A 72,089-nucleotide genomic window follows, 5' to 3' on the forward strand; every position below is an offset into this window, starting at 1 on the left:
ATGAAGTCCTTGGTCAAGAAATTTATCTTTTGGTTCCTTTATCATTGCAAAATATATTGAAATCCCCTAATCTGAATTCACGTCCTTTATTTGATCTCAACTATTTCATACTTTTACTTGTTTCCTTTTCAACTCTAGTCAAAGACCACCTAAACATTTGAAAAGTATCATATTTTCCTTTGACAAAAATCAAAATCATCATTCAAAAAAATCATCAACAAATAGAATAAATTACTTTTTGCCTTATTAACATTGCACTCTAATAGGACAACATGATCCAGTATGAACCAACTAAAAAATATCATCAAAGGAATAGGTGCCACTCTTGAAACTATTTTTTTTTTTTTTCCCATCTAACATTTTTTGCACATCACATTATCAGATTTTCTCAATCTCCATAATCCTCTTACTATTTTCATCTTACTAATGTTTACCAAATTATCAAATTTTACATGACATAACCTATTATGCCATAACCAAACATCTTTAAATTATGTAATTAAACAATACTTTTAGATAGGTCTACATAGAACAAGTTACCTCTTATTTTATCCCCACTTCCAATTAGTTCATTAATAGCATCATAGATTTTTTCCTTCTTCTTTTTAATATTCAACTTGATATCCTGAACTACTTAGCTTTTTGGCACTCAATAGATTATATTTCAGTCAACCAGCCCAATATGTATTGTCACACCTAATCCTTTCCTTCAATATAATAGATCCTTTACCTTTCACATTATATGGTGCATAATTTCCAAACTTAACACAAATTCTATTGTTGTGTTGTATTTTTTCAAACTTACTTGTATCACTATTCATATGATGTAAAAAATCACATTAATTATTTATTTATCATTCTCACTAACATGTAAAATAAGAGTAGTTTCCTCAACATTCTCACCTTCTTTAGAATCATCTTTCATTTTGGCATTAACAAATTCTTCATCATCTTTATTAGAATCACTTTCAGAACCATCTTCTTTAACAATGTAACAATATTTCTTACCTGTTCCCTTGTAGTCTTTGTTACCTTAGTTATATATATTATGTCTCTTTCCTCAATATCAATTATCTTTAATTTCCTTCTTTTCATCTTTGTTAGCACATCTTGGAGCAATATGACCAACTTTATTACATGTGAAAAACATTATAGGAAGCTTATCTTCATATTTTCCTTTTCCTCTTGCTAGCTTTCTTTCCAATAATGCTTCTAGATACTAAAGGTCATCATCTAGTTCACTATCACTATACACAAGCTTACTTTTTGAAGAAAATTTACTTTTGGATCCATCAACGATTAGTTCAAACTTTAAAACACATTCAACACTATAAGGTGCATAAATATTAAAATTTGACAATTAAAATGTAGTGAGTCTACCAATTAGACTGTTGAGGTTCAAGTTATTACCAGGTGTACATATTAGTTCTTATATTGTAGATACTCTAATGGCATAAATAGGAAGTAAAGTACTTAACACCTTGTTGATCATAGCCTCTTCAAATATTTTTGGATACAATTGTTCAATTGTGTGTTGTCTTTGATGTTAAACAAATGTCATATCAGTTATCAGACAAAGTCTACCAAGCTCAGATGGTCAACAAAGTGAATTATAGAGTCTACTGAGCATTTCTAGAGGTTACACTATAAAGTCAATTTCTACTAAGCTCACTTGGGCACTAAAGGCTTCTATTGAAAAAATTAGTTTCTACCATGCTCACAAGGTCAGTGAAGGAAAGTTAGTTCTTACCAAGTTCATTCGGTCTCCAAAGGATTTTACAGAGTTCATAGTGTTTATCAAGCTTCACTTGGTTAACACTAGAAATCATTTTTGGAGTAGTGTTTACCAAGTTGGGTTGGCCAATGAAGGATTTCATTGTTTTGGGAAATAAAGCTTATTTTTTTCATGTAATGTTTGTAGCCGACTGATGTATGGTTTATTGGTAAATGTAACTTGTAAGTGAGCCAACTTGACAATTTGTAATGTATAAATAAAAGGTCAAGTTGTGGTTTCTAATTCTAATGAGTGAGTATGCGAGTTAATTGTGTGAAGAGGAAGGTGTGAGAAAATTTTGAAGAAGGATCAGATATACTTGAGGAGCAACAGAGTTGTATTCGATCGGAGAGGATCTAGTGAAGCAAAGCAAAGGTTTATATCAGTAAAGTTCAGTTGCATCTCATTCAGGTCACTTATTGTTACTTTCTCACCATTGTAGCATTAATTCCTAAATCTCTTAATAGAGCTGGTCTAATAGCCATTTTGTAAATCCTCTAAAAAGCTGGATAGTTCTACTAAATTGTTCTAAAGTCCTCTATCAAGGCCAGTCCTAGCAGGATGATTAAATTCTCTAACTAGGTCACACCTAATAGTGTGTTTTGTAACCTTTAACAAGGTTGGCTCCTAACAGGGCTCACTTCCCATATTGGTTTTCCACATTAAATTTGGTGTCTCTTATGTTCATTTTATTTACTTTTGCATGCATGTTAATAATTTTGAATGCTTAAAGATTGGTAACAAGTTAATCTATCAAGTTACAACATTTTTTTTTGTGGCTACTAAGTGACAATAATAACTAGTTATTTAAGACATCTAAGGGATCTGTGGATTTTTTTTTGTGGTAACTGATTCACCCCCCCTCTCAGTTACTCCATCTATAATTCCAACAATTGGTATCAGAGCTTTTGTTGCTTGTAGAAATGATTTCAAGGATCTAAGCTAAAGATTAGGATGTCTTACAAGAGGGAAGTTCCAAGGCTTAACAGGGATAACTTTTCAGCATAGCAAGGTCTCATGAGACTCCATCTGGTTTCCATTGGAGATACAAGATTGAAATATTTGGACGAAACATATGTAATTCCTTCTGGTACACTATCTACTAATGACATTGCTAAGAAGAAGACTCACAACACCATGATTATAGACATTGCATCTGCTTTAAGCTATGAATAATTTGATGATGTCAAGGACTACAAAACTACTTTTGAAATGTGGAACAAGCTAAAAGATATCTATGGAGGTGATGATAATGTGAGAATAGTCAATGTGGAAAGTCTAAGAGGACAATTTGATTAGCCAAGGATGAGAGAGGATGAAAACATTGCAAAATATGTTGAAAGAGTCAAAGCAAGTGTTAGTGCAATCAAAGCTTATGGAGGATAAATCAAGGAGGAAACTATTATAAGTAAATTTCTTAGAAAATTACTTCCCATTTATGAAATTAGAGTCTTTGCAATTCAAGAAAGAAGATGTGAAACAAATCATAAGATAAATCTATAGGACATAGTTGGAAGATTGACTACATTTGAGCTAGATAACTATGATAACTATGTTCTAGCTATCGAGAACATTGAACCAGCATTTAAAGCCAAGATTTCACTCAAGGAGAAAGGTAAGGAGATAAAGGATTCTTAGTTATAAAGTGAAGAAAAATCATAACAGAGTTCTGACAGTGATCTTGAGGTGGTTGAAGCTCTACTAGCCAGGAAATGTTCTAGAGGCAGAGGAAAGTACAAAGGTAAGGTTCCTCTAATCTATTTTTCATGTGAGGAAATTGGACATATTGCTACTAGGTACCCAAATAAAGAGAACAAGGATGAGAAGAAAGGTCACAAGTGTAATGGAAAGAAATAATTCTAATCATTCAAGGAAAAAGGTAAGAAAATATGTTTCATGGCTAAGGATTCTAATGATTCTGATGATGAAGAAGATGAAATTTTTTACATTTTTGTGAAAGATGAATCTGACAATGATGAGGAAATGGCACTTATTTCTCATGTGAGAAAAAATGATACATGGATTATAGATAGTGGTTTCTCTCATCATATGACTGGTGATAAAACTAAGTTTGATCATTTTGAAGACTATGATGGTGGTCGTGTGAGGTTTGGTAATAATGAACCTTGTTTCATAAAAGGAAGAGGAAGAATCTCACTAACCAAAGAGATTGTATGTGATAATGCATATTGGGTAGAAGGACTAAAACACAATCTGTTGAGTGTGGCGTAGCTACTCAATAATAGATTCAAAGTGGAATTCAAGCATGGAAAAATAAGACTATTGGATGACAAAGGAAAGCTGATTGGATCAAGCACACAGACAAAATATAACTTGTTCTATCTTGAACATGGTGAATGTTCATGTTTTATTGCTTAAGTTGAAGAAAGTTGGTTATGGCATAGGATGTTGTGTCATGTGAACTTTGATAACTTGGTGAAAATAAGTAAATTTAGGAAAGTAAGAGGCATTCCTAATATAAAGAAACCTGAGGTTGGTATATGCAAGAATTGTCAGATTGGTAAGATGGGAAAGACTAGCTTCAAAAGTAGGAACTATCAGTTTGAAGAAGATTTAGAAATTGTGCATACTAATTTGTGTGGACCTATTGGAATTGAAAGTTATACTGCAAAAAAAATTTTCATTCTTTTTGTTGATGATTACTCAAGAATGATGATTGTCATGTATTTGAGAGAAAAATTAGAAGCATTTGAGAAGTTTAAATGGTATTTGGCTAGAGTAGAAAAGGAAATAGGAAAAAGACTGATATGTTTGAGGTTAGACAAAGGTGGTGAATTCATCTCTCATGAGTTCAATAACTTTTGCATTGAAAGAGGGATCAAAAGATAGGTATCAACACCTGGAACTCTCAAAAAAAATGGAATAGCTGAAAAGAGGAACAGATTTATCATGGATTGTGCAAGAACCTTAATGATTGAAAAGAGAATTGCTATGAAATACTAGAAGGAAGCTATCAATACTATAGTTCATACCTTGAACTGAGTACAGTTGAAGAAGGTCTCATTCAAAACCCCCTATGAGTTATGGTATGGTTATAAACCCAATGTAAGTTACCTAAAAGTATTTGGAAGAAAATGTTACATTTTGAAAGAATCTAGAAAAGTTAAATTTGATGTGAAGGGTGATGAAGGAATATTTTTGGGATATTCTTGCAAGAGTAAAGCATATAGATGTTTGAATTTGTCTACTCACAAAGTCATAGAAAGTGCACATGTGAAAGCTAATGAGTTTGTAGAAAGAACTGAAGAAGAAAGTAAAAGGGAATTAGAAGACTATAGGAGATTTGTTTTTACTGAACCTGGTATAGTGTCAGATATATCTATCAATCAAAAATCTTCTTCTCCTAAGTCTTTAGTAACCAAGTTGCAAGAAGTTCAAACTGAGCTACATGAACCCCAGTCACATTCTGATGCTATCAAGCCAATGCCTACCAAGTTTGGAGGACCTGAGTAGTAGACAAAACAATGAAAACCTAAAGTTGAAGTGCAAAAGGATGAGAATACAATTCATTCAAAAGGCAAGGAACCTATATTAGTTAAGTAAGTCAGGAGACACCATGCACCATATCAAATCATTGGAGGCAAATTTAAAGGTACTATAACAAGAAGTAAATTAAAAGGTACTTGTTTACTTCCTAATTTTGAACCTAGAAGTGTCAAAAATGCATTAGAAAATGAAAGTTGGATTGAGGCTATGAATGAAGAAATAGAACAGATAGAGAAAAAAAAAACACGGACTCTTGTACCTAGGCCTAAAGACAAAAATGTGATTGGAACTAAGTGGATTTTTAGAAGAAAGTTGAATGAAGATGGTATGGTGTCAAGGAATAAAGCTAGAATGGTATGTAAATGATACTCTCAAGAAGAAGGAATAGATTATGGAGAGACATTTGATCCTATTGCAAGATTGGAAGGTGTTAGGACCCTACTTGCATATGTTGCATACAAAGGATTTAAGGTTTATCAAATGGATGTCAAGTCAGCATTTCTTAATGGTATACTTGATGAAGAAATCTACATTAAGTAGCCTTAAGGTTTTTTTGATTCAGACAAGAAGGAGATGGTCTACAAATTACACAAAGCATTATATGGTCTAAAACAAGCCCCTAGAGCATGGTATGAAAGATTGCATAACTATCTTATTCAAATTGGTTTTTAGAGAACTAATGATAACAATAGCCTGTGTATCAAGGAAGGACCATATAACAAGATTATTTTGGCAAAAATATTTTTGGATGATACTTTGTTCATAGGGAATGATGATCTTTGCAAAGAATTTTTAGAGCAAATGGATAGGAAATTTGAAATGTCAATGTTTAGAGAGATCAAATTCTTTGTTGGTCTTCAAATTTAGCAGAGTAAGAATGGCATCTACATCGCTCAATCTAAATACATCAAGGAGATACTAAAAAAGTTTGGTATGGAAGACTACGAACTAGTTGGGACTCCTATTGTATTGGATTGAAACTTTCCGAGGATGATGAATCAAAGGAGGTAGATTAGACATTGTATAGATCTATGATTGGAAAGTTGTAGTATGTAGTGTATACAAGGCTGGATATTGCACTTGTAGTTGGTATTGTAGAAAGAGTTTTAGCAAAGCCAACAAAAAATCACATGATAGCAATCAAAAAGATCATGAGATACTTGAAAGGCACTGGAGATTATGTATTATGGTACAAATTTGGAGGTAATCTAGATTTAAAAGTGTTTATTGATGTAGATTGGGTAGGAAATGTTGATGACAAAAAGAGTAAAAGTGGAGGAGCTTTCTTTATTGGAAAGAGGTTGGATTCTTAGACAAGTAAAAAGCAAAATTGTACATCCCAATCTACAGTAGAAGAAGAGTATGTTGCAGCAATAGTAAACTATTCTAATATTGTTTGGTTCAAATAATTATTGGAAGGCATGAAGAAGGGAATCAAAGAACCTATTGTTATGTTTTTTGATAATACAAGTGCAATTAACATATCCAAAAATCTAGTGATGCATTAAAAAACTAAGCACATTGCAATAAAGTATCACTTTGAAAGAGAATTAGTGCAAGACAAGGAGATCAGATTGGAATATGTCCATACAAAAGAATAAATTGCTAACATATTAACCAAGCCTTTACCTAAGGATGCATTCTTATATCTAAGAGGTAAGTTAGGGGTCATTCCCCTATCTGAAGCTCACTAAAATGAAGTTTTAGTGATGCATCAACAAGTATCAAGTTGAAGATCTCTCAGTTGATGCAAAATAGTTATGAAAATATTGCATATGAATCAATACATAAGGTACATTGTTATTCATTTGGTTTTTTTTGTCTTTTGCATGTGTTGTCAAAGAGGGAGAGTATACTGTCATATCTTTTTGAAATTTGAATTTATTTGTGAAGAGTTTGATGTTTTTAAAGAAGCTATGTAATTCCTTCATAGAGGGAGATTGTTGTGTTTGAGGAGTTTTTGGAATGAAATGTAAGAGGGAGAAACATTCTATAAGAAAAAGACTTGTTTTCAAATTTCATTTTGCTATGACATGTTGTGTTGCCATCAATGCCAAAGAGGGAGATTGTTGGATACAATTGTTCAATTGTTTGTTTTCTTTGATATTACACAAATATCATATTAGTTATCAAACAGAGTCTACCAAGCTCAGATGGTTAGCAAAGTGAATTACAAAGTCTATCGAGTGTTTCTGGAGGTTACATTGTAAATTCAGTTTCTACCAAGCTCACTCAGGCACTGAAGGCTTCTATGGTAGAAATTAGTTTCTACCAAGCTCACAAGGTCAACAAAGGAAAGTTAGTTCTTACTGAGTTCATTTAGTCTCTAAAGGATTTTGTAGAGTTTATAGTTTTTATCGAGCTTCACTTGGTTAACACTGGAAATCATTTTTGGAGTAGTATTTACCGAGTTGGGTCAGCCAATGAAAGATTTCATTGTTTTGGGAAATAAAGTTTATTTGTTTCATGTAATTTTTGTAGCTGACTGATGTTTCATTTATTGGTAGATGTAACTTGTAAATGAGCTAACTTGACAATTTGTAATGTATAAATAAAAGGTCAAGTTGTGATTTCTAATTGTAATGAGTCTGCAAGTGAGTTAATTGTGTGAAGAAGAAGGTGTGAGCAAATTTTGAAGAAGGATCAGATATCCTTGAGGAGCAGCAAAGTTGTATTCAATTAGAGAGGAACTAGTAAAGCAGAGTAGAGGTCTATATCAACAAAGTTCAATTGCATCTCATTTAGGTCACTTATTGTTACTTTCTCACCATTGTAGTAGTAATTCCTAAATCTCTTAACAAAGTTGGTCTAATAGCCATTTTGTAAATCCTCTAACAAGGTTGACAGTTCTACTGAATTATTCTAAAGTCCTCTAGCAAGGCCACTCCTAGCAGGGTGATTAAATCCTCTAACCAGATCACACCTAACAGTGTGTTTTGTAACTTTTAATAGGGTTGGCTCCTAATAGGGCTCACTTCAGAAGAGTGAAAATTGGTAGCTAGTTACTTGGTGGTTTTTCCCATACTGGGTTTCCACATTAAATCTAGTGTCTCTTATGTTTATGTTGATAATTTTGAATGCTTAAAGATCAGTAACAAGTTAATCTACCGAGTTACAACATTTTTTTTTGTGTAGCTATCAAGTGATAGCAGTAACTAGTTATTTAAGACATCTAAGGGATCTATGGATTTGTTTTTGTGGTAATTGATTCACCCTCCTCTCAGTTACTCCATCTATAATTCTAGCAAATATGTCTTCTCCAACACTTCTAATTGCATTCACTACTTTTTACTTAGCCACAATATTGGGAAACAATTTATCCTTCTTTCATTCTCATGTCATCAAACTTGCCTCTAAAACTTTCATTTTTAGCCCCAACACATTTTTGTCTCCTCCATGAATTTGTGCCAACTTATTCTACATATTCTTTGTAGTAGTGGAATTCTTCACATCATCAAAATTAGTATTACCTAATTCTCTCATATTTTCTCAATTGTCATGGGTGTTGGTACTCCTATGCATTCGTTGTCTAAGTATTGTAGTGAATAATCTCCAACTCTAGATAGATGTAATGTCATCAAATGTTTCCATGCTAGGAAGTTCTTTTTGTTTAGCTTGGGTACCTCTCTCCTATACATCTTGATATTTAGCATAAGTCCCTTCAAGATTTCCTTACAAGAACCATATCTTTGATACAAGTTGTTAGAATGATTAGAATAAGTAAGAGGGTTGTGAGTTAGTTATCCTCAATTCTAGATGTACCAATACAACTTTAAAAAACTTAATAAAACTCATAAAACTCAGTCAATATAGAAAATCATCAGTAACTCAACTTATTCATATCATCACATAACTCTCAATTTTAGTGTTATCCAAATTGCATAAACATATAATAATAAATAACATGACACAATAAAACAACATTTACACAAATATGATACCAAGGTTTAATGTAGGAACCCAATTGGGAAAAACCACCAAGTAACTTGCTACCATCTTTTCACTATTCCAAAGTGAACTTGGTTAAGAGCCAACCCTATTAAAGGTTAGAAAACATGTTGTTAGGTGTGACCCTATTGAAGGATTTAATCACCATATTATCAGTGACCTTGTTAGAGGTCTTCAAAACATTCCTTCTAGATGTCACCTTGATTAAACGATTTACAACATGATTATTAGGTCTACCTTGATTAAAGGATGTTTTTTGCTACAATGGTTTAAAAGTAAAAAAAAGGTTGATTTGGTAAATTACATTTCACTTTGAATGTTCATATCTCCATTTGATTGATTCCTAGTTCATTTTCTGGTCTTTATCACATTCTCAATAGGCAAACTCTCTTTCATCAACTTCTCACTTTTTCTCTATAACTCTTGTTCCACTTATCCTTCAAAAATTTTCCTACCCTAAAAAAATGTTAAACATCTCATATACTACCTCAAATATATAGGTTTAATGTTTTATTGTTTAAACATAATCGTAGATCTTAAGGTTTGATCAAATTCATTAAATTTCTCCATCATTTTGTCACTCTTTATTACTTAAAACTTCTTGAAAGTTCTCATTGAATGTTTACCTTAGATCACTTTAAACAAAATATTCATACATAAAATACATTAGCTGATTGATTGTCATCTTTAAAATGTTTTGATTTTTTCATGAATTCAATGGTGTCAACCTCAAATCTAGACTTTTTATCAAACTATTAATTTTTCTGACACTCAGTCATCACTATGTTCTTCAGCTTGGTCACGACTAGGTAACTCGAGCACTACTAATCTATCTTAATCAACTTACACTATCTTTCTTGGCCATCACTATGCTCAGTCATTACTTCATTTTCCCTTCATCTTGCTCATTCATTACCATCAGTATGCTAATAATTAAGTTCCTTCATCTTTTACTTGATAATTCTTAAGTTCATCATTGACATAGTAACTTGTTTCTTTCTCAAGCACATGTTGTACTTAACTTCCTTACTTCTATCAATAATCTCTTCTATAGTTTAACTCATCTTTCTTCTTCACTTAATAAAATGATCAAAAAACATATTATCTTGTCAAATACTAATTGATCAAGTTCCCTTTGTAGTTCCATCATTCTTACTCCTCTTTTCTTAATCACTTTACTAGTTCATCTTGTTAACCCTCCTTTAGAAATTTCTTTATTATTCAAATAATATAGCACTCTACACTATTATTAAATTTCTTACTTGTAAGGTTTGATATCAATGATAACATAAAACTTGTTCAAATTGCATTTTCCAACATTCTATTTCCATGCAAAAAGGTCATATTATAATAGATTAAAATGTATGAGAGAAGCACCAAATAATTCTGGGGATACAAAATCTCTGTTAGCCATTGTATGGGCATTCAAAAATTTAATATTTTCATCTTGATTTATTTTTGGACTTGTTACATCCTTCTTTTTATTATCCTTGTGACATAGACCACCTTCTAAGTATGGGGCAAGAGTGTAGATTTCCACTACACTTTTTTAAGGGATTGAATGTTTGCACAAGATGAAAAATCATTTTTAATGGGACTTGGAAGTAAATATTATTTGGATGAAAGCATAGGATAGAATAGGATCTAGTAATGTTAAGGCATGCAAGGAGATAACATTGAGATTTGAATTATCTTTGATTTCTTCTAAATATATTCATTAGGGTTTAACATGGTCAACATGAACAGTTTCACAAATATACTCAATTCCTAGGTGTGATGGGGTTTTCCTTCTTGGAAGTCTATTGGGAAAATAACATAATGAGAGGGGTGGGTGATTAAGGATATATCAAACCTTTCACTCTTTTAAAAAAATCAAATGCATTCACCATGAACCTATCTCATATCAGGATCATGATTGATGAACTAAAATAGATCTAACTATGCATCACATCCATAAACATGAAAGTAAATATAAACACATAACAAAATGATTTGGTTAGCTAGAAACCATCCAAGGTAAAGGTAAAATTTGGATGGAGATGACACCCACAAATATTCACTAGTTTAGCAATAAAGTGTTCCTATTAAGGCTACAATATTTGATAACTTTTGGTGATATAACCCCTTGAGGGGTTTGTGTTGTTAAGATCTTACAATACTTATTCAATCAACCTTGATTAAAGGATTTAAAGTTACTACAAAGTAATTACTTTTTTAGGATATTTAAATAGGTCTATTAGAATGAATTTTTTAAGGGATTTACCCTACACTCCCTTACTACAATGTATATATACCTGATCCTTTGGTTAGCACTCTTATGCTAGATTACATATCTTCTCTTTTTAGTTATGATAAGATCTCCTAATATGATATACTTTGTTTTGTCCTTCATTACTAGGTTGATCTCTCTGATATTTTCTTATAATTATCAAACATACCCTTTATTTTCTCATACACTTGACTCTTCAATCTTTCCTTCATATCTTACACATATACATTAATTTAGGGTTTTGAACTATCCTCAAATAACCATCTAAAGAAGTTTCTAGATCATGATCAATGATCTAAATTTCTCCCATTTCTACTTAGTCCTTCCAATTTTCTAATTGGTTGATCATCTTGTATAGGGATCAATGATCTTTGAAAAAATGTGTAAATACCTCCTTAGCTATCTCTACAATCTTTAAACCATGTATAGAAGTTGTCCAAAAAAGTTTACATAAGTGTTTGTATCATTCCCAACACATGTAATAAAACTAGTTTACTAAGCACTTGACTACCCTGGTGATCGGTCGCAATGTATACTCATGTTGTCACTTGGCTTCTATATACTTAAAATTGTTTGTAAAACTTGGCATTTACTAACTCTAATTTTGTTGGCTTTTTCTGACTTCTAATTGCCTTAGCATATGTTGTCACTTAGAACATTGGGGTGATCTATAACCTAAGATTTTCTCAACTCACACTAAGATGTGAAAAAGTCCAAAATGCAACACTCAACCTTCATTGTTTGACTCAGTGATGACTAAAAAACTCTACCTAGGAAATGACTAATTGGTTTTCACTTATAGGCCATGACTTGGAGATCACCATACTTCTGTTGTGAAGATTTAGGATATAAAAGAGTGGTGAAAGAGTTAAAGGCTAAATGTGGTTCATTTATAGGATTAGGTTTGTGATTTTGATAATGATTAGAAATAAACACTTGCTCCTTATTTAGATGAAGCATTAGGATCTTTAGACTCAATAATAAAATTACCCATAATGACTTGAATTTTATATTTCCACAATATATAGTTTAAGTATTTATGCTTGTTATCTCTACAACATATAGAATGGTTACTCAAAAAATTGAAGTTTGCATGAGGTCATTGTAGGAAATATTATAATATTTCTCTCAAGAGGCTTGATTTGAGCAAACTGAAGGTATTTAACCAAAGGTTTAAATTTTATATCCATAGAATATATAGGTATCTATGTATCTTTCAAAGGAGTTTCTTGTTCTCTTGGAAAATAATTTTTATAGCCTTAGATAAGACATTTCTATTCATTTTAGGAATGTATTTGTCTACCTCATATGGTAACTTCAACATATTTTGAGTTTTTGAATTATTTGAAATCTTAAACATGTCTCTCAAGAGGGTTTATTGCTTCCATTTGTTAGGCATTTATGTCATATATCCCCCTCTTAATATTTTCAATTTGTTGAGCCAAGAAAGTAATGGGCATATGTGATAGTTTTGATCTTAACCAAGGACAAGTGAGTTGTGAATCATATAAGACTATAGGATATGAATCAATGCAAATTATAGGTTATGATGAAAAAGTTTGTATATGATATAAAATGGAGGTACGATTCTAGGATATGATATATAAATTGAAGTAATGATACTAGGATAGCCTAAAATAGATCTCAAATCAAGTTCAAGCACAATAGATGAAGGGTAAATATCTATATATTAATCACTTTTTCTATGTTATATTGAATAATAATTTTGTGAGTGTTAGAAGAAGATTTGAGGAATCGAAGTGGATTTGATTAATTTACACTATTAATAATATAAAATGAGATCCCTCAATGACCTTTAAAATAGGATAAGTGGTTTGATAATTTGAACTTTGAGAAAAAAGTTATGACCCTTAAAAGGTTGACCTAAAAATGCATATAATTTCTAGTATAAATGTTATGATGGAGGGCTAATATGAAGCTGAGAAAAGTAACTTCAAGTTGGAACACGATCATATGTGCAAGGAATATTTTCTCTCTACTATATAGACCCAAGAGTAATGAGAAAAAAGGGGGTTGAAAACTAAAGGAATAGTTGACTAGTGGAGGATAAATACAAGAATGTAGACTTATATGTTCTAGAATAAGGCGAAGGATGAGATGTAGCTTTACATATCAGAAAATTTACATGTTAAGGAATGGAAAAAGGATTATTATTATAATATTTAGGATTTTTTTTCTTGAATAAAGATCAGAAAGATAGGTTTGCTAAAGTAAATACATAGGAAGAAGTCACAAAGAAAAAATATTAGACTCAAACCTAAATTGATGCATCTTGCATTAGAAAATAAAAGGGGAAATAATTTTAGTTTTTTTCGAAAATGATAATTTATAAATAATTTTTTTTTTAAATGTGGAGGAGAGAGAAGGTGACCAAAATTACAAGAAAAATAATAAATAAATAAATAAAATTGGAGAAAAGAGGGAAAATACATTTAATAGGTGGTATTATTAAATGTAACTTGGGGCTAAAGGGTTTATTTAATGTAACTTCCTAAGCTAACTTGTGGCTTGAAGGTTTATTTAATGTAACTTCCTAGTGGCCAACTTGTGGGTTTGCTTGGTATAAGTAGAGGGCTTTGTCTCATCATTATTCATTCATTCATTTGGAGGAGTAAGTGTGGAGAGTAGCTAAAGAGCAAGTTTTTCCTAAGTCTATGGATAGAGTGACGAATGTGAGAGAATTTATAGTAGGACCATAATTAATCATCCAGCTTGGAGAAGAGCATGGAAGATGGAGTAGCTAAGTGAGAGAAGGTTTCCAGAGTGTGTGGATAGAGTGTTGAATGTGAGGTAGTTTACACTTGGATCTTGGATAAAGTTTGAGAAGATCTAATAGCTATGGCTTGGAAAACAAGGAGACTACTTGGTGGGCTTGTGAGCAGAAGTTAAGATCTTCCTTGGAGGTTCCCACCAGAGTGTAGATCTAGACTATGTATAGTTAGGATTGGATCTTTAGAGATCTTATAGAACTATTACTTGCTTTGTAATTGGTCATAATAGGGAAGGCCTTATAGCCCAACACATTGTATGTAATTAGTTATATCTATGAATAAAATATTGCAACTTGGCTCCAAATCTTGCATTGTTATTTATCTTTTGGTGTATGGTTATTTGTTGGGGGCTACGACATCTCTTGCCTTGCACTATGTCAAGTGGTATCAGAGCAAAGTGTAATACCCCAAAATTGGCTCATTTCCATGTCAACCAATTCTGGTCTATTTCTGATCAATCCTAAGACCTATTCTAATAGGAAATTCTCATTCTACTACTCGCTGCTTGACTTAATTGTCAAATGCAAAAAACCTAAATCTGCATTCATCATGCTTATTATTTAATTCCTATAGTATTTACTCATATTAGTCACATTAAACCTATTGATTAATATTTAATTTAATTATTAAGTATTTATACTTTAATTAAATTAAATTATATCCTAAGGCTAAAGTACTATGGAATTAAATTTATTTAATTTAATAAATGTGCCTACTTTAATTAATTAAAAAAAATTATTTAATTAAATGGAGTACTTACTTCTAATTAATTAAAAAAAGTTATTTATTAAATGGGAAGCCATTCCTGATTAATTAAATGGAGTTATTCAATTAAATAAGAAAAGTGCCTCTAATTAATTAATGATTATTTAATTAAATAGAAAAGGTAATTATGAAAGCATATCTCATTTTATTAAAATTAAATATCTCAACAAAATCTCTCTTTTGTTCAAAAAGGGAAATTTCCAGTTCACTATTGATAAAAAATGAGTTAAATCAGTTAACTGCTTTTTCTACTCAAATTGAATTAGTTAACTCCTTATTTTATTGAAATTGAATCTGTTAACTCCCTTTAATTTGGGAATCTCCCTTTATGACTCAACTTCACCTTTAATCCTGACCGTTGATTGAAATCAATTTCAACCATTGATGGATTCCAAGAAAGTCTATTTAAGAGACCCTCATCTCTTCATTTAGACAGGATGAATTTGGAGAATTTGCATCAAATTGCTGCTAGAATTCATACTCACATTTGCTCATATTTTTACATACATCTTGCATTCTTAAGTTAAATTCATCTAGCTTAATAATGCATACATTTTTAGTTTAATGTCTTTCATTTCTTAGATTAATTGCTTGCACTTCATCTAGATTACTTGCACATTCATATAGCTTAAATTGCATTCAAATCCTTCATTCTTACAGGGTCTGGTTTCCTGCACCTTGATTCTGAGGATATTAATAGGCAAAATCCCTTTAGGTAGAAGGCAACAGGTTGCTTTGCAAGCTGATTTTCAAATGAACAATCCAATGTTCATTTCAGGATGAATCCGCATATAATGATTGTGTTGAAGTGTGTGTATTAGCAGAGGCCACATATTCACACATACATTTCTGGTGCTCACCATAGGGCACGAAAATCAATTTTTCTAGCCTCTTTCTATATTTTTTAATCATTTTTTTGTTCTCTGTCCATACTGTTTCGTACAAATTTGAGAATCTTCACGTGAGACTATTCATTTTTGCGCGAGGATCTAGAATCTTTATGCGAAGGTTCCTTCTGCATCGCGTGAGAAAGTTCTTTGGCATGCAAAACTTCGCGCAAAACTTGTTTCTTCGCATGGACCAAAAATAGTTTCGTGCAGGCTCCAAACAATTTCGCACAAGACAGAAATAACTTCGCGTAGCTCTGTCAGAAATTTTGAACAACACTTGTTTCTTCGGGCGAGCCGAAAATAGTTTCGCGTAGGCTCCAAACAGTTTTGCGCAAGATAGAAATAACTTCGCATGGCTCTGTCAGAAATTTCGTGCATAACTCTGCTATTTTTGTATTGATTTTCATGTTGTCTGGTTTTTTCATATTTTCTATTTTTTTATGGATATAAAAATGAACGAAAAAGTTAAATTTTATTTTCCCTTAGTTAAGCTTCAATTTTCACTAACATGTTTTCTCCTAAGCATCTTTATTTCCATTTTTCTAATTTTTTGGTAGCATAACAACGGTTTGTAGGACAATTGGAAAAGCATGATAAAGTTTCTAAAAATAGGTCAAACATCTACTAAGCGTGTTGCAAGGATTACCAAGTAATTATCTTTGACTGATAGCACTTCATTTGGATCTAAAATGAACATCTCTCGTGTCAAGCTTGTGTGTGTTTCCTTCCATGTTCTCATTTTACAACACATACATAATTTGATACTAGGTTGTGATCTCCATTAGTTTTCATCTAGTAGGCTTAGTTACTAGTGATAGATCTAATTAGCTATCTTGGGTTATTGGACTCACTAATCCATCGGCCCCTCCTTCCACCCTGTGGTTGCAAGATCAGCACCACATTAAAGGGGAGGGGTCTACAGGAAAGAAGCATTAAATGCTCCACTAGGCAACCCTTTTGTGCTTTCTAGAACTCACTAGTTTCTAAGTTGTGGACTCATTTTGGCTTATGTGAGGGGTTAAATGTTCCACATCTTTGCACTCACCTCACATTAGTTAAAGCATTAAGTGTACCACCTTGTGCTTTTTTATTGCTTTTGGATAGATTTTCTTTTGGAAATTAACATCTGTACACACATAGTAATTAGGCCCCCATGACCACTATTCATGGATCTTGAGGGAGTGGGTTCCTAGTGAAACTCCTCTCTAAGATAGATTCCTTGGAGGTGGGGAGGATACTTTGAGCATCTCATAGATAGATGAATCTTCAACTAGTTGATTGAGGCATCCTTTCTCTGGAGAGGTTGATAGATCACTGAGAGATGATATCATAGATCTTTAAGAGATAATCTTAGTTTAGCATGTCGGATTAATCTGTCTACTTTGATTGGGCTAAAGGTGAAAAGGTGTCAAAACCTTGAATCTAGAAGCTAAGTCCCCTTGTGGTATACTATTTTGGGTTGGTCACCTTTAGAGAGGGTTAACTGTAGTAGACAATCCCTCTACAGGGAAAACTGTGATGACGGAACCTCAAGTGGTAATAGCCATTTTTGCCATGGTAGTGACAACCGCTATGTAAATGTCCTTGTGGAAGAAATCTCCATGGGTGTGGTTCATTTTGGGTTGTCATATCTCCCTAGCAACTCTTGAAGATTAAGTTCTTGGACTGTGTCAAAACCTCAGTGTGCCAGGATTGGAGGTCACCCCTGTGAGTCATAAAAGTTGTAGAGGTAAACCATTACTAAAAACCTTAGAGAGGCCAACTTTTATTTTTTAGGGATGTATGCATGATTGGAAAACCTTTTGAAAACATACACAAATAGCTCTCCTAGGGATCAACACAAAACTAAGTCACTTGATTGTTCATGCGTAAGGTTGTTTTTGCCCTTGCTCATTGTTTTTAGATATGCTTGATATCACCTGCTTGTTGTTCTACATGCCTGTTTATCTGTTTTCTTACTAAAACAATCTAAAAAGTCCAGAAATCTTGCCAAAATTAGTCATTTTTTTGAAACTAATCTTCTTTCTCACACAAAAAAATTTTTAGTCTTGCACAAAATCATTTGGTCCTAGTGTGAAATCATTTTGTCCTCGCGCGAAATTAAAATTTTTTCATGAGTCTTCACATGACTTGAGATCTTTCTTGCATGAAATTAAAAACTGTCACTGAACTTCATGCAAGACAAAACTTATTCGTGTGTCTTGTAAAACTTCTTCGCGCAACCTGTAAAAGTTTCTGACACGAGATCTTGCATCAGCATTTCCACTTTTGGTTTGATCTAGCTATCTATGATCTGCACGCTGCCTTTTTCTGCCTTTTTTGTCACTTTCTGTCTGCAAACATTCCTCAAACAGTGGCATCCTACTTAGCTAATGACTTGCGATCCATACTTTAACTAGTCTTGTCTCTCAATTATCTTGCTCTTATCCTTTAGTGCTTGTTGTACTCTGTGTCATGATAGTCATAATCTTTGGCTATTCTAGCCTTCAAATCAGATTATTCATACCTTAGTATACTGCACTCTTATCTTGTTTTTTTGAGACTATGTTCTAGTGTGGTCCTTGTCTAAGCTACTGCTTTTTGTCATTGTCTATGACTGTGGCAACTTGACTTATGTTCTAAAACTTGGCTGTCACTACTTGAAACATAGTACATCAAAATGGCTAACAACAAATGTGCTAAATCCAATATTCCTAGTGAGGAAGAAGGGATTCTTATTGCAAACATGAAGCAACAAATCAAATCAATGAATGCTTAACTTCAAAGACTAAAAGAAGAGGAAAACACATCATTGAACAAATTCTCATTGAGAGAAATTTTCCCTTCCTTCTATGACAACCAAAAATCACATTCTTGTGATCTTGAATCCAAGACATTTGAGAACACCTCACATACACCCAAGAAATCTAGAAATATCTTTGAAGAAAAACCTTGGGAGTCTAAACCAAAGCATGATTTCACACCTTTGGGAAAATCTTATGAATTTACCTCGGAAGAACTTCTTCAAAAGAAACTGATTATTTTACCTAAGGTCACTTTGGCGGGAGTTTCCTTTATGAGTAACTATTGTGCCTATCATAGACATAATTTACATAAAACTTCACATTGTAAGGAGCTGAAAAACAAGATCCAAGATCTCTTTGACAAAGGCATAATTCAAAAATCTAAGCTCTCAGCTACTAAAGATTCTACTCTTAAGAAGGATCAACATCATGAAACCATGTCTAGTAATGGTTCAAACCCAACTTCTACTTCCTCCAACATACATCCACCTTCTAAATTGTCCAATCTTTCCAACATATATTCACCAAAAGAACTCACTACTCCCCCAATTGACTATGTGTACCCTCAAGGACTACCATTAAAGGGAACTCAAGCTAATCTTGACTTAGTTGCAAACCTCTCCCATACTACACAACAAAGATCCAAAATCTCCATGTGTTGCTCCTCCTATTATTCCAAATTCAACTATTCCTCCATTATCCCTTCAAGAGCCTATTATGCAGCCTCCAGAAATATATTTGAATACAGATTCAGATACTCCCTCATACTTGGATTTGGTTTCATGTCAAGAGGACCACTTAAATCATGAAGAAACAAGTGTTGATCAAGACCAAGATTCCTTCATCCCTTTTCAAATCTTCGTAGATCTTGTGCCTCCATCTCAAGAGCCACATAGTCCTCCATCTCCCATGTCATGCACCTATACTAAGAAAGATCAAGATATTCCTTCCACCATCCTTAAGGAGACTATAAAAGACCAAGAAAAGGATACTTTTCCTATGTTACCTAAAATTCCTTTTGAAGAGAAAAGTGTTCCCTCGCTCTCTTATTCTACCTCACTACATTCACTTTCAAACTATGCTCAAGCTTTAAATACTCTTGTCAAAGGTATTGCTCCTATAACAGTTACTCATAAATCTATTGATGGCTTTGGTCATATTGCTCAATCTAAAGATGTTGATATCCATACTCATGGTCCATTCACATCTTCTAAATCTATCCTTGGTCCCTATCCATCTAAGCTAAAACCTTCAAGTCTTCCATTCATATTGGGACCTTATGTTCCTCTATCTCTTACTTCCACTCTTAGCTCATTATACATTCTTCCTACCCTACCCCAAGATCAACAAAGATGCACATACTTGAACTCTTCACATTCACCTTTCCATCTAAACTAGTCATATTGGCCTCATTCATCCACAAGTCCCAAGTCCTTTGGAAGAAATTTAGATGATCAACTCAAACACAAGTGCATGAATCCATCCTCAAAAGTTCACTATGTCTCCCCTAATCAACATGTGAATTTCAAGAAGGAAAATATGCAAAAGAGACCACAAAGGTCCACTATTAAAAGAGCTCAACCAAAGAAAGTATGTGTTCTTAAATCTGTTATTGAAGAAATTCATTCCAAAGTATCTAATGAAAAATCAAAAGCTATATGGATTCCCAAGTATCTTTTGAAGGACTTGAATATTGAAAACAAATCAAAGTTGACATTCAAGCTTCCAAAGGCTACCACTCCATCTTCTTCCCAACATCTTCCTAAAAAGGTTTCAAAACCTTCTACTCCACCCCTCTCCAAAATGGCTTTTCTACCTCATATATCTAAGCCTCAATCTATTTCATCCATATTTCCTCCATCATTCCACTACCCTTCAAGGTGTGTGTCAATGTTGATCTTGCCTAATATCTCATCCACCCTCATGAGATCCTCTAAATCTTATAGCTGCTTGTCATCCTTGCTTGTTTCAGTCTTCCAAAACCAACAACCTTATCCTCCATCTACCTCTCATTTTCCTTTCATTTCCATTCCATTACCTTATCAACATCTTTGAGTGTACCTTGCTATGGCCTTGGCTTATCATAACTTATCTTTCTTATAGGAGCACTATTCAAATTGAAGAAGGCTTGAATTCTTTCCAAAAACTCTAAAAATCCAAAAAAAAAAAAAAAAAAAAATGAAAAATGGAAAAAAGTGCCATGGTGAAAACCCGGAAACATGCACCTTGGTAGCAAAAGTAAAGATAAATAAATCTATCCTATGGTGAAAACCACTTCTTATGGCACCTTGGATAAGTACCATGATGAAAACCTGGTAAATAGGCATCATGTGTAATTCTTCCATCCATGACATCCTATCATGATCTTGCTTGTCCTTCAGATGTCCTCATCTCAATTCATTCACTCATAACCTCCATAACAAATTTTGCAATCCTATTTAGTTAACCCTTTGGTCTTGATCAACAAAAGAAAGAAGAAAACTCAGTTCTTAGTAATCTCTTGACATGATCATTTTCTTGGATTACTTATGTGACATGTAATGCCCCACTCGGAGATCCTTGGAAACAAGGATTCAAATCAAGCCAAGATATATATATTTTTTTTACAAGTATGAATGCACAAGACAAAATCATACAGGGATCACAAAGATCGCAATGGAAGACTTCAATACAATCCCAGCAACCAACGAATCTTCGAACGCCACTACCAAACTGACACACACAAACAAAGACAACAAAGACAACGCACATGATGAGGGCACAAGAAACAACCACTCATCAACAAAACACCAAGCTGGGGTAAAATGCAGAATCCCAAAATTTGGCTAAGCCTAAAATCCTGAAGCCCTAAAAATTGGCTAAGTCTGGATTTCTAAAGCCCTGAAATTTCCTAGAATCCATAACTTATCTCCGAGAGGTCTGAAACCTATCTCAAACGATTTGTCGCATATATTAAAATATATCTTAAGTATAAGGAATTAAATATACAACAGAAACCCAAGGACTACAATAGAAACCCAAAAACTAAATTTCAAAAGAAACCCCCTGAATTCAAAATGCAACAACATAGGCTTGAAGAACGCCCAAAAGGGTATCCAGAACTACTCTCAAAAAGATCAGATCACAAATAAAAGTGCCCGCTGATGGCATGGATAGTTTTTTCACAAAAACCGTGTGACACTTTTCACTAAGGGAGGGCGACACTTCTCCCTTATTGCGTGCGACACTTCTCAAGAAGGAATGCGATACTGGAAAAGTATCGCGCGACATTTCTCATAAAGCCGTGTGACACTCTTCCAGTGTCATACGACATTTCTCTAGTAATGTGTGTGACACTTTATAGTATCATATGACATTCTTTCTATGGGCATGCGATACTTTATCAGTGTCGCACAATGCTGAACAAATGTTGCCCATAGAAAGTAAAAACACTTCCAAAACTCAAAAACGGGGAAAAACCAACAAAAGAACCTCCACACCGGGGAGTACTGGATCCACAAAGGCTCGAGGAATGAACACTTGAGTGCAAGAACAACACAAAATGAAGAACATCAAACCATCTAAACTACAGCAGCATAAAACACACTAAAAATAAACATCGCAGAGAACAAAAGCAACATCGCAATGTACATAAATACATCTCAGGAACAAAACAACCAAACTAAGTATGCGGTTCCTCCCAACCATCAATAGCATCATAAGACCATCGTGGATCGTAGCCATCCCCCACGCGTAACATCCCAAGCCACTGACCAAATCATCGGTACTGTTGTAATAGGGATGTCACTACTAAAACATGCAACAATATAAGCACAAGGAAATATAACATGCTAGTGATAATGCATAAGATAATCCTATAGTAGATAACATCACCTATCACATGCTAAACAACAGTAAGAAACAGATATACTACTAAATCAAATAACATCATCTAATCATATGCTAAACATCATGATAAGGGAATGCGCCAAATAAAATAACATCATCTAAACATGATATACAAGCATCCCAATGAAAGCATAAATCACAAGAAGGCATACTCTGATACCCGAAGTACCAAGTGAAGACATCCAGCAATGGTCGCACTAGGACAAAAGATCGTCTCTGTACACTGATCCCTAGTAGGGGTAAAGGTAGCTATGCCTCCCAACCATGTGGCACCCATAAGTCCACACCCGTTGTGCTGATGGAGATAATGATCCAACCACAAACACACATAAAACACAACATCCATGGCTAACACTCACGCCAGACAGTATGATGGCTATAACCAAGAACCTAAGATAATGCAAGGAGTAAAGGTCCTGGTCAGACACTCAATAGGCTACTATGTAGGGGCTAATATTTAGGAGAATCACTTGGCATCAAAAAGCCCAAGCTTGGATCATGTGTCCTCAAACTTAAATGGGTGCTCACACATTGTGTCCTCAAACTTAATCGGGCGCTCACACATTTTACTTATCTTAAGTTTTATTAACAATCACACATTTATTTAATTATCACTTATATAAAGCTTCCTCTACCAACCCATGATGCCATGATCGTCGGGCTGCGAGATAGAAGCCCCCTCAAGATGCTACCCTACCCTACCCATGCTCATCCTACGACAAGTGCCCGTGGGCATGCACACTCCCATCCCAACCCTAATGATCATAACTTTTGGCAAATCCATGGAAGATTGGGCCTCGCAAGTCACCCAAAAAATGTATGTGCACATACTCGTGTGTGGCGCACCACCATCACGAAGATCATAACACAAGGACATGAATCAGAACATAATGCAAAGAGAACACCCAACTGAAAGCAACACGGGAAGGACAGATTCTACATGAATCCCAAAGCCAATAAAATTATACATCATGAAATCACTCAACCGGCCTCAATCTGAGAGTATGGATTCTACATGAATCCCAATGATGTAACAAGACCAAACATCGTGAACTTACTCATCCGGCCTCAATCCGAGAGTATGGATTCTAAACGAATCCTAGCATTCACGAAACAAAAGCAAAGGTCCAACAAAAACATAACAAATATAAAATCACTCAACTGAACACAACGTTGGGAGTACGGATGCAACATGCATCCCAATGCAACATAAAAGTGCAAAAGTGGTCTGACTGATATCCAAACGGGTCATCAACATCCATGACCCACATTGTGCCAAGAAAACCTGAGAAAATAGGGCGACACACAAAATGAGGTAAAAACCCCAAAATTTGGAAAACTACAAAATTAAAACCCATTTGGCCTTTGGGTTCAAAAACCCCAAAAATCCAAAAATAAATGGAATCAGAAATCGTATGCAAAAACGGCCAGCATAATGGTGTAAAATCCTGAACCCTCATCCCAAAAAATAGTTAAATGTTCATACCCACCCAACTGGGTAGAACTAACACACAAAAATGAAGCGGAACACTAGTTCTCAGCCTCCAAACAAACGACTACCAAAAATAGAAGAAAAAACAATATAACAGGAAAGCCCTACCTCACAGCCAAAAGGGAAAAACAAGAATCTGATATATAAAATAAATATCTCGCAAAAGTAGCTGAAAATTGCGGCAATCCAAGGTTTTCTCGAGCTGGATCCAACAAGCCCAACCTCATGACGATCCCATGCCCGTAGCTCCCACAATGAACAAAACAATAAATCCTCATGAAGAGGATTTTGGGTTTTACTCTCCAACTTTCCAATTCAAAAGTGAGAAGTGAGGAATTAAATTCCTCTTTGGATACTTATTCACTTTTCGGGTGAATAACCGATTAGGGCATTTAACCAGCCAATCTAGTTAAACTCCGAATCGACCCAAACGAAAATAGGATATTCCTATAAATAGGAATTCATCTATGGCAAAGCTGCTAGAAATTAAAATAAATCAATTAAAAAGCCTGAAAACCCAAAAACACATAAATATCCTTAAACAACTTTCGCGACAATGTGAACCTCTAAATGCATAGACACGCTTACTTGTCTAATCACATAATGCAAATGAGTTCAGATTTAATAATCACCGAAAGGTTTAAATTAAACATTTAATTAAGGATACGTTGACCATACAAGGATGACATTGGTAAAATGTGAATGGCTGAATCACTAACTCCATGTGCCACTACTAGGGATATAAATCCTGCACACTAAACAACATGATCAAATGTAATTTTATATAATAACATAGCCGAAGAAATAATGCATTAAATCACCTAATTTAACCATTTATTTAATTATATTAAAATAATCTATTTACATCACTCATGTTCACATAAAGCATAACAACATAGGAATGAAGTAAATAACCATAGCATTAAATCCATCACATAACATAATAAGAGATATGTCCAAATACCAGATAACATCACAAAACACACTGTCATCTCAAAATGGCATCATCATGCAATATGATTAACTGAATAGCATAGTAGTCTAAAATCCATGATACTAGAATCAAAGAGTAACATCTGACCCTCGGGTCCTCTCAAATGTAAACATAACATGAGTAACAAATATCTCTCTAATAAGAAATATAACAAGGTAAATGTCCGCAACACATAACCAAATAATCCAACAAGAACAATCCATTCTAATTACTTAAGCATTTAATAATGATTGATTACTCTGCATTTAAAAGGAATTTAAAACACATAAGAAAACACATTCATAAACATGACTAACCACTGCTACAAGAACCTAGTCCATTGTAGCATGGTAATGGTACACAATGCAATCTCTACACAAATCTTAGGGTAATCACGGAACAACCTCATGATACCACATCACTCCTGGTAACCACTGGCACAAACCTCAATGAACAAAAAATCACATCATAATCTCAACAATTAGTCAAAAGCATAATCAAAGCAACTGATAAAGAAACATAAATCCAAACACCTCAATGGTGTAGACCACTTAGGGTCACAATCATGATCCCATCACAAAAAAAGATCATCAAGGTTGCATCCATTACGATGACTTTCAAAAGTCAAATGGGAGAGGCACTACATGACACCCTTCACTACACCATGAGCTCATATTGTTATCTCCTTTTCCCTAGCTTGGGTAATCTTGTGAAGCCTTTCCTTGAGGGTAACATTCACTGCTTCATACTCCTTGTCTTTCCATCTCTACTTATTCACTTGCTTGCTACTACATCTTGTCCTACACCTTGCTAGACACTGGAACAAAATCAAGGTGATCCTTCTTGAGAGCTAGTAATCTCTGAAAAAAGTCTAAAAATCAGAAAAGGTCCTAAAAAAAAATTGTTACCCTGGTGAAAACCTAGCAATAGGTGCCTTGGTAACACCAAAAAAAAAAAAAGAGAAAACTTTCCAAGAAGGTGAAAACTTGGTAAATAGGCGCCTCTTGTTCCCAATGCCTCATCTTGCAGCATATCTTCTGGCTATTCTGTACAGTCACTTTCACGCTTTCACTTTCCTACTTCCTGCTCATGTATCCATGGATTAAGTCTTGTCACAGCCCTGGGGCATTCCCCCTTAGTGTCACAATTTTTGAGATTCTCATAGAATCTCTTTCGCGACAGTCACCAGTCATTCTGACTGCGTCTGCCTACTATTTCCAATGTCACTCTCTTTTTGAGATTCTTCTCATAGAATCTCCTACATGACAGTCACCAGTCATTCTAACTGCGTCTGCCTACTGTCACCAGTGTCACTCTCTTTTTGAGATTCTTCTCATAGAATCTCCTATGCGACAGTCACCAGTGGTCCTCACTGTGTCTACCTATTGTCGCTAGTGTGACTACTTTCAAGATTCTCATAGAATCTCCTTTGTGACAGTCACCAGTTATTCTGACTACATCTGCCTATTATCGCTAGTGTCACTCTTTTTGAGATTCTCTTCATAGAATCTCCTCCACGACAGTCACTAGTCATTTTGACTGCATCTACCTACTGTCGCTAATGTCACTCTTTTTGAGATTCTCCTCATAGAGTCTCCATCACGATAGTCACTAATCGTTCTAACTGCATCTACCTACTGTTGCTAGTGTCACTCTTTTTGAGATTCTCATAGAATCTCCATCGCGACAGTCACCAGTCATTTTGACTGCATCTGCCTACTGTCGCTACTGTCACTCTTTTCGAGATTCTCCTCATAGAATCTGTTTCGCAATGGTCACTAGTTGTTTTAGCTATGTCTGCCTACCATTGCTCAGGTCATGTCTCTAGACTCCTTTATGGAAGATATTTTTTGTGTCAGTCACCAGTCATCCTAGTTGTGTCTGTCTACTGTCACTTAGTCCTTCTTAGGTTCTTCATCGTGAAGATTCCTCTTTGACCTTAGTCACCAGTCATTCTGACTGCATCTGCCTACTGTTGTCACCCTATTGAAGAGATTTCTTTCTTACATGTTCTGGACGTTAGCACTTGACATCAATCCCAAAAGCATTGAACTCAAAAATGATATACTTGTTTGGATATGCTGAGCATTTTTCTTTTTTTGCTTTGTTTTTCTTTATCATATCCCTTCAAGCAACTCGATGATGTCATCTTCGACTAGAGAAGTAATGGCTGGGGGCATGATCTTTTTCTTTGCATTTTGTTTGTGGTTTAGTTTCAATAAGTTGATCTATTCCTATAAGAGGGGTGTCCACTATAAGAGCCTCCATATCGTATTGGATGGTTGTGTGTACCTCGACTCCTTTTATATAGATACGTCAATGACATTGGTTCTTCTCCTTGTTTGTTGGAGTGAAATCTTCATGCTATAGTACATACAGATACTCATCCTATTAAGTGAATGTATGGGTCACTACGAGTATATCTAGCACACTTTTGTCTTAGGTTATGAATGCAAGGGTCATTGTGGATAGAATGAATACTAAATACTTAGCTTAAGAGGAATCTCCTGTGTGTTTGGTGTGCCTATTATGCAAGCAACATTCAGGTCATCCTGGCATTTATCCTCTAATGCTTATGTTAACTTGCTACATTAAAAGGGACAAATGTTCTGGTCATTTTGGCTTCTTGTGCCTTGAATGCTTACATTTAATCCTGACATCCCAATAATGTATGTTATGTTCATATTTTCATGATTGCAATGTCAGTGGGAGTTGTATAACATACGAGCTTTATTTTATATCCAATGATGATAAATCGTCAAGGCTTGGTAACCAGACCTAGGGTTGCATTTAATATATCTTGCATTACATACTTCATTTGTATAACTGCACAATTCTATGGTCATTCTGTTCATACTCCAGATGCATCAAATTCCTCAATGACTACACAAATGATTGATTAATCACTCTTTTGGCTACTTTGGTTGTTCTGAACCCATTTTCGGGATCAAATTTGAAATCTGACACACTTAAGTCACTCAAAAATCCATTTTACAATTTTGGGACCAATGCAATCAAACGCTTGTGCAGTCCAAATTTTTTTGATACTTTGTGATTCTTGGAATCTTTTCAACTCAAACTTGGTCTTTTGGATCTCTTCATATTTCTTCAGATCATTCTGATCTCTTCATATTTCTTTAGATCATTCTGATCTCTTTATATTTCTTTAGATCATTCTGATCTCTTCATATTTCTTCAAATCATTCTGATCTCTTTATATTTCTTCAGATCATTCTAATCTCTTCATATTTCTTTCAATCATTCTAATCTCTTCATATTTCTTCAAGATCATTTTGATCTCTTTATATTTCTTCAGATCGTTTTGATCTCTTCATATTTCTTCAGATCATTCTGATCTCTCCAAATTTCTTTAGATCATTCTAATCTCTTCATATTTCTTATCATCGTTCTAATCTCTTCTACATTTTGTTGAATCTCATATTTCTTCTGTATCTATTGCTATATTGCTTCACATCTATTTCTAGTGTGTCATCTTTCAATTTCGCTCCTGAGGGGGCAGGATGATTACATCATTGAATACCTATTGCTATGGGGCATCTGGTTCCCATCTTATGTCCTTATCACTTGGGGCATCTCATCACTCAGGGCATTTTGTTCCCTTCTATCTGGCATCTTTTCCATCTATCTTATCTTTTCATCAATTGATCAACCTTATAACAACTCTTCTCAGAGTTTGATGGATAGGTATTGGGATAGTCTAAACCTCGACTCTTGAGGATCAAGCCTCATTCTGGGGATGATTCTATAACTCATGATTGGACCTTGTTATCTTTTATCAATCTCAGGTATCTAGGTGTTCTATCTGGATCCTTGAAGGTTAAGCTTCATTCTAGAGATAATCTTCTAAATGCTTTCAATCTCAGGTATCTAGGTGTTCTATCTGGATGCTTGAAGGTTAAGCTCTGTTCTGGAGATAATCTTCTAAATTCTTATCAATCTTAGGTATCTAAGTGCTCTACTTGGATCCCTTAGGATTAAGCTCTATTCTAGAGATGGTCCTTAAAAGATTATCAATTGGTCTTTGTATCATCAACTTCAAAACCAATCTCATCTTTGCATCATGCTTTCTGATGTTTCTTTGAATTGAACATGCTACTCACACATTCATTCAAAGACGAGAAAAAAGTAATACCCTAAAATTGGCTCATTGCCATCTCAACCAATTCTCGTCTATTTTTGATCAATCCTAAGACCTATTCTAATAGGCAATTCTCATTCTGCTACTCGCTGCTTGACTTAATTGTCAAATGCAAAAAACCTAAATCTGCATTCATCATGCTTATTATTTAATTCCTATAGTATTTACTCATATTAGTCACATTAAACCTATTGATGAATATTTAATTTAATTATTAAGTATTTATACTTTAATTAAATTAAATTATATCCTAAGGCTAATGTACTATGGAAATAAATTTATTTAATTTAATAAATGTGCCTATTTTAATTAATTAAACAAAATTATTTAATTAAATGAAGTACTTACTTTTAATTAATTAAAAAAAATTATTTAATTAAATGGGAAGCAATTCCTGATTAATTAAATGGAGTTATTTAATTAAATAAGAAAAGTGTCTCTAATTAATTAAAGGTTATTTAATTAAATAGAAAAAGTAATTATGAGAGCATATCTCATTTTATTAAAATTAAATATCTCAACAAAACCTCTCTTCAGTTCAAAAAGGGAAATTTCCAGTTCACTATTGATCAAAAATGAGTTAAATCAGTTAACTCCTTTTTCTACTCAAATTGAATCAGTTAACTCCTTATTTTACTCAAATTGAATTTGTTAACTCCCTTTAATTTGGGAATCTCCCTTTATGACTGAACTTCACCTTTAATCCTGACCGTTGATTGAAATCGATCTCAACTGTTGATGGATTCTAGCAAAGTCTATTTAAGAGACCCTCATCTCTTCATTTTGAGAGGATGAATTTGGAGAATTTGCATCAAATTGCTGCTGGAATTCATACTCACATTTGCTCATATTTTTACATACATCTTGCATTCTTAGTTTAAATTCATGTAGCTTAATAATGCATACATTTTTAGTTTAATGTTTTTCATTTCTTAGATTAATTGCTTGCACTTCATCTAGATTACTTGCACATTCATATAGCTTAAATTGCATTCAAATCCTTCATTCTTATAGGGTCTAGTTGCCTGCACCTTGATTCTGAGGATATTAATAGGAAAAATCGCTTTAGATAGAAGGAAATGGGTTGCTTTGCAAGCTGATTTTTGGATGAACAATCCAATGTTCATTTTGGGATGAATCTGCATACAATGACCATGTTGAAGTGTGTGTGTTAGCAGAGGCCACATATTCATGCATACACAAGGTTGTTCTTGAGCATGTAGACAGATCGCTGAAGTTGAGGTAGTTTGCGCCAAGACCTTGGGAGGACATGCAGGTGGATCTATGGTTGCGAAGATGGAAGGTTGATCTTGTTTGAGAAGATTGATCTATTGGTGATTTTTTATAGAGGGTTTGCAAAGATTTGGGAAGATGGCTTTCAGAGGATTGGACCTTGGGATGATTACGAGTCTTTGTGATATAGTGGAGAGGAGGATTAGTGATACAATAGCTCAGGTGGATGCTTTTGTTGAAGCTATTTTTTCTAAAAGAGTTGAGGAACCAAAGAAGGAAGTTGTAAGGTACTAGATTTGGACTCTACCAAGCTAGAAGAGAGTTGTCTAGCTAGTTAGAAGACTTGTTTGAGAGAGAAGATAACATAGCAAGGTTGAGGTGGAAGAGTTTGGTTTTGTTGACTAGTTTGTGGAGCCTAATAGAGAACTTGCAGAGTAACTAGAGGTTGTTTCTAAGGATATTCCTAACCTTTTTGATATTAGGATAGAGATTGATTTTCATGATTAGTTGTTCGAGTTTGACATGGAGATTATAGAGCACTAAGTCATGGATGATCTGATTGTTGTTGGTGATGACTTGTATGTTACAAAGCATCTTGTTGTGAGTAATGAGACTGCTCATATTGTGAGTTTGGAATGTCTTGATGGAGACCTACATATTGTTGCTAGTATGGAGCTCGTTGCTACTAGTGTGGATTCACTAGTTGCTAATGTGGATGAGGGTTTTCTAATGAAGCATAATGTTCAATTTATTCCTAGGAGTGAGCATGTTGATTGGATGGTTGAGATTCTTGTGTTTGATATAGTGATTCAGATATAAATGATTTGCATGTTACTTTTCTTGCCTTGATTAGAGTGGAAGCCTTTCGTGAAGATGAAGATGGTTGCAGATATTTATTTTGGCATCAAAGTGTGGGACACACATTTCTACCTACCTAGGGAGTCTGATGTAGAAGCATCTTGTATCAAAAAATAAAGAGGGAAATAATTTTTGTTTTTGTTTATATTTTTCAAAAAAAATATTAAAAAAATATGGAGGAGAGAGAAAGTGACAAAAATTAGAAGAAAAATAATAAATAAATAAATAAAAATTGGAGAAAATGGGAAAATGCATTTGATAGGTGGCATTATTAAATGTAGCTTATGGCTAAAGGGTTTATTTAATGTAACTTGCTAAGATGACTTGTGGCTTGAGGGTTTATTAAATGTAACTTGCTAGTGGCTAAGTAGTGGCTTGGTTTAGCATAAGTAGAGGGATTTTTCTTGTCCTTATTAATTCAAAGGAGGAGGAGTGAGTGTGGAGAGTAGTTGAAGAGTGAGTTTTCTTGAGTCTATGGAGAGATTTCCAAATGCTCTATAATTTATAGAAGGATTGTGATTAACTATCCAGCTTGGAGAAGAACATGGAAGATGGAGTAGCTAAGTGAGAGAAGATTTCTAGAGTGTGTGGATAAAATGTTGAATGTGAGGTAGTTTACACTTGGATCTTGGATAAGGTTTGAGAAGATTTAGTAGCTGTGGCTTGGAAAATAAGGAGATTTCTTGGTGGGATTGCAAGCACAAGTTTAAATCTTCCTTTGAGGTTTCTACTAGAGTATGGATTTGGACTAGCTAGAGTTGGGATTGGATCTTTATGGATCTTGCAGAATGGTTATTGTAATTTCTTTATATTTGGCTATAACTGGGAAGGCCTTACAACCCAACACAATGCATGTAAATAGTTATTTTATGAATAAAGATTTGTGATGTAGTATCAAATCTTGGATTGTTGTTGTGTTTCTGTTGTGTGGTTATTTTCTAGGGGCTAGGACATATCCTTTGGGAAATCTCTTACCTTGTGTTGCATCATAAATATTGAAATGTAGAAAACATAGACACAAGTTTCTGAAGTGAAATTTAAAAAATAGGAAAAATGTCAAAAATATAGGTTTTTTTCATAAAAAACTTAAGCATATACTTGAAACATGTGGATATGGTAAAATTTATGTTTTTTGTCAACTTTGGGAAATTTTGATCAATCTTATGAATTCTTTAAAGTGTTTCTTGTTAAGTATATAATTATAGCACAAAAGAGAAATTTCCATAAGTCTTTACGAGGTGAAATAGAATGCATTGTGTATATTAAAGGACCCTTCAAGCCCAATATTCATAATTTTATCACAAAAAAAAAAATTGATTATGTTTAACCTTTTCTAAGGTTAGGTATTATGTATTTACATACATAAAAAATTCCTGACAAATCTAATGAAATTAGAAAACTTCAACCATTTATATGCAAAATGGTTGAAGTTTTCTAATTCCTGCAATGCCTTGTAGTAAATAAATAAAATTAGAAAACTTCAACCATTTACATGCAAAATAAATAAAATGGTGTGCCTATTTTTTTGTCAACTGCCCTCTTTTTGTCCTAGGTTAGGCCAAAAATAATGTTTTGAGTTCTTAAGAGAATCGTTATGGGTCTTGCCCATTTCTAGCCTAGACTAAGAACATATAGGCAAGTATTAGTCCATGATAATAATAATTATAAAATTCTAAAGGTGGATTGATGAGTACAAGGGACCACCACATATGGAGAGTAGCTGAGAGAATAAAATAGAAGAAGATTTTCAACTTTTCCATTTTTGTGAAAGGGAAAGAAGTTGGGTGGAGAAGAAGAAGATAAATGGGGGGGGGGGGGGGGGTTGTGCATAAGACTAGAAGAAGCTGAAAAAGAGAAAGTGTGAGAAAAATAGAAACAAAGAAGATGAGTGTAGATCAAGAATGTTGAAAACATGTAAATGGGGTACCTTAGGAGAAGATGTTGAAATAAGAAAAGAAAGAAAAAGAAAAGGCATCTAAGAAGGGAGTGCCAAAATGAATAAGTATTTCCATTAATGCTAAAGGAGAATATTGTTGAAATAACTATCTTCAAGAGTAATTGCTAGATGGACTAGTAGAATCAAATATCAAAAGTATTGTCATTAATGTCAAGGAAGACAAAGGAACCAAGGCCAGTAGAAAGTAATGACCACCAAAGAACATTGATTCAAGACTCTAGTTCACAAGGGAGATTATAGAAGAGAAGAAGTATGGGCTAAGTATAGGAAATGATAGAACTGATCCATTAAGATGAAATATGATAAGTAAAATACATGTCAAAAAAAGAATGCAAAGAAGAAGGGAAATATGATCAAGCAGTGGCCACACAAGATGGTTTTGCCAAGTCCACAAGATCAGTATGAAGCAAGATACCAATGACTTCCAAGTCATGTAGAGGGTACAAATGCACTCAACATTTCATTTGATGGTAAGGGGAGAATATATCAAGAAAAAATCAAAAGAATTTTTCCAACCAAAGAAAGTGATTGCCAAGATAGAAGATAATAGGAGACAAAATTGATAGATAAAATGTTACATTACCAAATAATTATCCAAAGAGTCAAAAGAGCCAAGATAAGGGGAATCACAAAGTATAATGGAAAATAAAAATAGATAAGTCACCTTCAAAGATCTATCATGATGGGAACAAGAAACTAAGCCTAAAAAGTACAATGTTATTGTATGCAAGAGCAATGAAAGCCAAGCATACAAGTGATTAAGGTCTAAATTTGCAGAGCTTAAAGAAGGTAGAGCATAGCTCCATGTGGTTAAAGAGAGCTAGAGAGAATTTTTTTAAAAGTGAATGTTGCTGTTATTAATATGGTAAGGTATCCAAGAATTTTTAAAGACATGATATAGAGGTTGTGTGTTGCATTCATGATAGAGTTTGTCATTGATGTAAACATATTGGTTATTCTTTGAAGACTAGCAGTGGAGCAAATAAAGTTTTCTTTTATGAGGTTAAAGGATTGAAGATGATATTATTCATAGTTAAGGATATTTTGTATAGAGTTTTATGATGCTATAATTTAGATCACATGCAAAGTTATGAAGACTGGACAAATTTCTAATGATTTTAGTGAAGGCAATATATGGACAATGTTTTTTTTTTTAAGCTACTCATATTTTGATTTTATATCTTAATAGAGATAGAATGTGGTCATGCAAAGTTGGAAAGTGGGAGAATACAAGATGAATATGTTATGGTCAAAGGAACACATGATGATTAGCATCAAGTTAAGAGTTATGCAGAATGTGAGCTAATAGTTATTTGTAATTGTCATAAGTGCAAAGATATAATGTAACATTAAAATATAATATCTTAAGGTGGTTCTATATTAATTTTTTAAATTAGGAAATCCTCAAGGATGAATCAATAAATTTTTTTAGGACTTTGTATAAAGAAAATGCAATTCCCTTGTGGTGAAGCAGATTAGTGACATCTAGTGCAAATATTTGTTTAATGTGAGTATGGAAACGTGTATGTGAGATGCAATTAAACTAATAGAAAAATTATTTTGGTTAGAGAAGCATTTGGTGTAATAAGGAATGGAGATATTTTCGAGAGATAGTATCAAGAAAAAATGTTTCTATTGGATAGTTGTATACTTGAATTAATCTGAGAAGAATAGTACTAAGGCTAGTTGGACAATGAGTCTGGTGTTCTTTCCCTAAAGTTGTTTGGATAGTGAATCCTTTTTTCTTCCATAACAACTCCTAACATGGTTGGAACAAATAATAAGGTTTGTGATATCCTAATAGGGATTCAAAGTCACCTAATATGGACTTACATGTACTAAATGCATTTCATTAACTTCTAAAATATTTCATCCTCCTACAAGTAACCTATGTATTAGTACATAATTTTTTGGCTATCATCCCCACTAGGGTTTTCCCTCTAATGAAGGGTTTTCCTAGTTAAAAAATATAGTGATATTGTGGATGGTGATTTTTCTATGGTTTTTGCATCTAATGATAATGTATTTCAAGGAATTAATAAGGATATTGAGAGTTATTTTAATTTTATAACTAATTCACCCCTCCCCCTTACTCTTAGTTATCTTGGTGCACTTTATTTTATAATAATTGGTGTCAAAGCATCAAGTTCTTGAAAGAAAATATTAATAGCTTAAGGAAATCTATGCAATAGTTAGGGGAAGAAAGTATGAAGCTTGATGGAGTTAATAACAAGAGAATGGAGATGGAGTTCCTCTTTTAGTTATTATAATTCTGTGTGGAAGAAAACATTGAGTTTACATATTTAGACTCCTTTTGTTGTGTAGAGAGAGAGAGAGAGAGAGAGAGAGAGAGAGAGAGAGAGAGAGAGAGAGATGCCTATATTATCAAGTAGTGCAAGTACTAGTGAATATTATGCTAGTATTATCCCAACAAGAGTGGAAGAATAAAAGAACATTTCAAAAGGACTTTTCTTGCTTATGAAGAGATACCTTAAAGGTAAAAAAATATTTAATTATTAGAGTTATAATAAATATGTTCATTATTTTTCTAAGAGATTATGTAGATAGACTGAGTGGTCCTACTAAAACAAAAGAATTCTATGGATTCTATGGTGAAAGGTATTTTATTATTCTTGTTGATGATTTCACTAGAATGATGTGCATAGAATTTATTAGAGAAAAATATGAAGCTTTTGAGAAGGTTAAGATAGTTAAGAGTAGAATTGAAAATGAATATGGTTTGATATTAATTATTTGAGATCTAATAGAGGTGGAGATTTTACTTCAAATAATTTTTATAGTTCGTGGGAAGAAAATTGTATTAAAAGATATCTTTGAGCCCCTTCAACACTAGGATAAAATGAGATAGGAGAAAGGAGGAAAAAAGAGTGGTAGAAGAAGAAAGAGAGGTGATGCTTTAGAATAATGTATCTAAGATATTTTGGAGAGATGAAATGAATACAACAATCTATACTATGAACATAGTACAAATTAGGCAAAACATTGGTAAGACACCTTATGAAGTTTGTTTGGACATGCACCCTTAGTTGAGTATTTTACAATTTTTTGAAGTAAGTGTTTTATGAAGAGAGATTAATTGAAGGAGTGATGAAGGTATGTTTCTTGTATATTCATTAAAAAAATCATATAGATGCTTTAATTAGAGAACTAAGATTTTTTTGAAGAGCACAAATGGAAGAGTTGATGAGAAGTTTAGAATTTGAGAAAGAATACTTGATTATAATAATGATGATGAAATAAATCCAAAGCCTAACAGAGAGAATGTTGATCAAGAATTATTTAAGAAGACTTGCATTGACTTGCAGAGTGAAATTTAGAGAGAAGAATAGAGAGGAGAACAAAGACAAGAACCAAGATTTGAACCTAGAGTTGAAATTCAAGTTGAAGTGGTAACACCTAACAAGTACCTAATAAAGAACCACCCTATCAATCAAATTATTATATAAATGACCCTAAGAAAAAAATAACCCTACTATTGTAAAGGGAGTAAGCTTTTATTTTTCTACTGGATGACTTATTCTAGGCCTAATTATGTAATAATAAAAAGTTGCATAAAATGGATTAGGATTAGGGATTTCATAATGTATGTTAATAATGTACCTTCTTGAAATGGTATTGAGTCATAATAGATTGCACATTATAATAACTAGATAATAATAATGGACTTGATTTTGGTGGATGTAGCCTAGGGATTTAGTGACCCACATTAAATCCTTGTGACTTATGTTCTCTTTTGTGCAATTTATCATTTTTTTATATTGGTTATATTTGTATGTAACTATTATTTCTATTTGTTGTTAATCCTAACACATCCATCATTAAAGACTATAAACTAACATGTCCCTCTTAACTTGATCAATGAACATTTGTTTAACTAGAGAACTATCTACAACTAAAGAACCTCTTAGGACTACTAATGTGTTAGGATTTATGAGGACATGGATATAATCTTCTATTAGTTGTATAGTTGATCTCATATCCTTATTATCTTTTTAGTCCTTCTAAATTCTACGATCAATCTTCTTATTGTTGGGATTAAAGATCTTCATATATATGGCTCTAGTTGAACTATCCCAAAATTAGTTTTCTCTACAATGAGGTCTTGTGGTTGAACTTTTGCTTGACTTTTATCATTGGTGGGCTTATAAATGTTTACTATCCAATTCATTATTTTATCATACACATATAAATTGGCTTCAATGATTGGCTCTTTCTCTTGGGATTTTTCCCAAGTCATTTTCCTACAATATTTTGCACTAGAAGAGTGATAGGCACTAAGATTCTCTTCTTATTGACTAAAAGATTAAACAAATTTGGAGTGGAAACATCACCTTAAGTTTTAGAGCTTTGAAGGCCCATAGCGGTCCCAAAAGTTAGTGCAACTATATCTGTAGTATTAGTGCCATCACCTTCTTGCTGATTTTAATCCATCTCATCCATTAACTTTATAGAGATCCCACTAGGGGATTCTTATATTGGGTCTCCTTTGTTGGGATCTTTGTCTAAAATTACTACAACTTCTTTATCATTTTACCTTTTCTAACTCTACAAACACGTGATCCTTCTAGATGTCTAAGTTAAAAATTTAACTGGCTAATTTGTATGAGGTTCAACTTCTTGTTCCAAAAATTGTTCACTTTTAGGGAAATAGCATGCAACTTGATCAATACCAAGAGTTGAAATTATTGAACTAGAGCTAGCTAAGGTTATCTGTGTGGAATGATCTGTTTTCTTTAGTCGTAGTTTCTTCTTTATCTTAAGCCAACATTTAGTCCTATCAATTACAAGTATAGTTATTGCATGGCGGTCTGCCTCTTATAGTTCATCCCAATCTGGTATAGGCATAGGGAGGACTTCAACTTGTTTTATAAATACACTATCTAGTACTTGTTCATTTTCTATTTCTTTAACTCATGAGATCTTTGACAAGATCTTCTACTCTAAAATTTTCCTAATTATAAATTGTGACCACAATCTCTTCCTCACTTCAATTTCATCTTCATAGTCCCCCTAGTAAACCTCCACATGTGATTCATGAACAAACTAATGACTAAATTCAAATCAAGAATTGACAAAATTCTTGCAATAAAGCTTAGGTTGAAATGAGTATGGGTTGCAAGTTCATAGTTTTTAGCTCTTCCCTAAGGCTAATGGAATCTTGGATATTTTTTCAATGATAGTATACTAGATCAATAAGTAAAATATGCATTGAACCCTTTATAACCTTGCAAATTTTATCAATTTCAGCAATTTGATGGTACACCTCAATTAAAACATATCTATCTAGAAAATATCTAGGTAACTTTCAAGGTTTCATTTGACAACTTCCAACCCTCAAATAGGTGAATTTGGGGAGCTATATAGCATTACTATTATAGATGATGATTGTTTGTATAAAATCTTCTAAGAATGTTTTATTTTACATGCCTTAAAACTCAAAGACGAGTCAGGCTAGGAAGAAATCTTAAACCCTCTAGAAATATTCCAAATTTATCTCCCTCTACAAAAAATGATAGAAATCATATATGGCCATATTGTCAATGCATACCTCAAGAAGTAAACCTTCCAACTATTTGCAACAAGCATACACATAGAAGAGGTATGATGGCATATTGAACCTTGAAGTACTAGAGACTTGAGAAATCTCTTCATGCAACCTATGTGTGATGATATCAACCCAGTCAATATATGTGTCTTTAGGTAGCACACCATGGATGAGGAAATACATCAAATTCTCCCACAAGAAAGTATGTGGGTTTCCCTTCACCCTGTTCAAGAGAATAATCACATATCTAATCTCAAGTATCATGTGTTCTCTAGTAAGGGGCCTCAGCAAGCATGAACCATCTTTTTGAAGTTTTAAATGCCAATTGTTGGTGATAGTGCTATTATAATCCCTAGAGTTAATGGTGAATTGGGAATATGAAAAACTAATAGTCCAATCTTGGCATATCACTTTGGATGGAACTATCAAGGCCTTATGAGGGTAAAATGATTCACATATACAAGAACTTCCCCATTAAAATTTTGAATACACCTCTAAGCTATATCATACTTATTTCTAGACTCCAATACCAGCTTAGGGTAGGATATAGCCTTAGGAAATTGAATAGATTGAATAAGACCACTTTCAAAAATGCATTTGGTGATGGAACCCATATGTGCATTCTTCAACCTACCCAATATTTTCTCAGTCACCTCATCTACAAGTAATGTGTCCCCTAATAATGGTAGAAAGGTCACTAAATAGGTTGGTTTCTTTTTCTTAGGAATTGATGTTTGAGGAACCCATGCAAATATATGGTTTAGACCCATAATATCAGACAAGATATAGAAAGAAGCCAAGAAGCCCTCCAAAGTATATGGAAAGAAGAAAAAAATGGAATGTAGGTGAAAAAGATGGACTCGCCATGAATTTATAATAGGGACAATTTTCTATTCACCTCTTATTCTAGGAAGACACACCAGTTTGTTTATTCTAGAAAATTTTGTTCTGAGAATAAAAGGTGGTTTTTATGGGAAAAAATACCTTGAGAATAAATTCACTAAATGATTTAGGGAAGTATCGATCTATGAGGAATTCTTATTTATTAATGAGTGTTATTTTCTATACACACCAAATTTTTATACCACCATCACCTTCACAAATTACCATTAATTACATGTCTTTCAGTTATCTTTAAAAAGATTGCATATCTCCCTACTTCCATGTGTATATAGACAAATGACTATTAAGTTCATGAACTTCAAATCAATGAACCATAGGAAATTTGATTTATGATTCAAGTTCACCCCATTACAAAATATTAGGATAAAGTGCTCATTAAAACTTGCAAAAAGATTACTAAAAGACTCTTGGCATATAAGACTTCTAAGCTTGAACTAATCTTGAGTGGTTCAAGGTTCAATTTTGATAGAGAACTTAAATCCATACAAGACACAACTATTCTTGTTAGGCATGAAAAAGATAAAGCATTGAAATACCAAACTTTGAACTAGTAGTCTCAAAATTCAAATTCAAGATTAAAAATCAATAAGGGTTCATCTATAGAAAAAACTTACTGATGCTTAACAAAATAGTTCTACCTATTAGAAGTTTGAAGTTTGAACCTATATGCTGAAGGTTAAGGTTAAAATTATTTACCCAAGAAACTTATTAGAGATGCAAAAAAAAATGATCAAACCAAGTTGAAAATGTGGCTCATAGCTATATCTAACTATGGATTAGGTTGGCATATGAATTAAATGTAAATCACACTCTTTGGACATGCAACAACTAAACCAAACAAAGGACAAGACTAAAAACAAATCAAAATAACTAAACAACAAAGAAAAAGATTTTATGTAGATTATATATGGGACTAACAAAAATATATTATACCTTATACAAATAAAAAGCTTGCCCATTGTAAGAAAATGCCATTTTTGTTCCATCTTGGTATCTCATTTTGGAGTTGAGACCAACCACCTGGATGATTTCAAAATGACCCTTCTAGAGATATTTAAATTTTCCATAAGATCCTTGGGTTCTCTCTTCTTGTCCCAAATAAGTACTTTATCATTCTGCATAAACTTCCTTGGTCTACCCCTTTAATAAAAAATCTTCCTGACTCCTTCTTGGTGACTTGTGATGTGATAGACAATATTCTTTATTTCCTTTTAAATGTTTGTGAGATAAATTATTATTTTTCTGAGAGAAATTTGGACCGTCTCATCTTTTATTACTTTTTAAAGCTTAACTATAGCTAGTTCAAGGGGAAGTCATAACTAGGTTTCTACTCCATATATTAGCTTAATAGGATCATTCATATAGCTCTTTTTAGGGATTTTTTTAAGCCAGTATAGCTTTAAATATCTTCAGGTGCTAGTCTTTGGCATTCTTTATGACCAATTTCTTCATGATGGTAATGAGGGTTTCATCAGTGTATTCTACTTGATCATAATAGTCTAAAGATTATGGGAGTTGGATACCATTGTCATAATAGAAGAGATGCAATTAGTCAGAAGAAAATTCTTGGCATTGTCAACTACCACCTTGGTTGGTACTCTATAACAAACCAAAATCTTTTCCTTTAGGAAGTTGCATATTATTTTAGATGTAATCTTTTTCACTTAGACACCTTCAACACATTTGGTGAATAGTCTATTGTTGTCAAAATATTAGTTTTTTTGGCACTCGAAGGATGATTAAGAGGTCGTATAAAATCCATACCCCACTATTTAAATGGCTCTTTGATGACTACAATTCTCATGGGTAATGTTTCCAACTAAGGTATATTGTATAACAACTTAAATTTATCATACTGGTCAACTTGCTTATATGCATCTCTAAACATTCTAGGCTAGTAATACCTTCTCTTGAGAATATTAAAAGTTGTGATAGTGAAAAAATATTGTCTACCATAGGGTTCATTATAAAATTCTTATAACAATTTCTTCCATTGATCACTATCAACACACTGAAGAAACATATCATCTAATCCTTTCTTGTATAAAGCATCATTAATAATCACATACTCTATTAACTTCATCCTCAATTTTCTTTTGGCTTTACTGCTAAGGTGAATAGGGCACATACCATAAGTTAGGTAATAAGTGATATCTAAAAGCCACCTATCATTCAAGTCAACCATTAGTGTTAAGTCATTTGTCTCTTCAACTCTATCATTTTTTTTCAGCCATCAACTTGCACAAACACTGACCTCTCACTGATTAAGTTGGTTTCATCTCTAGATCAAAGTCATGCACTTTTGATACTTAGATTTATGTGTTATTTACAACTAATTTCAATTAAGTAAGGATGCTTTTAAATGTGGCATTAGGAAAAATAATGTAGAATGAGAGTGTATAATATATGAGCTCATGATTCTTCAGAGGTATGCTCATGAAAGGGATAGGGATTTCTTCACCTTTATCATCCTTCCACATTAAAATGACTCACATAGTGTACTCACTTGTGTAGAAATAGATTATGAAATCCTTCTTTTAATATGGGTGTGCCAAAATTGGTGCTTTCATAATAGAAACCTTTACATCTTTGAAATCCTTCACTTCTTCATCGCTCCACTTAAACATGTTCTTCTCACTAAGGAAAACAAAAATGGTTTTGGTAGTCTCAATGAAATATAAAATAAATCTCCTCAAAAATGTGATTTGACCTAAGAAAGAGCATACTCCACTGTGGTTGGAAGGGAGAAATATATTATGGATGACATAGACTCATTTGAGATCAATCTTGATACCATCCTTGGACACCAAGTATTCTAGTAATTTTCCCTTAGTAACAAAAATTATTTATTTCTACAAGTTTAAAGATATCTCATTTTCTCTACACCTCTTGAGGACTAATTTCAAATCTCACATAGGCTTCTTCCTTATTCTAGTGAAGATAGTCATATCATCTAGGTAGATAACAATCACCTTATATGGGAGGTGTGTGAAGGATGAATTCATGGCCCTCTAGAAAGTAGCATCCACCTTAGTAAGTCTAATTGGCATCCAATTGTTGGCTAAGGTACCCCAGGGAGTGGTGAAGGCTACCTTGTGGTAATCTTGTGATGCTATGCTTATTTGATTGTATTCAGAGAATCTATCAAGCATTTATGTTATCTAATAACCCATAATGATCTGAATGATATGATCAATGTTTGGTAATGAAAATTTACCATTTAGACTCATTTGGTTCAAGTTCCTAAAGTCTACACAAAATCTAGTCTCACCATTCCTTTTTTGGACTAGAACTAAGTCTGCTACCCATGTTGAGTGATGAATAAGGTATATGGTATGGGCCTTCATCATTTTATCTACTACTCTAAATATTGCTTTTGCCACATTAGGGTTGTAATTCCTTAGTTTTTTCCTTAATGAATTTGCTTCTAGTTTTAGAGGAATTTGGTGTTTCAACTATCCTCCCCTAAACTATGCAAGATCTTCATATGACCATGAAAATACATCTCTAAATTATTTCAAAAGCTTAGTGAATTTTTTTGACCTCACTACAACATGTACCTAAGATTTAATAAATTTAGGATTATCCTTAGTTCTTATATTGATCCTTTCACATTATCCTAATTGGTTTTCATCCTTGGGTAAAATTCTCACATAGTGATTGTTGATCTCAAATTGGTTATGACAAGTGAGTGTCAACACACTCAAGCCTTTTACTTAGTTCATGTTGAACTAGTAATACATGTTGTGCACAACATGTAAATATTAGACCATGCCAAGTTACAATGAGTGACAATTCACTCATACACCAAGTAACTCATGTGCCGAGTTACTAAGGTGTCAAGTAGATAGACCATGCTGAGTGATTTAGGAGCCAAATAAATAGTGGATGCTGAGTGATGCAAGTGTTGAGTCACAATATACAGAACAATGCATTTTGAGCATCAAAGACTTCATATGCCAAATAACACAGTTTTGACATATTTGTTTGTAATGGCACAAACAACTATGTAAACCATTTTTGAGCTGACTTAAGATTATTTTTTGATATAATTGAGATAAGGAAAAATCTATATTTGGATTCCCTATGCAATTAAATGCAACCAATTAGAAAAAGGGAAGGTTTAAGTGGCAAAATGGATGAATCTTAATTGTAGATTCATACCTAACCCTAAGCCACCTAAGTCTTCTTAACGAGGACGAAGCCCTAAACTCTTTATGAAAAATTAGTGAATGGTATGGAGAATTGAGGTAGCAAACAAGATAGTATGCAAAGCATTCAAGGTGACTTAGAAGTGAGAGTGAATTGTAGAATCAGTTAGAGAAGAACAGAGGATAGAAGAAAGGATATAACATTAACACATCTAATCGTGAAGGATCAATAAGATATTGTGTATAGGTGATCTATTATTAGGAAAGAAAGTGCCAATTATAGGATCTATGCTGACACATTTTAACAAGTGATTTTAGTTAAATCTCTTAACAAAGTAGTCCTAATAGGCTATATGAAATCCTTTAACAAGGTACTTACATAGTTGTAAGTTTAAGTCCTCTAACTAGGAACACTTCTAATAGGGTCTTTAAATCCTCTAACAAGGCGAGACCTAACAATATTTGTAAGCCTTTAACAGGGTAGACCTTTCATAGGCTAGATCATGTTTCATGGTACAATCATTGTAACCTTCATTGGATAAATTTTATTACTGCAGTAGTGAAGATTTTTGGGTGTCATCCCCACCCTAGTTTTACCTTTTCACTTGGATTGTTTCTAGGTAATCATATTTAGCATTATTTGTGTGAATGCTTACATGCTTATGTAATTTAGATGCATATGCTTTAAATGTTATTTCAGCTTTCTTATGCATGTGATGAATGAATGGTGAAAGTTTTATGGGTGCAAGATTAAACTATGGATTCACTCCCCTCCCTTAGAAGTTTACTCTTTCCCCTTGTAATTCAAAAAATTGGTATCAAAGTTTTTTTCTCTAAAAGAAAAGCTTTGTAGCTTTAAGGAAAGATCTTGAAATGGAAGTCTACAAGTTGGGAAATTTTTTTGAGAACTAGGAGATTGAAATACATCTCATACTATATCAACCAAATGAAGCAAGGGAGAAACTAAAAAAATCCTTGAAGAGAAGGAAAGAGATTGCTATTTCAGAGATGACACACTATACAAAGATATAGATAGTACCAAGCTATTTGCAAATGGTGACTCCAATGAATTTGATATAGTAGTTGGAAATCTAATGGAAAAGAACATAAACCAAGCTGAGGAAATCATAAATTTCAAGATAGAGCAAGAATCACAAGCTATATTGGTATGTGAGGTAACTGAACAAAAGAACAAGACTATGGAGGACAAACCCATGATTAGATAAGATAATATAATTCTAGCCAACAGATTAGAAGAGAAGTCAATAGAGTTAACCAAGATTTCAAACATGCAATTGGATACTCTAAGTCAATGATGAATGCAAACTATGAATTGAATGTCAAGGATATTGAGATAACTACATTGAAGTTGTAGAATGAACAACTGTAGAGTGAACTAAAAAGAGAAAAAGAATTTATTGAAAGTTTTAGCAAGCCAAATGAAGCCATCAAATACTTTGAGCAATTACTAAGATCCCCTAGATCCAACAATGATACATTAGGATTGGGCCACACAAGCACTAAAGAAGGAGAATAATCCAACGTTACAGAAGAAAGGAACATCAAAGGTAAGAACTCCAAACCTACTTGTCATAATTGTGGTAAGAAAGGGCATACTACTAATATGTATAGGAGCAAGAATACAAATCAGAATCTCAAGCCTACAAACATGACTCATTGTCATAAGTGCAACCAACAAGGCCATGCATACACAAAGATTTGAAGGCTATTTCTACAACTGTCAAAAGTATGGACATAAAGCCTTTGAATGCAGATCCAAATCTATGTGGTCATCAAACAAGCCAACAAATGTAAGAAATAATGGGAACTCTTACAATTGGGATTATAACACAAGATATAGTGATTGGTACTATCAAGGATATGGACATGTTCCTAAGAATTGTATTAGGACACACTTTAGCAATAACTACAAAAAGTGGTTGAGTCAAACTACATGTTTTAGCAATTTGAAAATGAGTCACACCAGTAAATATTGTACAACTAGGTCAAAGGCACCAAGTTGTGAAATTGATAAAGGTAAAGGCAAGGTAGGTGTTGAACACATCAGAGATGAGATGAAAAAGACATGGAAAAAGAAAGATGTTTGCAACACATCAAATGGAGGAGGGATCACTTCACCCAATGGGTCAAGTGATCACACCTCATCAAACTAGGGAAACAAGAGGTATGTGGGATTGATATTTAAAGTTTATATCATACATTAATTCCAAAAGGATATAGTATTGAAAATACTAAATTAGCACGATTAAAGATGTGAGATGTTAGAAGTCCAAGAAAAATCTTTAAAATTTTCATATTGTTTCCAAGTATAAAACATTTCCTATTTATGCCAAGTGGAATTTTAGTTGATGTCAAGCTACCAAACTATCTAGTTGATGCTGAGCTCATAGTAATTGTTGAATGGTGAAAATATCAATGGGTGCTGAGTGAACCTATAATGGTTATTGCCAAGCTTACAATTGTGTAAGAACTTAGCATTTAGTGCAAGGTTTTTGAAGGGTATATGATCGATTTGAGCTCATTTCTTCATCATTTCAAATTTGAGAAAGAGTGAATAGAGTAGAAGGTAATTCAAAGCATTTATAGAGATTCTAGCAGTGATCTCATGCCAGTTCAATAGATTTCCAAGGTATTTATGAAGAGTTGAGCTATGTAGTTTTAATTTTGATAAACCCTAGTTTGAGAAGATGGCATCTAGTTCCAAAAATGGTGAAGGGAAAGAAGTGAATGTTTAGCTTATTAGTATAAAACTGAAGCAACTTGTATTTAAGGCGATTCCTGACATTGCCTATAGACAAAACCCTTTTGGCACATTGTTAATGATCCTGCCAAATGTGACAATGGTGCAAGGTGTGAGGAAATGCTACAAATGCAAAATATGAAACATTAGTGACATGGAGATAAGAGGTGCATACAAAAAATTGTGTGAAAATTATGTTCTGAAAGAGGAATACAAAATTGGTGAGAAAAAGTGTTTGACAGGAGCCCTAGATTTTCCAAATTTATTTAGGACTAATTGGATAAGAATTGTGCTAAGCCAAATTTATGATGGTTCCTTGTGTCTAGAAGGAGGACCAGTCAAAATAACCAAGAGAATAATTCATAGGGTTACTAGCTAATCAACCCTAGATCAACCAAAGACACTCAAGAGTGATTCCAAAAAAGTGATTAAGAAGAATACTGGAGTAGTTTGGAATAACAGAGGTATGACTATAGATACCATCACTGATCCATTGCTAAAATTTTCTATAAGGGTAATTTCACATAAATCATATCAATCTAGTAGATTGAATAGTTTACCCTACATAGCTATGGATGTTGGTTATAAGATTGTTAAGAAAGATTAGACATATGATCTAGAAGAACTTTAGCTATGACAGCTTATGGAGGACCTTGGAGCTATAAGGAAAACCAAAAGTGCATAGTGTAAATTTGGCTCCATGCTGGTTTTTATATTCTTTTATGCACATAATACATTCTCCTCATTTGGTAATGTAGGATGGAAGAAAAATAGATCAATTGTAGTGTTGATTAACGAGTACATTGAATAGCTAGGAGAAAACTTTGAATCTATAATGACAAGTTACTTTAAAGGTTTCAAAAATTGAATGAAGGAAAGGATGAAGATACCAGTTTCCTTAGTGGAGAAACATTATAATGATGTATGTTTTCTTGTTGATATTGACTTCATATTTGTACAAGCTGCCACACCAAGGGTAAGATGGTTGACACCCTTAGGGTATGAGATAAATGTTGATGAAGCCTTAGTAGCCATCACAACTCTATTGGTAGAGGAAGTAGATAAGACTACAAAAATCTTTAGAAACTATCAGATGGTGAAATCAAAGATTACCATGGAATTAACAACTACCTCCACACTCAAGAAAAAGGACAAGTTGGTAAAGAAATTGAAATCCAATTTTGGAGATGTTGCCAAAGAAGAAGAGGATGAAGAGGAAGAATAAGCACAAACTCAAGAAACTCTAGCTCTAACTACATAGGAGAAGACAAAGAAGAAGAGGAGACTATAGGTGCCAAGGGAGAAGAAGCTAGGGAAGCACCTACTATTATTGAGTCAATAAAAGGAAGGCAAAGGCACAACTACTACAAAAGGTAAATAAAGTTGTAAAACCTAGCCAAGCCAAGCCTACTACCCCTACCACTAGAGAAAGCACACATGCAACTACTTAAAAGGACAAGGAAAAATCAAAGAAAATGGAGCAAGGTGGACAAAAACATAAAAGAGAGAGAGAAGAAAGAATGTGGCTCAACTAGATTCTGATGAAGAGAAGATGGAATCAGATGATAACAGTCAATTCAAGGTGGTAAGTTAAAATCCTCTCCATGATCTTGACAACTTGTGCAAAAATGTCAAAAGAAATGTAGATTTATCTAGTTTTAGACATATTGACTTTGACAAACTGGGAAAAGAAGAGAAAAGCCAAGTGGAAGAGGCATTATATGCCATAGTGTCAAAGTTTAAGAACACTCCACTAGAATTTTCCAACTCAATACCAAAAGGTTTATATGATATTGTTGAGCAAAAATGGCATTATTGTCTGAATTTGGAAAGACAGATCAAGGAAACAACATTAGCCCAAGTAATGCCAGAGTTGACAAAGGAGAAAATTTTTAGGGCTGTTAAGAGAAATGTAGTTAGGTTCACACCTAAATATAGAGCCTTTAGCATTCTCAAAAATAACATTGAGGATGTTGTGAAAAAGTCAACACAAATCTGGAAATTCATTTATGGGTTGACTACTCTGAAGCAAGGATAAGTTGACCCTTTAGAGGGTAAAAATGATAATAAACATGAAGATAATGATGATGAAAATGAAGATGATGATAAGGAAGATGATGATAAAGATAATATAGTTGGGTAAGAGATAGAGAACCAAAAGGATGATAAGGCAATAGCTAAGTAGTAGCAAGATGAATAGAGTGTGCATGACACACAAGTGCTAAGTGTCAGTCCTTCCCATGATGCAACTAAGACCACTAAAACCATAATTGTTAAGGATGTTTCTGATGCATCAACTTAAAACATCAATCCACTCACAAAAAAAGATCTAAAGAAGATATTGGATCAGTATACACTCCAAGCTAAACTTTCTGGAAATCTAGTTTTGGTTAGTGTAGAGGAATTTTAGAAGGTAGTGACTGAAGTCACAAGAGAAAAGGTGAATCCACAAGAACCACCTTCAATCATCCCTTCACTTAATCTTGTACAACCTTTAGTTCAAACAATAGTAGACACATCCACCAAGGTTGATCCAAATATTGGTGAAGGAAAAAGTGGTCATCCAAGAATTGGTAGCCTTACCAGCATCTACCACTCCTACTCAAACTCTTCAAAGGTTGAGCATAGATGATATCCCATTATAGTTCTTAGTGCCAAGCCCTAGCTCATCAAAGGTAGAAAAGGTGATTCATTATGAAGACATAAGCCTTGATTAAGAAATTTTTATTCCAAAGTCCGACTATGATACTATGATATTGGAGCAAATAGGCATTTTACAACTAGCCTTACAAAGGAAGAAAACATCAAGAAATGCTTAGGAGAGAACATAGGAAGAAGCAAGCACTACAAGATATAAAGGACATCTTTCTAGATACATTTAGCCTGCTAAATCCTGAAGAGACCAAGCCACTAATAGAACAACTAACTAATATAGTGGAAAAGGTCACTAATGAAGAGCTTGATACAAATGCAAAACTCTTAGAATGTTCTGAAAAGAAGTTTCAAGGCAAGGTCAATGAGAAAATATCTAGTGAAATAGCACTACAACAAGTTGCATTTGTAACAAAGGTTGAGGATGTGAAGAAGGTACTCACACTATACAAAAAACTATGCAATCCTACACTCTTCACCAAAGAGACCAGAAGTCACATTTTGAGTTTGGAAAGAAAAATATATGCATCAAGTGCAAGCCTACCATCAAATCCAACTTAGAGTGAGAAACATTTCAGAACATTGCTTGAGACACAGAGTTAGTTAGCCATCTTAACAATAGATAAGGCTAATATTAAAGCCAAATTGATAAGTATTTAGGCCACCCTCACCCCTCGTATAGAGATAATGCATAAGGAGCTAGGCTATGTTGAGACTTTACTGAAGAAAGACCTGAATCTTTCTACTTTAGATGGTCTAATGCACCTTGCTGCCAAGCTTGCAATCCAAATTAAGTCATTGGATGTTGCATGTGATAACTAGGATGCATCTCTAAGTATAATAATGGATGTCCATAAATCCTTTTTGGACAAACAAACCACAAGTGTATAACCCATTTGACATAAGTGTCAAAAAGGGGGAGATAACGACAAGAGGGAAGATAGAGAATATGGAGATGATAGAGAATATAAGGTAAATAAAGAATAGAGGAGATCTATAAACAAAAGAGAAATAAATAAGAAAGGGGGAGCATAGAGCATAGTAGCAAAGTTATATCATTGGGGTGATATACATTTTTGAGAGAAATCAAGCAAACAAGGACATATATTAGCTAAGAGAGAGCATATTAGATGATAGAATATTAGATACAGTGTATTGAAGTCAAAGGGAGCACAAATTTTGGATACAAATTAGACACATTAACTCAAGGGGAGTTGTAAAATTTTGAGGTGTAAAAGTTAGTGTAAAATTTTGAAATTTTGAAGTTTTGTATATATGTCGAGTCATGGATATGTTATGCTCGAGGGATTAAGATTGGTCATAAATATTCAAGTGCTTTTGACACTCATGTCAAAGGGGGAAATTGTTGATCTCAAAAGTGTTTTGAGAAGTGAGTGTCAACACACTTAAGCCATTTAATTAGTTCATGTCTAACTACTAATGCATAGCAAGCACAACATGTAAATATTAGACCATGCTGAGTTTCAATGAGTGTCGAGTCACTCATGTGCTGAGTCACTCATGCACCAAGTCACTCAGGTGTTGAGTAGATAGACCATGCTAGGTGATTCAGGAGTTGAATAAATATTGGATGCCAAGTGATGTAGGTGTCGAGTCACAATATACAGAACAATGCATGCCAAGCATCAAAGACTTCATATGCCAAGTGACATAGTTTTGACCTATTTATTTGTAATGGCACAAACAACTATGTAATCCATTTTTGAGCTGACTTAAGATTATAAATTTTGATATTATGGAGATAAGCATGAATCTATATTTGGAATCCATATGCAATTACATGCAACCAATAAAAAAAAGGGAATTTTTAAGTTGCAAAATGGATGAATCTCAGCCATAGATTCATACCTAACCTTAAACCACCTAAGTCTTCTTAAGGAGGAAAAAGCCCTAAACTCTTTATGATAGAGGAGTAAATGGTATGGAGAGTTTTAGGAGTGAACAAGATAGTATGCAAAGAATTCAAGGTGACTTAGAAGTGAGAATTAATTGTAGAATCAATTAGAGAAGAATAGAGGATAGAAGAAAGCATACAACATTGAGGCATCTAATCGTGAAGGACTAAAGGTATTATGTAGAGGTGATCTGCTATTAGGAAAGAATGTGACAATTGTAGGATCTATGTTGAGACATTTTAACAAGTGATTTTAGTTAGATCTCTTAATAGAGTAGTCCTAATAGGCTATATGAAATCCTATAATAGGGTGAGTACTTAGTTGTAAGTTTAAGTCCTCTAACCAGGCACACTTCTAACAGGGTTTTGAAATCCTCTAACAAGGTGAGACCTAATAATATTTGTAATCCTTTAATAGGGTAGTTCTTTTACAGGGTAGACATTGTTTCATGGTCAAATCATTGTAACCTTGATTGGATACACTTTATTACTATAGTAGTGAATATTTGTGGGTGTCATCCCCACTCGAATGTTACCTTCTCACTTGGAGGGTTTTTGGGTAGTCATATATGGTGTATGCATGTGAATTCTTACATGGTTATGTGATTTAGATGCATATGATTTACATGTTATTTCAGCTTTCTTATGCATGTAATGAATGATTGGTGAAAGTTTTATGGGTCCAAGATTAAACTACTGATTCACCCCTCCCCCTTGCACTCTTAGAAGTTTACTCTTTCCCCTTGTAACTCCAGTAATGATCTCTAATGTCAAAAATTGTTTCTAAAGCTACTAACCATCTTGGGATCATGTCACACTTGATGTAAAACTACATAATCGAATACATTATCTATTTATTACAAAAGTTTTTTAATTCATAGCCTAATCCTTCAAAGAAGATACTCTCAAACTATTCAGTTCATCATAGGAATGAATTAATATCAAAATAATTATCAAATATCTTGCATAAACAAGAATTATGATATATGATAGGTTAACGAATGAAGTCTATAGTATAAATTCTATTATGGAAATTAGGATGTGGTATCATTAAAGATTTCAAAATTGTCAATGCATAGGCCCTGGTATCGAACTCTCTTTGTAATACTTCAATAGAGAAAGCATCAATTCATTCTAACTCATTCTAGACTCTATTTCTATAATGTCTTAACCTATTATTCTTTATAGAAAAAACATTTTTAACTTTCTTGAAAAGGATCTCAACATCACCATGAGCCCTCAAAATCTTTGCACCTCTCCTTTTAGATTCTTCAATTCCTAGCAAAAGGGCCTCATATTTAGTCATATTATTTGTATTCTTAAATGCCAACTTAAATGCACAAGGAATTATAATTTTCAATGATGCTATAACTACTACACCTATCCCTGTTTTGGCTAAAGAACAACTACCATCAAAATCCATCCCTTACATTCCCTCTTCTTTCACTTCAACAACACATGTAACATCTCCTTCAAGAAGGATTACATAATTTGGAAACTAGGTTTCATGATATAATATTTGAGCTTTATGACTCTATAAGGGAAAAGATGTGTACTTAGACTTTGTTTTAGGGTAGAGAACAAATTTCTTATTGCCAACTAGTATGGTATCTTGGGACCAATATAACTTCACTTACTCACCTTGGTCTCTAAAAAATATCGTACTTAGTAGAATTCCATAGCTAGTAGGGATACTTTTTGCTAGAATTGTTAGTTTTTCCCTCTTGTCAAGGAATTGTGCTAAAGAGACTTGAGCATCTTTGATCTGACCAATCAAGGGGACTTGTTTTCAATCCATTGAGTACATTTTCAAAATGTTTTGGTCATGGGTAAGTCCAATAATTTAGAATCTAAGGATAGAATAATATTATTAGAGGTTCTAGAATCAATAATGTAATTTCTCAATTTATGCCCATGAATGAAGATAGACAGATAAAAATGATTGGGATTTTCACTTATAGGAGGAGTCTTGGAGGTCTCCACATGTATGAATTTTTCTTCTACTAAGGGGCTAACCTTTGGCTCAATGAGAGGTTTAGGGTAAGATATAATATTCACTTTTTGAGTGGTACTAGAAGAAATTGAACCCCTTACATATTTAATTAATCCATCTAATTTATTTTGATTAGATCTCAAATAATCAATAGAAGAATTTGAATTTTTGTCAACTTACCAATTTCAAAAAACTCAAAGGCCCTTCTTTAGAATCATCAAATTGGGTGTCAGGCCTTTTTGAGATTTGAAATCTCCATTGGGTTAGCTAGCTAGCCCTTTTCCTTTATTAATTGGTGTAGAGGAAGGAGACAAAAAGGTAAGATATTTATGAGCACACTAATTTCTTGTGAACACAGATCATGAGGGTTGCTCAAGAATAAAATATTTGTCACCACCACATTCAAATTCTGACTCATATTCTATGTAGTAACTTATAGAGTCATCAAGTCCTCCTAAGGTCTCCTCATGAGTTCCCAATAATCTCTTTATTTTCTCCCATTTCCCTATATCTCAGGTCATCTAAGGACAAGAAATACTATATGGCCATCTTTTAGGTGGAAGATACACATGTTTCCTTTGTTAGTAGTTGGGCATTCAATTAACAATTTTTAAGTGTTAGACAATGCTTCAAAGACCTATAGTCATTATCTATGAATCCCTTGAACTTGTCACTCCTAGTGTACTTCCCAACCATTTAATCTTAATTAGGATTTTGTTAGTGATTGGTATTATGGAAATTTACTATAGGCTTCTAGACTCATATTTCTATGACTATTGACTCTTATGCAATAGGAAATCCCCTATAGAGTTCTCCTTGTTCTTCCTCTTTTTCCAAAACTTGAGTCACTTGTATGTATTGTGCATAACTTATTTCAGAATGCCTAGATAAGGTGTTTATGTTAAAGATAATATCTTCTTGAGTATTATTGAATCCAATGTCTAGTTGAAGGATAAGAAAGATATATTGGTGGCGAAAGACCATTCTAGGTCACACTTAATTCAAATTATGCCTTGGACACACTAAAGGATTACTTTGGTAGAGTCACCAAAAGATGATAGTATACATTTTTTCTTTCTTCAAAAATTTAACATAACTTTTACTATATTCCCTAATTTCAGAAAACTAGAAATACTAAGACATGAGTTCATTGAATAATGAACTCTCTATATTTATAGGTATAGCTTCCCACATTAAATATATAGCAATGAAAATCTTATTGTAAAATAATTTTTTCAATAATCACTTCTCACCAAAAAACATAAGGCATAACATTTGATTCATAATGATGAAAACAATGTGCAGGTTAAAAATTAATTCAAACTTCACAATAAGTATTAGCCACACAACCATATGCTATTGTGAAAAAAATCTAATTAAACTCAATCATAATGAAGGAAACTATGCTATCAGGATTCAAGATGATAAATATGTAATGTAAAGAATGGATTTTATATGTGTGTATTTACTCCCATACAAAAATAAAAGCATGCTTCAAGAAATTCATATGATGTACTAGCCAAAACTTACATTTAGATTCCTATCCAAAGGGTTTAGTGATTTCTCCCAACATCTTCTACTTCCCATTCTAAGACCTAAATAATCCTAATGTACATCCTCTCCCCCTTCTTCCTACTAAGGCTTATCCTTTTACCATGGTGGAATCTCTAGGAAAGAGATTTTTTCTCTCAAAACCCTAGTTAGGGCCTCCCTACATCCAACAAGTAATCAAAAATTGATTCCTTTTAAATAGTATGACTCAAAACCTCAAACCAATTGAAAATCCTTCATAAGAAAATTGTTCAAATTTTTTAATCCTTCAAAGTTGCATATGAATCTGTACAATTTTGGACAAGTAGTTTCTAAGACAATTTTGATAGCAAAATAACAAAATTTTATTGATTTTAAGCAATGATTACAACTATTTCTTGTCTTCTATCTTGAAAAAGGTTTCTCAACCTTATTGATGTCATTCCAAAAAAATTCCAACTAGTAAATGTGGTTGTGAACATTGTGATTCAAAAGTTGTATTTTTGTACAAAAGTTGCATTATGCAACATTAGCAACTTTGACAACTTTGAAAACTTTTTGCAAAAGTTATCAAATGTCTCCAAACTATACTAAACCTTAATCCTAGACCCTACCTAGGATTTTAAGAAGGTTTTAATCAATAAACAATCATTATTTAACCTTTCAGACTATCTTATCCTCATACTACCTATAATTTTCCTATAAAATCACTAAGATAGACAATTAGATTTATAACACACCTAATGTCTCCTTGCCTTACAACTTGGAAATTATTTCTAGAATTGGATTCTAGATTTAAATCCTATCCTAAAACTTTGTGTTTGATCCTCCTTATGTGCATGCAATGACCTAGCTATTAGAAGTGCTCCTGTACTATACTCCTAGAGTGCATTGATGTCAAGTCCTCTTGGGATAATCTTTTGCAAACTTAGGCCATGCTTCTGGAACTCTAGTTCATCTATCCATACAAAATCCTCCTCAAGATTTCCTTGTCATTGAACCAAATGCTTCTTTTATGCATTTTTCTTGGCTTGTTTAATGACCTTGGTGTCCAAGATCTTGTCAAGTTTTCTTAGTTCATGGGCTCATATCCCTACAACATCTTCTTCTATTTCTTCAAGCTACACTTCTAAACCTGCATTCACATCTCCTTCATATGGGGTTAGATCATAAATATTGAGGGTGGGAGAGATACCAAGGTGTGAGGGAAATTCTATCTCATAAGCATTCATTCCATGCTTCTTCAATATTTGACAAGGTCCTACTTTTTTCATGAGTAGGTTGGTATGCTTTCCCTTTTGTAACTTCTCCTTCTTCAAGTATTCACATACCAGGTCTCCAACATACAACTGAACATCTCTTCTATGTTTTTCCTTAGCCTACTTATACTTCTCTACACTCTTCTCAAGTGCCAACTTTTACTGAGTCATGAATCTCCTTCATCCTTTCTTCAAACTCCTCTCCATGAGCACTAACTAGAATGTTGAAAGGTAGTTCCCTAATTTCTATGATACATCTTGGATTCTACCCATACACTATTTGAAAAGAGTTCTTCCCTATACTTCTATTGAAAAAGTCATTAAATACAAACTCTATTTGTGGTAGGATTGACTCCCACTTGTCTCCATACTACTTTGTTAAGCATCTAAGTAAACTTCCAAGAGACTTGTTAACTACTTCTATATACCCATATATTTGTGGATGGTAGGCAAAGCTAAAATGTAGATTAGTTGTTGATTTCTTCCACACGGTCCTTCAAAAGTGACCAATAAATTTCACATCTCTATTTGATATTATGGTTAAAGGTAAACCATGAATTCTGACAATCTCCTTGAAGAAAAAATTTGGAATTTCTGATGCATCATTGGTGCTTTTACAAGGGATCAATTGAGCCACTTTATTAAATCTATCCACTAAAACCGTGTGGAAGAAATCAACAACTAATCTACATTTTGAATTTTTGGAGGACTGAATTGACTACTATAGCAATTTGTGGATGTACCCTTGGCCCTCTAACAAATTGTACATGTTTTAATAATATTCCTCACTTCAGTTTGAATTTTTGGCCAATAGTAGGACCTTTTCACTTGTTCCAAGGTTATATCCAATCCAACATGCCCCCCCATGCTAGTTGCAAACTTTTCTCTAATGATTTTCTCCCTCGTAGAACATTGTGGAATGCAAAGTTGATGTTTCTTGAATAGTAGCCCATTTTGAATCAAATCATCATGATATTCAATGTGATAAGCTAGAAAGAAGTCAGAGCACATGTTATAAATGTCTTTAAAGTCATTATCATCTTTATACATGACTTTAAAGGAATTGATCCCTATAGTTTGGAGTTGGATTTCTTGCACAACTAGATTCCTCCTGCTTAGTGCATCTTCCACCTTATTGGAAACTCCCTTCTTTCTTTTTATGAAAAGGTGTATTATTTAATGGATCCTACCCATTTCACATGTTTCTTTCTTAGTTTCTCCTAGCTATTCAAGGCTTGGTTGTTTGTGAAAACAAAAAATTCTTTTGGAAGGAGGTAGTGCCTCCATTTCTTGAATGACTTGACTAAGGCATATATTTCCAAGTCATAAGAGAAGTATTCCCTCTTGTCTTTGTTTAGTTTCTCACTAAAAAAGTCTATTGGAATCCCTTCTTGACTCAAGATAGCCCCTATAGCCAAGTTGGAAGTACCACATTGAATAGTAAAGATTTTCTAAAAATTAGGGAACTCTAGGATAGGTTTCTCCATTACCTTCTTCTTTAGCATTTGGAAGACCTCCTCTACATCCTTGTCCCATAGAAACATGCACTTCTTCACACCCTTAATTGTCTCAAGGATAGGAGCACACAACTAACTAAAACCTCAGATGAACCTTCTAGAGAAAGAAGCAATCCCATGAAAGCTCCTAACTTTAGTCACAGTCCTAGGGGAAGGCCAACTCAAGATGGCTTGCACCTTCTTAGGGTAAATTTTTATGAACTACCTTTAGAGATGAAAAATGCAAAATATGAATGTTCTCCCTACATAAAAACACACTTGTCTAAGTTTATAAAAAACTTTTCTTCATGCAATCTCTTCAGCACCAAGTTAATATGTTCTATATGTTCCTCCTTACTCCTACTAAAAATAAGGATGTCATCAAGGATACTATGAAAAACTCTCCAACGAATGGCTTGAACACCTCATTCATTAGTCTCATAAATGTGCTTGGAGCATTTTTTAGGACTCTCCATTCATACAAGCATCCATCGGTTTTAAAAGCATTCTTCCATTGATCATCATCCATAATCCTTATTTGGTGATAACCACTTTTTAGAGCTATCTTGGAATAGTACCTTGCTCCCCCTAGTTGGTCCAATAGGTCTTCTATCCTAGATATAGAGAATCATTACCTAATAGTGATTCTATTTATTTCTCTAGAATTAGTACATAGTCTCCATGTGGCTTCTTTCTTGGGTGTCAAAAGGGAACCTATTGCACAAGGATTGAGGCTATTTGAGATCAATCCTTTATCAAGGATTTCTTGTATCTCTCTTACCATTTCCTAAATTTTCTCTGGGGTTAACTTATATGCTTCTATTTTAGCCAATGTTTCTCCTAGGATTAGATCTATGTTATGACTTATATGTTTGATCGGGGGCAACTCACTTGGAAATTCTTATATGACAATGTCCTTATACTAGTCCAATATGTTTGCAACCGCCTTAGGACCTACATGTCTCAAGGGCTTCAATTCCTTCACAACCTTTATAGGTATTTCATCCTTGGCCAAAATGACTAGAGAATACCATGGAGCCTTTTCATGTTTCACAACTTTTATAAATTCCTTTCCATCTAAAAGCAAAAAATTTGAATCTTTCTGCCCTTATATAGAATCTAATAAGGGTGAGAGAGTTATATTTTCAACTCTATGGTTGATAGTGTAAGTGTTCAATTCACCATCAAGTTGTGTCTCCATATCATATTGCCATGGTCTCCCTAATAGAAAATAACAGACATCCATTGGTACAATATCACAGAGAACCTTGTACTTTCCAATCTAGAATTCTACCTAAGCCTACTCTTCTATGATGGCCTACTTCTTCTTTGTGAGCCAAGACACCTTATAAGTGTTTGTATGAAGCACCCTCCTCAATTTTTAATTCTTTACTATCTCCTAATATACTAAGTTATCAATAGATCCACTATTAATCAACATCCTACAAACTTTATCCCCAAACTTGCATGTGGTTCTGAATAAATTCTTCCTCTGAGGTGGTTAATTGGTGCTTGCAGTATTCAAAAATTTCATTCTCATCATAAGGGCTTCACCATTATTAGCTTTTGCATAAGAACCTTGGTTTTCCTCTTCTTGACTATCCTCTTCCCTGACTTGGTTTTCTTTCCTATCAATCTAATTCTTTTCCTTTTTAGGACACTTATATGCCAACTTCCTTGGTTGGTTATATCGATGAAATCTTGGAAATCTTGATGATCTCCCTCCAAATCTTCCCCTTGAGTCTCCTCTTCATCCCCTATGGGACCCTCTAGCATTTTCCTCACTAAAGGAATTTTCATGACTAGTCTCCCCATAGTCTCTAGGAGCTTGTGCTTTGCTTCCATTCATTCCTCTTCCTTTATTGCCAAAATATCTAAGATTTCTTCCTTTTCCTCCTTGGTCTTGTTTCCACTTAAGCTTTTCCTCTACCTTCAATGCAATCTGAAAGCATTTTTGGACTGTGTTAAGAGAACATAGACTCATTTTGTCTTGGATATTCATCCTCAACCCTTGCATATACCTAGCAAGTTTGACACACTCTAGTTTGAATAATGTGGACTTCATACAGAGTTTGTGGAACTCTTCAGTGTAACTAGAGTCACCCATCTCCTTTTTTCTCAAACTCTGCCTCTTTTTTTGAACTAGAATATCATAGTCCTTAGGCACATAGGCTTCCTTTCTAAAAATCACCATCTTCTTCCATGTTTTAATCTAGTTTTTGTCCATCTTTACCCTTTCTACTTGAGTAAAATTCCACCAAGTTAAAGTAGACCCCTCCAACTTGGAGTTTTCTATTGTTACTTTTCAATGCTCTGGTATCTCCTCACAGTCAAAGAGATTAGTGAGTGCATCAATCCAATCCATCACTTCTTTTGGATCCATCTTCCCACTATAGATAAGAAGATCAAGTTTAGTGTCCATGGTCCTTCTATCCATGGGTTTCAAAGTCTTAAGGAAAAATCTCTATTCTACAAGGATCTCTTCTTCTTCCTCTTGCCAAGGGGTTTCTTCATCACCCCCCTTCTTCTCATTCTCAAAGTTACCATTGAATCCTTTCTTAATTTTCTCTTTTAGTTTTGTCATTTCTCTCTGCATTTTCCTCCCCTCAACATAATGCTCTTTTACCACTCTTAGTAGTTTACCACTTGTCATTCTATTAGGAATTTAATTTTCATTTTCTTCTCCACCATCTAGCATGGTTAAGACTTATGTTGTTCAAATAAATAAGATTGAAAAATTGAGTTTCAACACACTTAACCATTTTTACTATACATGTTGAGTACACAATGGAAGTATATGTCGATTAAAACTAACAGGAACCGAGTAACGAAGGAAACACAATGGATGTCGAGCAATCTAGAATAGATGATGCCAAGCATTAGTATTACTTCATGTGCCGAGAAACATAGGATTAGCATAAGATTTTGTGCCAATACAAACCAAGATGTAAAATGGTTATGCATGACTCATGACAGGATAAGGAGATAAGATTAAATCCTCCCATTTACCTATGCAATCCATATGCAACCAATCAGAAATTTAGAATTGCATGCAACAAATGGGTGAATTTCAAGGATTTGAGTGGGAAAAATTTATCTAAGGATGCATAATGATGCACTAATCTTTATAAGAGAGTCCTGACGCCATTGAACGAGAGTTGGAGAGAAGAAGGAACAACATAGCCTTTTATTGACATCATTGCGAAGCATTGGTGTCAAATATTTAGTGGAAAGGACAACATTTACACATCTAGTTGATCAAAATAGAATAGGAAACACAATCAACAGATCAGATCTAGCAAAGATCAAGGATAGACGAGCAGATCAAGAGCCTGAGATCAGCATTAGAGATTGAATTAGTTTAGGTGTATTATTCTAATACTCTCTCACAATTATATTAGGAATTTGGAAATCCTATTGAGTTAGGTAGGTTTAACAACCTTATGTAAATCCTTTAATAGGGTGGCATTCTAAGTTGAATGTTCTTAAGTCCTCTAACAAGGCACACTACTAATAGGGTGTAGAAATCCTTTAATAGGTAAAACCATCAAAAGTGGTTGAAATCAATTGCTATAGTAATTTTGTGGGTATCATCCCCACCCCAGTTTTACCTTCTTATTCCTAGAGGGTTTCTGGGTCACCAAAATCTCAAGTGTTATGTGACGATGCATGTTTGTCTCTTATGATTGTTTAATGTTTATATGAATGCATCTTAATTTTAGTTATATGTTATTAAGGGTTTAAAAGTGAATGAAAAGCCAGTACTTTTGATTCACCCCCCCCCCCCCGCCCCTCCTCTCAGAAGATCTCTTCTCATTAAGACATTCCAAAAACTTAGCCTTCTCTAAAGATATACTAAGTTTCTCTAATACCACTTGGAGTAGAGTCCAATTATATATACCCAAGGTGGGTCCCTTATAGGTGGACAAATTTTTTACAACCATACAATATAGGACTCCACTATGTGATTCCTAATACTGACTCTCCTTACACTAGATCAAATCCAAAGTCAAAGACACCTCCTTAAGGCCTAACAAGACACAAACTTTAAGCCAATGGTTTTAGGGATTAAATAGGACTTCTTTGAACCTTAGAGGTTGTTTCCAACTATTTTCATACACAAGCCCCACAATATGTAGTTTGGAAATCAACTTACTCATCTAAAATTCCAAGTAGGGCTATAAGGAGAAATTAAGGATTTTTCAACACCTTCAATCACTCTAATCCTTAAATAAAAACCGCCTTCCAAGTTAGGATTGTTGACCAATCTCCCAACTCAAGTTGTTTGCAAAACTCTCCTAGGCCTAATAGGGTTAATTACATATCTTTTCAAAAGAAATTACAATAAATTAAAAAAAAATTCAACAAATCCTATTGGAATACTTTAGGGACATTAAAAAACACCTAAATCAATGTTCCTATGGTTCTATTCCACCCCTGAGCCAAATTCTACCTCAAAAACCAAAACTGGATAGTCACATTTAGATGTCTATCTAGAGAGTTTAGTGTTTTCTCCCAACATAATTTTTCTTCCTATTCTTAGACCCAAATAATATTTATTTACATCCTCTCCCACATCTTTTAAATAAAGCTCATCTTTTTCTCATAGTGGAATCTCTACGAAAGAGAATTTTTCTCTCAAAACCCTAGTGAGGGCCTCCATGTGACCAACAAGTAATCAAAAGTTGATTCCTCTTAAATAATATGACTTCAAAACCTCAAACCACTTAAAAATCCATCATAAGAAAATTCTTTAACTTTTCCAATCCTTCAAAATTGCATATGAATCCATACAATTATGTACAAGTTGTTTCTCAGGCAGTTTTCATAGGAAAACAACAAAATTGTATTGATTTTAAGTAATGGTTACAATAGTTTCTTCTCTTCTATCTTGAGAAAGCTTTCTCAACCTTATTTATTCCATTCCCAAATAGTTCCAATAAATAAAGGTGGTTGTGAATGTTTGGATTCAAAAGTTGCATTATGGAACGTTAACAACTTTGACAACTTTTTACAGAAGTTGTCAAATCCAAACTTTACTAAAATTTAATCCTAGACCCTACCCATGATTCTAAGAATATTTTAATCAATAAAAAATCATTATTTAAAATTTTATACTATATTATCCTTATTCTACCTAGAAATTTCCCATAAAATGACTAAGGTAGAGAATCAGGTTTATAACAACCCTAATATCTCCTTGGCTTACAACTTGGACATTATTTCTAGCATTGGATTCTAGATCTAAATCCTATCCTAACCCTTTATGTTTAATCCTCCTAATTTGTTTCCAATGGTAGGTATTGGGGGTGCTCTTGTAGCACTTTTAGCGAATAATTAAATGGAATACAAACTAAGGTATGTAGATCCTACATCATATCTCATCAATTCCCAGAAGATACGTTGGGAATGGCCTAGTGCTCAAAATTTTAAGAAAGTCTGCAACACGTGTCTTTCTATTTATTCTATGAAATAATTAATTCAACTAATTCCTTCTATAGTGGAACTTTTATTAGCTCCAGCTTCATCTTCTAAACATGTTCAATTCTATGGAAATGGTCCATTTTCTTCTCATAGGCTTCCAAATTATCCCTATACAAATTCATCATAGAGTTTGCATGGGTGATGGTGGTCAAGTCCTTTACTATCAACTCCAAAATTTCTTTCATTATCTAAATCATGTCTTTAAAATAAAATAACACTTATGCTCTCCCTCTGTCACATTTATCTTTATTTTCCTTGATCCTAAAATCAATGCACTTGATGTCAATATCTTGGATTTATTTGAGGCGCTCTATTTTCGTTAGCATCTCCAAGACTTCTTCCAAGCCTTGCTCGATGGTAATGTTCTTCCATTATAAATTAGTTCTCACAATTAGCAAGAAGTCAACATTAACTATAGCATTGGGTGTTTGATACAATCATTCAATTGTATGTTGTCTTTGATGTTACACAGATGTCCAATCTTTAGCCACCAATTAGTGTTAACCAAGCTCACTTGAGCATTGAAGGATTTCTCTTGCATATGTCGAGCGCTCTAGGAAATACATCATAGAACTAGTCTTAAACAAGTTCACTTAGTTACTAAAGGAAATTGACATGGAACTAGTGTTAACCAAGCTCACTTGGTTACCAAAGGAAGTCTATTTGAAAGTTTTTTATGAGTTAGTGTTGACCAAGTTAGGTTAGCTAAGAAAGGATTTTCCTATATTAACATATTTGATCTAACAAGTTTGTTGGTTAGTTCAAGCTGACTCATGGAATGATTACTATTTATTTGAAAGTATATTCAATCTGAGTTGATAAGCTAAATCCTATAAATATAATGTTAAGTTGAGGATTGAATTGTGAAGAAGAATGGGATTAAAAATAAAAATCAAGAAGCAAATTGGAAGGATATCAGAGTATCCAAGTTGACCAAGATTCAAAGAACATTTTGATTAAGGAGGATCAAGTATTCAAGCTAGAATAGAGATCTAAAATTAGAAAAGATAGTTGCATCAGCAATCAAGTCAAGTCATTTTAACTCTCTAATAGTTAAAGTAGTGAATCAAAACTCCTAACAGAGTTAGCCTAACAACTATCTTCCAAATCCTCTAACAAGGTGGCATTTCTATATTGAAGTGTCTAAAGACCTCTAAAAAGGCCACTCCTAATAGGGTAAACTAATTTTTTTAAAAAGGTCACACCCAACAGTGTGTTTTGTAACCTTTATCAGCATTGGCTCCTAACATGGCTCACTTCAACAGAGTGGAAAACAATAAATAGTTGCAATTGGTAGTTTTTCCAAATTTTGTTTCCTCATTAAATATTAGTGTCTCTTATGTTCATGCTATTTTCTTTATGATTATCCAACTATCTTAAATAAGGTTAAAGCCTCTGAACATCTTAAGAAGTGATTTTTTTAGTGTTTACTGAGTGACAATAATTCTTAGTGTAAATTGAGTGTTCCTATGTTAACCAAGTTACAACAACATTTTAGTTTCAGGTCAATTTTGGTTTTGTATTGTATTGACATCTTATGGGATCTTGGATTTTTTTTTGTTGTAATTGATTCAACCATCCCCTCTCATCTACTCCTTTAATCTTTCAAACATCAGGTATATCTACAATAATTTGGAAGTTCCATAAGTTTGGACTTTTTTTTATCTAGAAAATGTATTCATCACACTTCACTTTCTCACTTTCTCATGCAATTATTTTAGATTCTAGCTTTGCTACCATTTGGGATGCTTATGCCTTGGTCTTAGTATCTTTAGAGATGTAACTTATTGGGCATTGGTCATTAATGTTTCCACCCACTCATTAAATAATATAGTAACTAACTTGTCCCTCTTAATTTGATCAGTGAACATTTGATTAGCTGGAAAAGCAATAACTATAATTGAGGCATCACTTGGTACAGCTAATGCATCAGGGTTTTTGAGCACATTATATATATATTCTTCCATTAGCTATATAGTCCATTTCATCTCCTTCTTATATTTCTGTTAACCCCTTTTAGGAGTTGGTTTCTCTTTAAGTCTAGATTTAAAAATTGGTTTTCAGTAGTCTCTTTTTAAAATCTTAGAGTCAGAATTTATCATCTAAAATCCTCAGTAAGAAATAGAGAGTTTACCTTGGTTTTAATTTTGAACATCTTTATTTTAAGGGTTTTATTTTAAAGTTGTTATTTCCTAACTCCTTCATGGTTTTATTTTATTTATACCCTATTTCATGAGCGATTGATAATGTTAGAGCCTATTTAATTCAAATTCTCAATAATCTTTTACTTTTGGTGTACCCATGCTATGGATTATTTTGTAACCACCAGATCATGATTTAATTGATTATTGTCACCTTTATACTATGGGAATGTGTGAGGTTTTTATCATTATGATAATGCAAAATTTTGATCCATGTCTAGTGGGGTCGTTAAGCACATGAAGTGAGGGATGTTTTAGAGAATTTGATCCTAGTGAGATCAAGGGTTGTTGTGTTGTCATTATGCCAAAGTGAGTGATCTTTACTCATTCTGATAATGCAACATTATGACATGTGTACCTAGCTGGGCCCTTGCACTAATGGAATTTGGGAATAGATGTCACAGATGATAGACATATGTCAAAATCAAGAATTATCATAGTTAGAAATCAATTTGTCTTAAGAGCTTATTTAAAGTTGTTGATATGAATGAAGATCAATGACTCTCATGTTATCACTATGGAAATGTGAAATCTTGTTAAGAAGTGAGAAAAATAAACCTTCAAACATCTATCCTTGGTGGGACCTAAATGTCACTAGGCTTAATTAGTCTTGTTCATGTTCTTTCATGTGGTAGGATCTCAAGTGAAGTGTCTTCTTGAAAGGGTACTAATTATGAGAAGTTATTGATCACTGGATCAAAAGGAGATCAATGGGTGTTGCTGTGAGATTTAAGAAAAGTGTTATATTTTTAAGTGTTGGAACAATGTGATATTACACTACATGTCCTTGCCAAGCAAGTAAATAAAGGTTTTAAATAAATGTGACATAGACATTAAATCAAATAACAATATATTTTCATCATGTTGTCACATAATTAAGAAGCACATTTTATAAGCAATATGACAATGTGATTGAACGACAAGTATCCTTGGTGGGCTAGTTATAAATATAGATGAAATCTTTTTCATCCATCTAATCATACATAGTTCTATGGTCATTGCTATGGCATTAAAAGAACATGCTCAAGGTTGAACTATGATGATAACACAACGTTGTGACATATGTCCCTTATGGGTCCATCGATATGGAAAATCAACAGATATTACAACTGTTGCATCATGAGAAATGAATGAATGTCACTATGTCACTGAGGAAAGATGCTTTTATTTCAGCTAATGTGACTATGGTCTGTGGTGCTACATGTCATAGGTGGGCCAATTGTGGAATAAAGCATTGAAAGGAGAAATTTTAATCTGCATTACACGATTCAAAACTAAGTCAATTATAATCTTTATGTTTTTATGCTCAAAAGCATGATGTCTACCCATCACCACATAGTGACATCATGCCATGTTTATGTTTTTCATTTGTGCCTTCCTACCAGAATCACCACATTTGAATTCAATGTAGTAACATTCACGGGTTTTAAATATCCAAATATTCAAAAGGGGCACAAAATACTTATGATAACCTTATGATATTTCTTTCCCTATGCATTTCAAATGTTTTTGCAGGCCCACAAGTCCCCATCGTCAGATCAAGAGATATCTATGGTTGGTACTATCTCACTATGGAAAGTTGCACGTTGTTTTTCCATAGCGACATAGCGCCTTTTGGTTGTGTGTTAGGTGGCTCCTCCCTTTCCTTATTGTTTCTTCGGTGCCAAATTTTGCTAGATCCATGGTGGGTGCTATGGTGCTATCAAAAAGTCTATTTTCCTCGCTGTTAGTGACATAGCGCCCAGACGGAAAGTGATACTATGGAAACATCAGAAGGAAGGTGGGTCCCAAGTATGCCCTGTCAGATATCAATAACAAGGATTTGTTAGACACGTTGGCAGTTGGTCAATTTTTCATTGGCTAAAGTATAACTATGTAGAATGTGGGTCCTGCTTCACTTGGTGGGCCAAAGGACTTGTCAGACAGGTTGGCACATGGCCAACTTCTATTGGTTGGTATACTGATAGGCTAGATCCATCTTGCTTGCCGCTAGATCTCAAAAAATCAATGGTGGGAACTATCTCTCTATGGAAAGCTGCGAGGAGATTATCCATAGCGACATAGTGCCTTGGCAACGCATGGTACAGATGATGTAATGGGCTTGCCCTTCTCCAAAATAATATTATGGCTCATCCTCTGTGGTAGTTGTCAAGTGGGTCATAGTACAGTGGTGATATTTCATTGGTTCATTCAGCCAACTCAGTGTGCAGTTGTATAATTTTGTTGATCACCATAGATCTAAGCACATCAAAGTTAGGTGCTACCTTGCTATGGAAAGTTGCAAGGATATTACCCATAGTGACATAGTGACATTGTGCCATGTAGATCAATGGGGCTAGGTCTCACCAAGATGAGCATGCTAGGTTGTGCCAGGCGGTTGCCAAGTGTTTCATGGGCCCAAAGGTTTTAAGGAGATAGCACAATAATACAATGAGTCTTCACGATCGTCAAATTAGTCTGGATTCATGGTGGCTCCTATCTCGCTATGGGAAATTGCTTGGATGATATGCATAGCGACATAGCACCTCAGTGACATGTGTCTTAATGGGTCCAGTGGAGGTCGTAACGGTTAGCGACTGCCAGTTAATGTGACTGTCACGATTAGGGTTTCAAGGTGGCACAGTTAGTAAAGAAAGATTGGTCAACCTCGAGAAGACCCTGTGGGTGGCAAAGAGAAATGAATTGATTGGTCCATGTGTCCTATTTCGCTTACAGTGTTTGGCTGATTCACTGACTCTGCTAATTCATGCACCAAAAATGATAAGAAATCAAGGTTTTACATGCATCTGAATGATCGATTCCAACCACCATAAGTGAATGTGAAGCATGTAGAGACACTGTACCACCCTGATCTAATCTATCTACTTGGTTAGACCATAGTTATAGCGCCTCCTCTATCTTTTCAAGGCCCTATTTTAGTTAAAAATCAGATTTCATGGTACCAAAAAGCTATATTCATATCAAATTTTCTCCATGATTATTCTTTGTAGGACATGATGGCAAGTTGTTGCAAATTAATTATAGTTGGAGGACACCCTAGTTATGCCTAAGCTATAAAGGCAAAATTTAATGAATTTTGTAGGGTTGACCTTTCTCTATCTTCTTTGTTACTACTCTATAGATTCTTAGTGTAAATTCCCCTGTGCCTCTGAGCTACATGATTTTTTGTCTTATCTCCTTTAGCCATTGGTATGAAAGTGCAAGAATTATTTGCCTCTTACTGGTGTTTTGTAGAGATCTATGATCTGCATGACTATATCTCCTTGGCCTATGAATGATAATATAAGTGAATCTCTCTTTCCTTGTGTCATTCATCTTGGTCTTCTAATTTTCATGTGATTATTAGATTAAAGCAAGTTTGAATGTGTATATCCTTAGTTTTATTCTAGTTCAATAGGGCATATATGGGCAGAGATTGGTTTCAACACTCTATTTTGGTGCATCACCTCTTTAGGTTAGATTAGGTAGATTTTCTTTCATGCTCTCCTTCTCCCTTTTCCTCTCCAAGAGTAGTTAGGTGCATCCTGATAGTAAGAGGAAGTCGGCCTTCTCTAGAGACTCAACCTCATAGTTCAAGTCCCACAACTTGGAGGTTGCTTCCATATTTCACTAGGTTGTCCTCATGTATAGGCTTTGGACAAGGGTGCAAACCTAAGTGACAACATTTTTTGGCATGCCCGGTGGGACAAATTTTTAGAAGATTTCAAGCCTACTGGTGTCAAAAGGGAAGATTTTGAGATCCTATGCCTTTCTTCCCTGATGTTCCAAATCATCAACCAGCAATGGCTCCTCTTCCCACAACTTCTACATCAGAATCTCTTATCCTAGTCCCTCAAGCTTCCACATCCTCAAATGGGATACGTGAAATCAAGGAGATGATTCAATCTCTAATGCATAACATGGACAAAAGAGAGAAGAACCTTGATAAAAGATTGCAAGATCAAGCGAAGAAGTTAGAAGTTCAAGGAAAGAGGCTAGAGGATATTTTCTCTATGATGCAGAAAGTGAACAACAAGATGGTGACTTTAGAAAGATAGCAAGCTCAAGGTAGTAAGCCTCATCAATTGCAAATCAAACTCCAAGAAGTAGTAGGCCTCCAAATCCTAATCATTGGAACAATTATTTTGATCAGAGTAGGCAGGGTGGCCATGTTTCAACCTCAAATGTAAACCAAAGTAGGGCCATAGTCCCTCAAAAAAAATGGCTCAAGATCAAGACTTGTGTCCCTCATTTAACTACAACGATGCCTATTGTATGTGTTAGAAGGCTGAATCTTTTATGGCTTTGATAGTCCAAGAACTTGCAGCAAAACAATCATACAAGGAGGACCAATTTAAAGATGCCTCAGATATGTAAAGATAGGGTGATTGCTCTTTTATGAATCATCAGATGGAGGAACATCATAATGTAAACCAGGATTCCATTGCTCATAACACTAGAAGCAAAAGAAGAGCTATGGAAGATGTTGTCCCTCCTCCTCTGAAGTAGGCCTCAACTTCAAATGCAATATCTCATGAGCAAGTAGCAAATAATCAATCAAGTACCTTTCAGTAGCAAAGGCAAAATCATGTCGGAAAGGATACAAGTGATCCTCGGGTTATTCCATCTCAACCTCATACAATTGCAGCTCCCAAAGCTTCTACCAAAACACCTACTATGCCATTCAGTGTGGTAGAGCAAATGAAGAAGAAAAATGTGAATATCTCCATGTGGGATGCTGTTGCTACTATACCCATGCAAAAGAGGTTGTTGCAACAAGAATTGGAAAGAATTGAACCAAAGGATCAGACACTCAGCATGGAAAGTGCCACAATCCTAGTACAACCACCAAGGGAGGTAGAAACAAGTAAAAAGGTTAAACCTCCTCCATTCAATGTTTCTCTAATTGTAGGGGGCAAGCTAGTCCATAATTGCATGATGGATTTAGGGGCCAACAATTTAGTGATGCCTAGGTGTGTTGCTGATGCTTTTGGAATGAAATATGAGCCCATTGTTAGGGATGTATTACATTTGGATGGTAGTACTATCAAGATAGTAGGGATCCTTAGGAATGTGGAGATGGCCTTGCATGCATGCCTTGGTTGTACTATAACCCAAGATATCTCTATTACTAAGGTCAAGCCATATTTTGCCATCTATCTATCAAGAGACTTTACTACCCAAATAGGTGGTTACATATCTTCTAATTGGTCATATATGTCTTTTAAAATGAGATATGGAGCCAATGCTTCAATCAGAGTAGAGCCTCAAGCCCTCCATCATACTGAATCTTACACCCCTAATTCCATCAACATGAATCGCCCTATCCTAGAGATGGATGAGAGTGACATAGTGAATGAGCCCACCACTTCCCTAGTAGAGATACCTAATTTTTTCTTGGATGAGTGGCCTAACACATATCAATTTGACCCTATGTCAGAGACCCTTGAGATAGGTCTCAGTACGTACTGTATATCAGAGAAAGATGCTCTAGTTCCCAATCTTGTGGGTACTAAAGAAGATATGAGTGGGATATGGAGTATGTACTTTGACGGTTCAAGGAATAAGAATGGATCAGGGGCTGGTGTGATGTTGATTTCTCTTGCACAAGTAAGGTACTACTTCTCCTTTAGGCTCTAATTTAGTTGCATTAATAATGTAGCCAAGCATGAATCCTTGATTCAAGGTCTCCTACTTGCTCAAAAAAGAGGAATTCAAGCTTTAAGGGTGTATGGAGATAGTGAGTTGGTGGTTAATCAAGTGAGAAATCAGAATACCACCAAGAATGGTTTTCTCAAGTCTTATAAAAATAGGGTGTGGGATTTTCTTGAGGGTTTTAATGCATTTAATATTTAAAGCATCCCTAGAAAAGAAAATAGGCATGCTGATATACTTGCAGCAATAGGTGCATCTTATGATGTGCTGGGGAATCTTGAGGAGGAGAAGAAGCAAAAAATCAGTGGTAGTAAGGCCTGCCATCCCTAATAAAAACATCCATTGACGTGTGTTTGAGTCTAATGAGAAAATTGTAAGCTTATTGTAGAATGAGGCATAATTTTCAAAGAGGAATTAGTCAAGACTTTAGGATCACTATGGTGACTAAATCATTAACCTCAGCTCCAACAAGCTGCCTAAAGGTCTCATTACTCTAAAGAGCATTTTTAATCCTGATGATCAAGCAAGAGGCAAATGTATGAACCTAGCTACTAAAAAGGATGGTCACATTCCAGTCATGGTTGCCGATGGAAAATCCTTGAACATGGGGAAGGTATGTTCTGAAATTGAGCAAGAGAAATTTATTCATCTATGTCAAGAATTCAATGATATATTTTCCTGGAAATATGGTGATTTAAAGGGCTTTGACCCAAGGTTGTTTCAGCATACCATAGATTTAATTAATGATGTAAAACCAATAAGACAAAAATAGAGGCTAGTGAATCCCAAGATTAAACCACTAATGAGAAATGAGCTATCCAAGTTGATTGAGGCCAATATAATTTTTCCCATCAAACACTCATCACGGGTAGCAAACCTTGTCCCTATTAGGAAGAAGAATAGAGAAATTAGATTGTGTGTGGACTTTAGGGACCTTAACCAAGCTTCCCTTAAAGATCACCATCCTCTCCCTCCTATGGAGCAGATTTTGTCCAAGGTTAGTGGTTCAAAGAGATTTTCATTTCTTGAAGGATTTTCTGGCTACAATCAAGTGCTGGTTAATGAGTCTGGTAGGTACAAGATTGCATTTACCACTAAATGGGGTACCTATGCTTATTTTAAAATGCCATTTGGAATAACCAATGTAGGTGCTACATTTCAGAAGGCAATGGAGATGGCCTTCAAAGGATTGATTGACAAGTTTGTCTTACTTTACCTTGATGATATCACAATGTGTTCTAAGAATGTAGAGGATC

This window comes from Cupressus sempervirens, chromosome 3 (assembly GCF_028749045.1).
Source record: "Cupressus sempervirens isolate cs-2001-9-10 chromosome 3, ASM2874904v1, whole genome shotgun sequence".
Lineage (NCBI taxonomy): Eukaryota > Viridiplantae > Streptophyta > Pinopsida > Cupressales > Cupressaceae > Cupressus > Cupressus sempervirens.